Raw genomic sequence first — 72,089 nt, 5'->3', positions numbered from 1 at the left:
AGTATAACTACTGTGCAGTTTACTCAGGGGGGAAGTGGGGAAAGAGATGAGTAATCAAAAAACTCACTTGTTCAGAAGTGGATAGAGCTGTTGTTGGAGTACGAGGAATACGGAAGCGAGGCCGAAGGACGAAAGGTTGCTTTGGCACTTTAGCAAATCTAACTTGCAGAAGTCAGGATAGATGGAGAGTACCCACGAAGGCTTTAAATAGCCTAAGGTATAAGACGACGGTTGAAGGCTAAGGATAACCGACGACCCAGATTGAAATGACGCTTCAAAATCCGCAAAAAGCAAGATCAACGGTCAAAGGGATGCCACATGGAAACATGTGGAAGCGAGCACCTGATGCAGAGATACCTCCAATCGTCGCACCGCCATTAAAATAATGGATGTATTTCCGATTCATTGGAAACAAGTGAATGATATACAAAAGCAGGAAAACGTTTGAACTTCGCAGAAGGCAAACGTGCGGACTTTGCAATAAATGAAGTTGTGGGGAAGATTAATGCATCTTCCCGAAACGCATCTTCACAATATTTCTACAAGATAATTAATCGGCGAGGAATGAAAAGTTAAGTGATAAGTTTTATCATATTTTGATATTCAAGTCAAGATTTCGGCAGGAGACGGGGAAATTTTGAGGCCAACATAACAAAAGAAATGTCTATTCATTAAATTGAGGGTACATCTGTGCAAAAGAACAACCCCCTAAGCCTTTTCTTCATTGTTGCCCGAGGGACCCTAGTCGGGAGGACTTTTCTCAGGACCATGAGAAGAGCCTTCCTCAAGAGTGGCATCGGCTGAATCCTCTACAGCAACAACTTGAGACTCGGCTTGTGATTTCTCCTCTGGAAGTGCCGGCTCATCATTCAGATATGCCTCATATTGAGGGTCAGCTGGAAAAGGATCATCTTCTCCCTGAGCCCAGTCCGGGAGATCCATACCAACTTTCCCGAAGACCTCTTGGTGGCATACCTCACGAAAAGGAGCAGTGTCGAAGTCAGGGATCGTTCCAAGGATCTGCTCCCAAACGTCGTTTTGCCCCATGCGATAAGCTTGAATGTTGTAGAAACCTAGCAACTCGGAGAAAGGTACGCTGTTCAGGTATTTCCGAATGCACTCCTTCCGAAGCTCTGGCTTTATATGCTCAGGCTTGCTAGGGATCACCAACTTCAGATGTTCTTCAAGCTCCCTACTTTTGATTTCACGGCTGTCACCAAACAACGTGGCAGCTGCCTTTTGCTTCCTGGCCTTGCGCTTGGCAGCAGAGACACGAATTTTCGAAGCTTCAAGGGCTTCCTTGAGGGAGATCACTTCTTCCTCATGCTTTTTCTGCAGCTCCACGGTAGCTGCAGTCAGCTGGTCTATTTCAGAATTGGCCTTGGCCAATTTCTCTTCACAAGTTTGCAGCTAGGAGTTGGTGTGACCAACCCGGCTCAATACTTCCATGTGTTGATAAAAGCTCAACACAAAGCATTCCCCGGGAAGACGGAAGATATCAGAAGAACTCATAAGAAATTATGAAAACGTAAGTAATCAAGAAGATCGGTACCTTGTAGATTGACTAACAAGGGAGGTGTCATCCAAGGCTTCGAACTCCTGGCGATCAGAAGGAGCAAGACTGAGGGAGCTCCATTCTACAGCTTTCTCAGGATCCCGAGTAACCCTGTTGGTCATCTTCAGGGTCCATTGGGGGATGAAGACCTCCTCACCATCCGTCAAAGCTTTGGATTTTTTATTTGAGGGAGCATCAATTGTGTCATGCCTCCTCTTGGTTCGGGTGGAGGAAGAGACATTAACCTTCTCCACCATTGGTTTCTTCCCTTTACCCGAAGGATCAGCTACAGGCCTGATATTCCTGATACCCCTATAAGAGGGGTCGGGAGAGGGAAGAGAAGCCTCTTGATCTACGGTCAAGACCCTGGGCGATCGTTGCTCGGCTGTCACAACGGCCCTAGCGGCCTTCACCCGCAAGCTTTCAGGGTTCGTTCTGGGAGGCACTACAAAGAAGAAGGACAAGAATCAGAATTCAAAACATATCACTTCAATCAAATCAAAGGATGATGGTTAGAAGCTCACAATGAGCCAAGCCCCAGTACTGAAGGATGGAGTTATACTCCACTTCATATCCATGTATCTCTTGATACCACGGAATGGATTTGATCTTTCTGATGGCCGCCTCGTCTTCTCTGGATAAGGGAAGGCCCCGGTTACTCTCGGACGAAGAAGTAAACCTCCTCCAGGTGGTTGGGAAGTTAAGATCTGATGGAGGCGCTCGACATTAAAAATATCGTTCGCGCCATCTTTTGTGGTTAGAAGGGCAAGTTCCTTTGACAAGGATGCTGCCCCTCCAATAAAGTTCAGCCTTATTGCGTTTAGAAAGAAAGACCCATCCGGGAGGATGGGAGATAGAAAGAACATGAAAATGTACAAAAAGAGAAAGAGATGGCGTAATGCCAAGCTCAAAACACAAACCCAAGAAGCCGACGATGAGACGCCAGCTATTGGGGAGAAGCATTCCGGGACAAATGTTCCAGTGATTCAAAATTGCGGAGAACAAAGGATTAAAAAAGGGAAAACCCCGCTTTCCAGTGTATCTATATACAGAGAAAATTCACCCGAAAGGGATGAATCAACCCTCTCATCAGGATGGGGAGCCCTAACCTGATATGAGGAAGGAAGATCAAAATCTTGGACAGCTGAAAGAAGGGTTTCTCCATTGTAAATGGAAGGAACAGAGCCAGGTCCACCATTGGACCCGGAGGTTTGAGACTGCCTAGAAGACTCGACAATCTTGGAAGATCCAGACTCGAGAAGGACAGGAGAAGTTTTGGTTTTTCTTTCAAAACCTTTTTGAGAAACTTCAGCGAACTCCTGCCAGAGGACTGTTAGGGTTTTGTTATCACTATTCGACTGTTCGGGAGCGGGAGAAGCAAAAGCATCACTACTATCACCAACATGGGGTACTAAAGAAGCCCTATCGTCCGCCATTACTCGTTTCAGTAAACTACAAAAAAAAAAGACCAAGAAACTTACCGATTCAAGTGAGACGGAAGCTTGAGAGCGGGAAGGCGCGAAGCGACAACAAAGGTTCAAATTCCGACAGGAAGAATGAAACCTACGAAGACAACGAACCGCTTTTAAAACTCCCGCACGAGTGTTCGGGAATCTGAACGATCGAGATTGATTAAAAATCAAACGATCAAGATTGAAAGACGTTTTGAAAGTTTGAACTCATGAATCTGAAATAGGCGTTCGGAAATCGTCGCTTGGATGACGTGAGCCACAACAGATCAACTGCAACGAGATATGTGGCCTTACACTCACAACGCTCGAGGAAAAGTGACCACCGCATTAAATGTGATATGACATTTAATGAAGCACGCAGAGATCATCATCTGACGACGAACCCAGTTAAAAACCAAGCCCTCGGGATCGACCGAACGCTTGGTCTGGGAGGCTCGTGATATAGAGAGTTTATGATCAGACCGGGTTCATACCTGGTCCGACCCTCGACCCCGGTCGAGACGGAGAAAACCGAATCACTCCCGAGCGAACCGGATCCGGAAGATGGCTTGCTGAAGAAGAAAGCTTATTCAGCTGCATGCGTGCCCTAATCTTACTTACGGATTAGGGTAATCACGCTGATGATGGCAGACTCAAACTGACGGTTGCGGATAATCATTATCAAAGGGATAACTATCGCATAACCTAACGGTTATCTCAGGAGTCCTCTACTAGCACAAACTAGTAGAAGTCTATCGCTCAACGGATCTAACTGATGAGATCCAACGACTACCCGAAGAAGGCTCAAGTGCATCCAACGAAGGAGATTCGAAGGTACACTCTATATAAACCTCACTACCATACAAGGTGAGGGGACGGATCAATCGATCAATAAGAATACTATCTGAGACTCAGGTTCAGATACATACTGATAGACCTAAACTATCAGCATTCTGCTATCTAGATCACCTTTCCCGTTTCTTCATTCATTAGCTTTGTGCTTCTAGCAGAGCCGTTTGTGATTAAGTTCATCAACTGACTTAGCCTTCGGAGGTGGACTCCCGACCCCAGCGGTCGGGCCACATCTGACGCTTTCGTTTTGCAGGACATCACGTGGAGATCCAAGGGCTGAGCAGATTCTGGACGCATCAATACCTAAGAAGGAAATAATTGAAAAATGCTATAACAAATGAAATGTCACAATATTTTTTCACACATCGCGTGGAAAAAAAAAGTTCTTTTACATATCCACCCAGTTTGGGCAGAAAGGCTCTACGGAAAAATGGTGGTTCAATTTGATATTGTCTAACAAGGAGTTCGAACGCGGATGTGGGCTAAATAAATCAATGGACATGCTTGGTGCTATTTCCAATAGCAGCAGAAGTGAAGACCCTATTCTAAATGAACCCGACTCGGTATTGTTAAAAAAAGAGAGGAAGCATAACCAAGTCAAGATGATACGGACGAACCCCTTCTTCTTGCACCAAAGATCTTACCATTTCCGAAGGAACGTGAGTTACATATCTTTTCCATTTCCATTCAAGAGTTCTTTTCTTATGTGTTTCCACACCCAAGACCTTCCATAACAACATTCACATTGAACCCACAAATGCCTGTATTTTTTTATTTATATCGAGATCATCATATCCTTCTCTTATATTTATATTGAAATCACTGCCGTTTGTGCTAGTTCTAGTTCTTATACTTATACTATAACGCACACTTTCACTATTTATTCCACTTCAATTGTTTGGTCATCACTCGAAGGAGCAAAGCAAAAAGGAAAAGGGGGGGGGATAAAAAGAAAGATCGATTGACAAAAGAGAGATAATTTACAAGATATGATCTATCTGTATTTAACATTTAACGTATCTATCCAAAAATAATATTTCAAAGTACCAAGATCCAATTCAAAAATTTCGCCCAATTGAGCGCGTCTAGCATATTTTTTCACAATATCAGGATCATATAACTATCTCCATTGAGTTTGCCACCATAGAACTCAATAGTTACACCTACTTGTTCGACACTATACTTCGATTCTGCCCTTCTAAAAGGAACATCGGCTCACCAACTCAACCGATTAGACAAAATAATTAAAAGAAAAGGATAAATCCACTCTTAGGAATCATTAAATCCTATAAATGATTGTTTTGATATATCATGGAATTTATTTTGGCTACGAAAATCAAATAAATCTTTGTGGTGGAACAAAATATCTGTCATTTCCCATTCAAATATATTTTTCATTTTAATTTTCAAAGAAATGTTGTTATTTTCCCTTGAATGGCACTCCAATCCTTTGAATCCAGTACCAACTCGGATCATTCCCCCCAGAACAACATCAAGGTAGCCGTACTGGAAGGTGCGGCTGGATCACCTCCTTTTCAGGGAGAGCTAATGCTTGTTGGGTATTTTGGTTTGACACTGCTTCACACTCAAAAAGAAGCGAGCTACGTCTGAGATAAGCTTGGAGATGGATGTCATCTTTTGTTTCTCAACGGTGAAGTGAAGTAAGACCAAGCTCATGAGCTTATTATCCTAGGTTGGAACAAGTTGATAGGATCCCCCTTTTTACGTCCCCATGTCCCCCCGTGTGGCAACATGGGGGCGCAAAAAGGAAAGAGAGGGATGTGGTTTCTCTTGCTTTTGGCATAGTGGGCCTCCCACTATGCCAAAAATTTAATTCAATTAAAAAATTGAACATATCCACCCCATCTGATATTGTCTTATGTTGTTAATATTATCTATCATCTAGCGAAAGGTCTCACCTAAACTTGAAGTTGTGGCTGGTCCTCACTCTCAGAAACCAAAGTATACTACATAAAGAAAAAAAAAAACTACTACATCAGATATAAGCATACATGGTGGATTAACCATTCCAAAGAAATATGTTGAGGAATGCCTTCCACCTCCATCAGTGCTTCTATATCTCTATAGTTTCATAAGGAACAACATTCTTTCTTTCTTGAGTCCTATGTTCTTGAGTGTTTTCTTTTGATAATGATAATTAAGTAGTATCTTATCTTGTTTCTTGTCATAGGATATGTCCCTCAAAATACTATCAGAGGATCTTGTGACACAAGATTCCCATGGGGTAGTCTGGCACTTCAACAATGTTTTTCGCGGTATGTATTGCATTAAAAGTCCTACCTTTGTTATTTGTTAATCAGGTCTACCCATTAATAGATTAAAGTGTTGATACTGGTACTATGTTGTGGCCTATGCTAGAACTCAATTTGTTTGGGTTCTCATTTATAATTTATAATTCATTTGGCAAATGGTTTGCTAGTCTATACATGGATTGCATCAATGCCTCTTCCTTAAAACCCTATTGTTGACTTCTATCTCTTCCATCCATAATTTCCAAGGTAAATGCTTTCTGTTCATTGTAGGACATTTGAAGCGCCACATGTTTACCAGTGGTTGGAGTACATTTGTCGGCGCCAAGAAGCTCGATATAGGCGATGCTTTTATTTTTATTAGGTTCTCTATCAATCTGCATGATTACCTCAATGGTCACATGGCATTTGCTTGGGTTTAATAATTTGTTTGTACTTACCTCATTGGTTTATGGATGGATTCATGTTACTAGCATGTTTGCAGAAGAGAAACCGGAGAACTTGGTGTAGGGGTTCGCTAGGCTCACAGAGGTGAGTACACTGTGCCTACATCCCTCATGTCTTGACACAACATGCATATGGGTGTATTCGGCACTGCATTTAATGTCATGTCTACCCATACTAGGTTCACTATTTATTACCGACCTATGTAAGTAATAATTGTTCTATACTTCGAGATGGATTTGTCTGTCTAGCTGTTTTGTGTTTAAGCTTAAATTATCTGATTAGTACAATTCTTTCCATGTTTTCAATATAATAATTAATCTGAATTCATAATACCTCATGATTGATGCATAACATCAATCGAAGCCCCCATGCAGTTGGCATAAGTTTCAGAATGAAGGCTGAAGCTGAAGAAGAAGAGAAACTTGGAGTGGAGGTGAGAAAAACCACTTCATTGTGGATCTTTTATATGTCTATTTACTCTTACATTCATTTAATGGAAACTATTTTTTTCCCCCTTTATTTTGGCAAACCAGATTTGGTGGTAGCAGATGGCCTGGTTCAAAGTGGTGATGTCTTAAGGTTGTTGTGGCTAAGAAGTTCTCAAGAGTTCTCATCTTCACGAATTGAGATTTCGTGAACCAAGTCAAGGTACCATACCAGTGTCTCTACCGACAGGCAGTGGTATTGGTACTGGTATGACTTCTGCTATCAACTTTGTTAGGAGCAGTTGTTGTATAACCATCACGCAGAACATTGGATGAGGTGTTGCATGCTCACTGTCATCATGTGCCTTTTCAAGTAGCTTCTTCAAGGGTTCAACAAAGCTCACAACCATCTGATTCCAAAGATAGTAATACTGGAGAAGAATGCAAGAATGCCAACACAACATTTACTGAGTTAATTGATGTCCTAATGCCATTTGGATTCACATACTTATTAACACTGCAAATTAAACTTTATAATATTTTTCCTATTAAGATACACAAATATGGCAGTGCACTTGGGAGATCAATAGACCACAGAAGTTTTGACAAGTATGATGGGATTATTTGTGAGCTGATCATATGATCAAATTCGAAGGAGAATTAGTGGAAGCTGAAAGTGAGTGGTGTTTAATTTTTAAGAACAATGAAGGAGATCTGATGTTGCTTCATGACTATCCTTTGAGGTTAAGTATTAGAAACCCAAATAAATTATATTCCAGTTTCGATATCACATAAATTGACAGTTATTCAATGTTTTTATTCTGTGTTTGGTTATGCAAGGAAATTTGTAGTTTGGTTGAAAAGATTTTCCTATGTCCCAAGGAGGAATTAAAGAAGCTTGATCCAAGCTCCCTGTAAATGTGGCTCAATGACTGATCTTCCAAAGTCATTGATCCAAGGTTCCTTGACGTACTATTTTTTTGTTTTGTTTGGCAGTGAGTTTTGTTGTGGATCACACTTTGTACATTCCCTATTCTTTAATACAAAGGACAAACAAAGTAGTGACTTTCAAATAAAAAAGTGATTTTCCTTGCTAGGATATTGATTTTTGTGATGAATGATGGAAAACTCAACAAGGTTCTTCTTCACCCTAAGATTTGATGTAGAGAGAATCTCTAAACTGACACTGTTGAAGGAATTTTCCCTATTTTTTGTGCTGCAGAGAAATGGACCCAATGAGCCCGTGTCAGCCTACCTAAGCATAGTTGCAACTAGGAGCAAGCTATACTCTCCTATTCCTGAAAATGTACCTTTGTACACCTACTGGCTTATGGTAATTTTGAAATCCCACAAAACCCTAATCCGAAAATACTTAGTGTGTCATGACCCCAGTTTTCATAGGCTTAGTGGGGCCCACATTACGGACATTCAACTAGGGCACGTGACAGTTCCTCTCTTTATCAACCTATTTATAACCACTAAAAACAATGCTAAATTTAAACATTTCCAAGGACTAAGACAGATAACATGTTTGACTCATAAACATATGTATACAATCCAAAGTCCTGTTATGTTTACATTTGAGTTTTCAACAGCATTTAGTTAAGTACAAATAGTCTCAAAAGAAATATATACATCCACAGGCCAGTTAAGTAACCATCAGTTGCAACAGAAAAAAGAGAGTTTTCATCTTTTACTTTAAAGGCATTGCTAGGTGGCAACACCCTTGCCCTTGTCATGTATCTGAAGAGTTATCAACATTTACAATAGTGAACTTTGTGGCTCAGTAAACAATATAGACAACCATCTAAGTAAGTCAGACAATTCATCATGCATCAATTATCACTTCAAAGTCATATAACATCATGCATTCCAACTTTCTTTTCATTTTCCTTTTCCTTTTCAATTATTAAACCAGACCTAAGCACTACTTGTAGAGAGGGCAACATCAGTCTAAACCACACAAGTGGTATCACTCTCAGTCTTAGAGCTTCTCATTAATAGATTCTCTTTTCAGTCTTTTGGCACAAGGCTAGGTGTTCTCTATAGGATGCCATCATCAGTCTGGTCTATCTTTTCATTTTTTAGTCTTGCTTCATGCCCTCCTATTTGGGTACACTAAGTACCAGGACTTACAGAAGCCGTTTCATGCCCTCCCATTTGGGTACATTAATTACCAGGACTTACAGAAGCCATTAACATTTTATTTATTTTTCTTTTACTCTTTTTATATTCAATTTCATTATTGTATTATATGCTTTGTCCATTTCAATTTACCTTTTTCATTTCAATCACCACTTAGTCTTATTTGAATAAAACTAGACACAATTCATACAATCCACTCATTTAAATATGAAAACATGATAATTCTTAATTTAACAAGCATAAGCATCATTTCAAATTCACAATTCAACATCTCAAGAATACTAACAACATTTCAATTCAAGCAGATCAATCAAGTCCTTAAGTTGTCATCCGATCCCATGCATTTCTATTCCATTCACAAAGCAATATATCATGCATTTTCATAAATTCTATAAGTGAATAAATAAAATAATTTTTTTATTAACATGTGAATGCTACCTATCTACTAAGTGGAATCACCCACTTATAACATACATGAGTTGGTTGATATCACTTACTAGTTCATGTTCCGTGTTTGTCTCTCGATCTTGCCTCAGTTTAAAAGTCTATCCTCTCTCATGTATTCCAAATAATTATCGACTATTGTTGAGTACATGGGAGCCAACAGGGGGGTTTCCCTTTTATTTTCTCTCTCTCCTCTCTTGTTTTTCTCTTCTCTCTCCAGTCCACTCCACTTCTTCTCTCTTCTCCTCTCCACTACACGTTCTTCCTATTTACTTTCTCTTCTCCATGTGTGTGTGTGTGTGTGTGTGAATTACTCGTTGAGTTCTTTTGAACTCATGCCTCATGGAAAGTTGTTTTAGAATTTATTGCAGATCCAAATGCCTTGACATTTCAAGATCACAAGATGTCAGTGACTGATGCATATGACATACCAGATTATTTGAGTGATGACGTGCACAGTAACATGTATGCATATCTTGACTGTGTATAAAGAGATTAGTCATACGCTTAGGAAGACAGAGACTATCTGAGAAACCGAGACTTTTGAGTTTCATATACATCATTTAATTAAAGACACATACTTTATGCAAACTTTAGGAGATTTGGCTTCTTTTTCTTTCTAGTTTCACTTTCATTTTTGGATAGATGTTATATCAATTTTCTCTTTGCTTTGTCATTGTTTTGAGCCATTTGAGATCCTTGATTATCCTTGATACTTAGTATTATTTCATACTTGGAATTATTATTATTATTATTATTATTATTATTATTATTTAAATTCTTGCTCATGATTATGTTATTAGGTGGTGTGGTGTGATTAACATGAAACCTGATATTGTGACTGTGGATCAATCCTTCGAGTATTTAGGTGGATTGAATACTGGCTAAGTGGATGTGACAGGAAGTGAGAAAAAGAGGAGCAGAAGAATTCCTCCTAAGAGGGATCGAATGTGGACTCTATCTAGCATTGAGGTTTGTATATTTTCTCCAATGGAATTGTTGCACCAGGTAAAAATGGATCTGGTTCTTTGTAGATCAACAAGGCTGGATGTGGAATGGCATTGAGACATGGGCATGATCATATTCTCAGTAACTGGACTTCTGCCTAGTTTTTCAAAGGGTGGAAGGGATGAATGTTTTAAAGTCTCCCATTAGGAGCCAGGGGTATGATGTAGAGGAGCTAATAGAAACAATAGAATCCCAAAGGCTTTGTATGTCACCCTCTTCATTTAGACCACAAACATTAGAAACTTCAACAAATTGATGGGTATCCTATATAAATACCTTTAAGTGCATGAGATGTGGAGTTGAAAGAATTATTGTGGCATCCATCATTGAGGCGTCTCAGAGAGCCCATATGCGACCTCCATCAATGGTGTTGTAGTTATTTGCACATTCCCAGTGATTTTCGAATGTCCGGTAAGCAAATTGGAAGTTGACGGACTTCACCCTTGTTTCCACAAGACCACATAGAGAGAGTTGGTGTTTACACACACAATTTCTTTTGTATGTGTTGTTCATACCACGTATATTCCATGCGCCAAAATTTAACTTCATCATGAATAGAGAAAACGGACGTAGAGTATCCAACAAGGAGACTAGGAATGGACCCTCCTTACTGGACTCTTATCACGATATCTAGGCGATGCTTTCACCGGAGAGATTGAGACATCTTGTTTTTCCATGAAATCATGGTCGAATTACAGGCTCTTAAACTGTTACCATGCATCTCAACTTGTTGAAAAACCCAGTCTTTTGAGCTCGAGCCTTTGTCTTGTCTTGAACTTGGCTAACTGTAGAGAGAGTTGGTGTTTACACATGCAATCAAAAACACAATTTCTTTTCTACATATTGTTCATACCACAAGCGTTCCATGCGCCAAAATTTAACTTTTTCATGAATAGAGAAAACAGATGTAGGGTATGCAGCAAGGATATTAGGACTGGACCCTCCTCACTCTACTCCTATCATGATGTCTAAGCAACACTTTCACTAGAGGGACAGAGATGTCTTGCTTTCCATGAAATCATCGTCGAATTGAAGGAACTTAAACCTATTACGATGCATCTTAACTTGTTGAAACCTAGTCTTTTGAGCTCGAGCCTTTGTCTTGTCCTGAATTAGGGTAACTGTGGCCGAACCAGAGCTTCCATTATTTGAGGGATGCCTAGTCCACGAAGCTGGTTAGTTGATGCTGATAAGGGTTCTAGTAGTGCTGGTTTGACATGTTCAATCATGTCACTATTTAGAAAAGCATTTACCGCCATCATGTCATCTGAGGGGAGTTTGGGTCACCTTCCCATGAGGGGAGAACAATGTGCTCCCCTAACTCTTTTCAACCACACATAGTGGTGAGTGTAAGGGATAATGGATGCACAACCACGAACAGAGAAGAACACAAGCAAAGCACACAAGGGAATTTAACGTGGTTCGGCAAAACCTTGCCTACGTCCACCAAAGAGAAAAAGAGTTTCATTATTTCCAGAAAACTTCACACCACTCTCACACCCACAAAGTATTACCCTTTGCTTCCATGTCTACTAGGTTACCCCACAGAGACTATTTATAAGGAAACCTAAAACCCTAATCCCAATGTAATTACAAGTTTACCCCAGTACTAGTAAAACCATAATTACATGGACCCACAAAATACAAGACACCCAAACCCAACAATCTCCACCTTGGCTTGAATTCTGCAAACCACCTTGAAGAAAACCATTGATGATGTCTCTCTGAAATTACCCGTCTTGTGTATCCACCACACCTTACCGCATGGCCCACATCCCCTCTAGGAATGTTTTTGTTACCGCCATCACTAAGCAGCATGGCGCACACCCCTCACTTGGGGTGTCCCGTATAGCTCATCACCGCTATACGACGTGATGTGGCTCCATCTCTCCTATCACAGCCGGCTTTGAGAGATCATTGCCACTCACCAAATCCAAAGCGAAAGTCACTCGCTTCTTTCCAAATTTGCCCTTGTTTTGCGCCTGAACAACTTGCAAATTCTGTCTACCTGTACCCCTTGCTAAAGTGTCAACTAGAGCTCCACCTGTTTCAACACTCCCTGCAAGCTTGTATAACTTACCAATCATCTTTCCCCACATCACAACCATTGATCCCCTTGAAACCTTAAGAACTCCACATTCAGATGACCATCTGAAACCTTTAGAATCTAGAGTACTCAATTAAATCAGATTCTTCCTTAGATCTGTCACATGTATAACCCCAGTCAAAGTTCTCACAATCCCATCAAACATGCGAATCCGCACAGTCCCAACTCCGACAACCCTGCTTTCCGCATTATTTGCCATCTTGACTGTACCACCTTCACATGCATGATATGTAGCAAACTGATTCCTAACTGAACACATATGAAAAGAACACCCAGAATCTAAAATCCAGTCTAAAGTATTCAAACCTGATGATGAAGTCAGAAGGACATCATCTCTCAATAAGACAACAATAGATGATTCATCACTCTCCCCGTCCTTCCTTTTCCTATCCTCCTTATGCCTTAGACAATCTTTCCTTATATATGACCTTCCTCTTTGCAATAGTAACAAGTTACTTTGCGACCAACGGACTTTGAGCGACCCCTTGAATTGCTAGACCCCCCCATTTGATCTTCCTCTACTATGACCACCTTTTACAACTAAGGCACTACTTTCATCTGACTCCCTATCATTGCTATTTTTCCGCCGTGTTTCATTCATCAGCAATGCAGTAATAACATTGTCAGGTTTCAAAGTATCCTTATCAAAAAGTAATGTGATCAAACGACTGAGGCAATGATGCCAACAAAAGTAACGCCTTGTCTTCCTCCTTGATCTCCTCATCAAGAGCCGACAGCTCCGTCAAAATCCTGTTGAACTCATCCAGGTGATTATCAAAATTTGCTCCCTCTAACAACTGAATGCCATATAACTGTTTCTTTAAAAACAACCGATTTGTCAACAACTTGGATTTGTACCTACTCTCCAGCTTTGCCCAGACTTCCTCTGGATCTGCCACCCCGATGACTTCACGAAGAACATTATCCGCAAGATACAATTGGATCGTACTATTTTCTAGATCCCTCAACTCTTGCCAATCATCTTCCATCATTGCCTCTGGCTTATCTGATTTTTTCTTGAGAGCCTTAACAGTCCCTTCCCGTGTAAGGATGTTCTTCACCCGTTATTGCCACAAGGTGAAATCGTTATGACCATTAAAGAGTTCTATGGAGAAATTAGAACTCTTCACCGCCATCTGATTTGTGCCCTTCATACCCGTCAACAACCCAAAAATCCTGTTCGTTGACCTTTGTACGAACTCACAAAATCAATACCAACGGAGCGAAATCTCCTTGATCTGTCACTTCCACTGAGTTCGGAACGTCCAAAAACCTTGGGAACACTTAACTCCGTACAAAAAACCTTCACACAAAATCCGGTGGAAACAATCTGTACAATACGATCCGATAATAAAAAAACAAAAAACAAAAAATCCCTTTTTATTTTTTCCGTCTTTTTCCCCACCGAATTTTTTTTTCTCCCTCTACGCTTCTTCCTCCACGTTCTCCACTCACAACTTTTTGTCAAATTTTTTTTTCAAAGCAAAGTAATCATTGCATCAAGAAAAATAAAAAATAAAAAAACTTCTTCTTCACGGTCAACAACTTCCTGACTGTACTTTTTTTTCTTTTCTTCTAAACCACGATCTTAAACAAGATTGCCTTCTTCTCTTTTTTTTTTTTTTTTTTATTTTTTTATTTTTTTTAATCCTCTCTTGAGCCAATCCGCTCAAATCATAAGAAATAAAATAAAAAGATAAAAAAAACTTTACGATTCTAGATCTAGAATCGTACCTTCAATCAATCCGTCGAAGCCTTCTCCTTTCTCCTGGCACCTATCCTCTTCTTTCTGGATCTTCGCACACCTCCGGCGAAGATCCAAAAGAACCTCGCTCTTGATACCACTTGTTAGGGATAATGGATGCACAACCACGAATAGAGAAGAACACAAGCAAAGCACACAAGGGATTTAACGTGGTTCGGCAAAACCTGCCTACGTCCACCAGAGAGAAAAATAGTTTCACTATTTCCAGGAAACCTTACACCACTCTCACATCCACAAAGTATTAGCCTTTGCTTCCGTGTCTACTAGGTTATCCCACAGAGACTATTTATTGGGAAACCTAAAACCCTAATCCAAATGTAATTACAAGTTTACCCTAGTACCAGTAAAACCATAATTACATGGACCTACAGAATACAAGACACCCAAACCCAACAATGAGGCCTACCTGTAAATATTGAATAAAAAAATAGGTAAAAGTCTTTGTGGGTCCCATGTAGGCCCCACTTCTTATTGTATAGTTCAAAAGTGTCAAAATAGCACATTCTTCTTCCTTGACAGGGAGATGATCAAAGTCGGTGATTTTTCAAGCAGAGAAACCTCTTTTGAGTGTAATTCAAACTGTTTGACATGTGCACGGACCGAAACATTATGCCCCCCAACTTTCGGATTATGGACTTCTTCCACGTAGGTGTCCCGACTCACCATGGAGTCATTCATGGGTGGTGAATCTATGTTAAGAATTTGCACTTGCCTAGAAGGAGTTCTACTTGGGTGTTGCATATGGTGGAGATCGAAATGACGGTTGAGATTTTGATCTCAACCGCTCATTTTGCATAAATGGTTGAAAACAACTTTTGCAAAATGGATGGTCAAGATCAAAATTTCGACCTTCGTTTCTACACACCTCTCTTGACGGAGGCCTGTGCTACAAACAAATTTTGTTCAAGAGAGAGAGAAGTTGAACATGTGGCATCCTGATTGACTTGAGGTTGGTTGTTTCAATAAAATTTGACCTAACCAAAAAAAAATATTCCTCCTATAATGTAGATACTATCTTGTAAAAATAATATTAAATTAACCGAATAATTCCAACGACAATGGCAGTCAATTTCACAAGGATGTGCCTGTTCATAAAAACGTGATTCCGTAGGGCAATAACAACTGATTATTTTTGTTACTTTACAAGTACAAACACAGGTTTACCAGAAAAGAGACAACCAGACCAGAAGAGCCCAGTGCGACTAGTCTTGAGAGAAACCGAAACCCAGGAGAGAAGTGAGATCCCTTTGGTATACCTACTCATCTGATCTCCGATTGCTTCTGTGGAGAAATGTGGCCTATGTTAATAGCTAAATATGGCTTTCACTTTGAAGTCATCTCTTCAACTTGTTAGAGGGTTAAGGGATGTAGACCTAGGGATTGACAGGAACCACTCCCTTTCTTTGTTTTTGGTTTTCTATTGGAATGGCAATTTACTGTGTACTCATTGAAGTTTGGTTTTTGCAATCATTGTATCAAGATGATTGTGGCTTATTTCTTCAAAGATGCATCTTGCGGTACGATAATTCCATCACTTGGGATTTAATAAGGATATCTGTCATCACCAATCATTTATATCTTGTCTAGCATGGATTAAGTTGTATATGATGAATCATATGGCATGTATACTGTAAGGTATTAAGGTGCACAACTAGGCTCCCAAAAGGCTAAAATCAAACACCTTTGGGTAATAAACCAAATCTGGAGATGAAGCTTCAGAGAATTCCCTGTACCTCCTCCCTCCCCTTCCCCTCCCCCTTCAGCATCTTTACCCAATCCTCTTTCTCTGGCTCTTGTCTTTGTTTCTCCTTCTCTTTTGCAGGTTAAGGGACCCCCCTGGGGTCATGGAGCTGGCGCAAGTCGTCAAGGTCTGCAGGAGGGATGCATGGCGGTGGACTATGCATGGTTATGGGGTGGTGAGCATGGCTCTCTTAGCAACCAGAACTGATAACAACACTCATTTATGGCCCAACTACCATATCCCTTCACCTTATGTTACCATTTACAGTGTGTATGAATAAGACCTACACCCCAACCACTTACTAACTGAGCTTCAGTCATGTGCATTAAATGTCATGCGAGATTTGAGACTGTTAATTGGATGTGAGATTATGGCCAAGATTTTGATCTCGGCCGTTGATGGCTTAACAGTTGAGACCAAAATCTTGATCCGACGGTCCCCCAAATCTCGCTAGATTGAAGAAAGGTCCACCACTTACACTATTGTACTATTAGTGAGGGTAAAAACAGATAATATCTCAAAGTGAGATATCTTATATATATATAGGGACGAGTATACATCATAGACCATAACAATGGTATACTATTCCTGAAACACCTCCCACAACGTCAAGGGCCCTTCAAAGAGCTTAAGTTTGGATCTCAAAAAAGAAATCGTGTGAGAGAGAGCCCCTTAGTCAAGATATCAGCCGGCTGATAAATTGTAGAAAGATAGTGAACCACAAGATCCTTCTTGGCAACCTTTTCACAGATAAAGTGGAAATCAACCTCTATATGCTTTATACGAGCATGGAAAACTGGATTCATTGATAGATAGATAGTTCTAATATTGTCACACTATATAGTTGGTGATGTAGATAACTCAAGTCCCAACTCTTGCTGTAAAACCCAGCCCTAACCTTGACCCGGAAACCTTGTTATTTGTAGGTCCGATGACCCGAAGTAAAGTAAGAAGTCAGCTTTGGGCCATCCCAGTAGAGGACTTGGTGTCTGGCTTTGAATCCATGAAAGTTGATGATGAGGTTCTATTTATGGAAACTGAATCCTGATGAAGATCTAATTAGTTGGTGGACTTGGAGTGCTTTCTATCTTGGTTTGAAGGCATTTCTACCTATTAGGTAAGTCACTTGACTTGTGTGCAAAACCCCTTTAGGATTGGATTTGATCTGGACCTTCAATTCCCTGTTTTGGTCTTGCTGTCAGCATTGGTCGACTGATTGGTCGGCTGGGCCATCGACCAATCCACTCGACCAATGAGTGCTGTCTTTGGCAATTAGGTTGTTCTTGCTCTATTTAAGTCCAATCTCGAGTCCACTTCGTATTTGCTGCCTCCAAACTCTCTCGGAGCAAGTCATCTCTCTTGCATCCTTGGTGTTTTCTTGACGGATCTTCGTCGAAACTCTTCTTTTTGCATCAAGGTATGTCTACTCTCTCTTCTTCTCCTCCATCTTTGTTTTTCTTTCCTTTTGAGTTGAGACGGTAGAAGAGATGCTGCATTCTCTGTTGCAAACATCTCTCGAACATGTTCTCATGATCATCCTAAGGATTTGAGGCTAGAACAATGATCTTAACCATGATCATTGCAAGCTTTTGAAGGAATCATGATCAAACCATGATCTAATCTTTGTTAAACTCCTAATCTGAATTCTGATCTCTTTGGATCTTCTATGTTGATCATGTTAGTAGTTAATTATTGTGTTTTCCTTCCATGATCCATAATCTATAGATCTCTAGTGTTCTCTTCTACCTTACTATGTGTTCTTCATGATGCATGGTAGTTACATATATGGTAGGTTTTATTTCCTTATTTAGATTTATGCTTCTAGCCTTATTCCATGAAGATCTATGTATGTTTTCATGATACCTTTACCTGAAGCAATGATCCATCCTCCTATTGTTCTTGTCTTTGTTTTCTATTTCAAATTCATCAAGATCCATGGTTGATTTAATTATGGTAACTTTTTGTTTCCTAATTTGGATCTTGATATCTTGATTGGATTAGTGTTTTGAGGTCCCCTATATGTTAGAATACTACTGATGTAGTCTACCCCTTGATTAGTACCCTTTTGAACCACCAAATTCGGATTTCATATCTTAAAACTCTGTTTTTTTTAGGCTCTTTGCATTGGTCGTGATTGGTCGATGGACCAGTCGACCAATCCACTCGACCAATGAGTACGCAACTCCGATTGGTCTATGTTGGATGTTTTGGTATCTTTTCGTTGGGGATCTTTCCTAATATGTTGTATATACTTGTTTAGGACCTTCTTCTCAAGTTTGCCGAGATCTTACTTGATTTCTTAGGATTCCTTTGCGAGTTATAAAGGTAAGGATGGTTATTTCCTTAATTACATAGATAGCATGAATCTAGTTTCTATATTTGAATATCATAGATATGATTCCTAAATTAGATTCTTACAATGATATACTACTGTTGCATAACTTTGATTACGGTAGCATTACTTATTCATATTAAATTGATTCATGTATGATTTACTTACCAATGTTATAAAAGTGATTGTAATTATTGATTTCTTTCCATATATGAAGTTACCATATATGTGATGATATGAATTGATGCATGTGTATGCTTAAGTGCGGTTTGGAAAGGAGAGGTGTCCTTTTGACACTTCTTGGACTACTACGGGAATATTATGGGATGTTTCCGGAGATGCCCTCTGGACACCTTCCTAAACTGTTGGATGACATATCTAGGATTGTCTAGTAGTGTTTGGCTAGGATGTCCTGTTATGTCGACCCTAATCGGAGGGGTATTGAGACCGACGACCCGTGGTAGCAATGGGGATTCATGGGCGCTCAAGACCGGTAACCAACCCGTGAGAGGACGGGAATCACATTGTGGGGGCCATTTATTGGTAGGGTTGCATATGGTTAGACTTGGGCTCACGGGCGCTTAAGACCGGTAACCAACCCGTGAGAGGACGTGAGGCTTCCCGTTTACCATATGTGGATGATCAATAGGGTTGATGGTCCGTAGTCAAGGACTATGAGGACTCTAGTGTGAGGATACCGGAAAGGATCGTCGGGGACGAGGAATGGAAGTATCTGGATCGACTTGATGTAACTAGTAGAAGACTTGCATTTGGCTAGGTTTTACCCCGACATGCGCCGGTACTTATACCAAATGGTTGTGAGAGAGTGTGTTGACTTAACCCCCTGCCAGGTTTGTCCCGAGGGATGAAGGACCCATTACCAATCGGCTGCTCAAGACCGGTGAAATGATCCGTGAGAGAATCCAAGATATCTTAAATGGTTGAGGATGTGAGTGGACTTTCCTAAAGGAGTGCGGTGCTATGACTTAAAGCATGTCCGCCAATAGAGACCAGCATACATAGAGTTAGATTCATTCATTCATTGCTTGTCTCATATCATATTGCATTTATGTTTGTTCGGAATCCCGCCATTTATGTTATTATGGATTTTTAACGCCTTCATGAGTTTCTCGAAACTCATTCCTTTATTGTACAATGTTGTTAGACTATCCCGTGTGATCGAGTACTATGCGGTCCCTATGAAGAGCGCAAGGCGAAGAGGCATATCTCCGGGAAGGTGATTGCGGTTACCACAATTACTCCAAGATCCCGCGTGGTTATGCTCCGTACGATGCTTAGTCCGACCATTGGTGGAAGCGTCCTTGTGCCATTTATGAGATTTACACTTACAAGGATGTTGTCTATAAAGTGGAGAACAATTTAGTTACCCAATGTACTTGCTACTGGGATTAGGTTTTGTCTAGTTTATTCTTTAGAGCTACTTTTCCGCTGGATGTAAAGTGGGATTTTTGCTTCACTTTACTTATCTGTTTGATACTCTGATTATATCTATTATTCTGATTCATTTATGATTCATTCTTTCTTTATTGGATCTATGATTTATCTTCCGCACTCTTGTTATGATTGTTCATGATTATGTTATTGTTTATGTGGGAGGTTGATCACTCGATACCTGATCTTCGGGCTGTGGATCACACTCTCGGGTATGCCAGATAGGGTACCGGCTGGGAGGGCGTGACACTTGCAATAAAATTGAATCCAAGAAATCTCAGTTGTAGCAGCAGCTAGAGCTCGATACTTACTTTCGGTACTAGACCGTGCAACAATAGATTGCTTGCAAGATTGCCAAAAGATAATATTGTCTCCAAAAGTATAAGATATCCCCCTTGTGATTTGCACATCATTAGGACAGCGTGCCCAATCTGCATCAGTAGAAGAAGGGGTGATATGCAAACCACAGAGAATGGTGCCTTTGATATAACAAAGGAATCACTTAAGAGCGCCCCAATGCTCATCAGTAGGAGATGCCATGTATTGACATAGGATATTAACCACAAAAGATAGATCCAGCCTTCTAAAAGTAACATATTGTAGAGCACCCACAAGGCTTCAATATAATGTAGGATCAGTTAAGGGAGTACCCCTTGTTTTAGACAAGTGAACCGACGAGGCCAATGGAGTAGATACGGGCTTTGCATCAGTCAAACCAGCTCGGTCAAGTATACAAATAACATATCATTGTTGAGATAGTAAAATACCAAATGACATGGGTATTAGCACAATACCAAGAATGAAACAAGTAGGACCTAGGTCCTTGAGAGCAAACTTAGAAGACAGAGATTGTAATAGAGCATCTATAGTAGTTGAAGAAGGACCAGTAACCAAGATATCATCCACATAAACCAACATATACAAAGCTTCTAAGGAGCCAAAAAGAGGTCTAAAGAATAAGGAGGAGTCCCTTTCAGATCCCATAAAACCAAGATCAATTAGATAAGAACTCAAATGTTGGAACCAAGCCCTAGGAACCGGCTTTAACCCATATAAGGAGCGTTGAAGCTTGCATACATGATTAGGGTAGTGAGCATCTATGTATCCAGGTGGTTGATGCAGATAAGCATCCTCAGAAATAGTGCCATTGAGAAAAACATTGTTGATATAAAGTTGGCAAATTGACCAATTAGATGAGATGGCAAGAGAGAGAATAATAAAAATTGGGGTAGGCTTGACAACAGGACTAAATGTGTAACAACCCTCATATTTCTAACCCAGGATCCGTATTCCAGGTCCGAGAACCCGAAGGTCTAGCCGAGTAAATTTGTGAAGTGTCCTGATAGAAGTCCATGATCCATACCCTAAACCCATGGATCTAGATTCTCTTGTTGAAGAGCCTGCCTTGCTAGGTAGTTGGACCTCTGGAAGGCAAGTGATGTCTGGAGATGTCCGGAATGAAGGTAAGACCTCCCCCATGTGTTCGTTAGTGTTAGGTTGTACTTGGACTTCAACCCCCTGAGCAAAGCACTCTTGTATAGCAATATACTAGGGGGCGGTTGCTAGTTGCGGTTGATTGGACCAAGCGACCGCCTGGTCCTGGTTGCGGGGTTTTGCCCTATTTTGCCCTAAGACTTCTATAAATAGCAACCCTCATCTATTTTATGAATATTATATTCGGGATTGCTGTTTTTGGTGGTTAGGCGGCAGTGGAGATGTGTTGGAAGGTGATCTGAAGTGTTGTTACTATCTTGGAAGCTTTCTTGTCTTTTCTAGCTGATTTGGTTGAGGTAAGTGATTCCCTATTCACTCATACTCTACTTTTGGCTATGATTAGAGTAGAATTGTTTTCCTCTTTGGTTGTTCATGATCCTCTTATTACAGTAGCTACCTTTTTAATGCCCTTGATGAGATCAGGTCCGAAAACGAAACCTTGCTTTCGTGAAAAGGATTGATCTAATCAAGGGGAGGATTATGGGTAACCAAATTGGTGTCAATTGTTAGGTTTCGTATCACCCTTGGTTGTGGGAGTGTTAGATTTGAATTTTGGACTATGATCATCCAAAAATCGGATTGAAATCAAGATGATCGAAGCCTATTTTTTGGATTGAAACTCACTGTTTTTGGGGCGGTCGCTCAGCCTAAGCGACCGGCTGGTTTCCAGTGACCAAGTGACTTTTCGATTTTGTCCAATTTGATTCATTCGACTTACATATTATTGTAACCCTGTTTATAGGTGTCCTCAGTTTCCATTAAAAGTCTTATAATTGTTTTTGGTTTGCAATCTAAAGGATTTCTACTTATTTACAGGTAAGGACATACAAGCTCATCTTTATAAAATGACTTGAACATGCTAGTCCAGTGTCTTTTAATATTGTACTTTCACTTTATATACTGCTATAACCATGAATATCATGTTGATCTTATTGTATGCATGTTGTTTGTTTTGTCTTTTCATATACTTTATCAATTTTGCATGTGGTAAGATGATGATGATAGTTTGTGGTTCTGATGGAAAGGGTATTCCATTGGGATATCTTAGCTTGAGATATCAGAAGGCTATGGTATCGGACACATGCTCGCTGATGTCTTCAGCACTGTCATAACAATTGGATGACATACCTAGGTAGAGTCTAGAGTTGCATGGCTAGGTATCCCACATACTATTACCCTTTCGGTAGGGGAATTGAAGCCGACGACCCTGTGACGATGGTGATGTGACTCTGCTTCATCCTATAGCGGTAACCAGTTCGTGCGGAGACTCAGTGGTCCACTGTTGGTCATACAGTGGTAGGGTTGCATATGTTAGGGTTGGGCCCATGGATGTCTAAGGAATGGATCGGGTGTCGTGAGGAGTCATGAGAGCATTCCGCCCCAACAATATGTGGATGGCCATAGGGTTATGGAATGGAGTCCAATAGTGGTAATCAGTTCGTGAGGGTTCTCATTCCTAGGTTGCGAAGGATACTGAACCGAGTTGGTTGGTGCCATAGGGGATGTATCTGGACTTCATGTAGTATGTTACCATTGTGACCTACATTGGATTAGAAACCCTGACATGCGCCAGTACTCATGCCAATGGTCGTGGTGAGGGAGTGTTGACTTAACCCCAGCCATGGTTTGAGAGCCAGGTGTGGACTTACCATTTTACCTAGGATCCCTTCAGAGATAGCCAGTCCTTGCCAGATCAGAGTGACTAGACCTACCCATAGGAGGGCTGATGTATATCTTAAAGCATGTCAACTATTAGAGACTTGCATAGTTAGATCTAGTAGCATTTATACTTTGCACTTCATGCATATCATATATTCATTTCTGATGGTTTGACACATGGATGAGAATTATTGTTGTTCTTACTGAGTTTGTCAGAACTCATTCCTTTATTTTCTATGTTATATTAGTCTATACAGATGGAGGATATACGTCGGAAGATGGATTGGTTTCCCATGAAGGAGCCTTCTCGTATGAAGAGGATGTGGCACCGACAGTGGGAAATGGGGATAGCCTGTGTGGGAGCTCCTACGAGTGCATGGAATGCGCTTATAGCACCCATTGATTGGCGAAGAAGACAAGTTGCCAGGTTGTTTGGCCATTGTATGGAGAAGAACTGGAGAACCCCTTTTCTTGAAAAACATGAGAAACATTATCTAGCTTTAAAGAAAGAAACTGGGAAAGAGATCATTTAATTCTTTTAGATCGCTTCCGTTGAACTTATATTCTTTTGATCATTTATTTCTTTCCTTGATTATTTTATTGGAGTATTTGGACTCTTGTAATCCTGTTCTTTAATTATTGAACTTCTTCTTGCTCATGATTGTCTTTACTTGCATTTATTATTATTGATTGGGAAGACCGTGGATCCTGTGACGGATCACTCCCACGGGTTGTTGGACGGGTAACCGAGACCGGCGGGTGGGGTGTGACAGAGGTGGTATCAGAGCTGCTGGTTTTACGAAGTCAATAATACTTAATAGAAGTGTTAGATGAGCAATCTGAGTAATAGATCGTGACTCAAAAGAACTAGAGTGAATAATAGGAAAATCTTTCGTTAGAAATAAACCAACAAAGTAAGTTAAATTTTCTTTTGCATAAATTATTAAAAGTAAAGTGAAACATATTCTCACATTATAATTATCAAAAAGAATGCATAAGAAACAATAATGAGAATGTAACAACCATAACTGTACTTCATTAATAAGAAAGAGCTTTACATAACTTGGAGCGTGATCTACGCTTTACAAAAAGATAAGGAATAAGCATGTGCTGAATAAAAACTACAATAAAATATCTAAATCCTAAAGCCAGTCTGTATTGAATCAAAAAGGAGAAAAGCCTAAGTCTAACTACTGTTGTGGTGGTGGTGGTGGTGCTAGTCTCATCTGGCGGAGAATGTCAAGGCACTCTGCTATCTGGCCCCTCATCTTTGCCTGCCCCTACTTGAACTGGTCCATCCGAGTGAACAGACCCCTAGCCCAAGGTGGTGTGACCTTTGAAGTATCCTGAGTCCCGGATGTACCCCCTATCTCAAACTGAGATGGTGGTGGTGAGTCTGCATCATCAGCATCATCAACCTCTACATCCATGTCCTCCGGCTCAGCTGGCATCTTTGGTGAATTTGGTTCGCCCAGTAAGTGCATCTGACCTACCAATCTGTAACCTATTGTACTGCCATGACCGACTGGAATAGCCTCCTCTCCCTCGAAGTCGACCCCGAAGTGCTCGAAGATTTGAGTCAGTAGTCTCCCGTATCCAAGGTTTGCTCCCCTTGGATGCGATAGATCATGGCATTCTGAATGATGTATACAAAGACTATCTGATTGCAGGTGTACACTGAGAAAGTCATCAAGGCCTGCATGAGAGAAATCTCACTTTGATGTCCTGCCTTAGGCAGCAGGTTCCGTTCAATGATCCGTGAGATGATCCGGCATGAGGGAAGCAGCTCAGTCACCAACTCTACCCCGCTGCACTCCCCTATGCAAATGCCTGTGAGAGCTCTCTCCTCCCAGAAGACGACATCATCAGACTCTGCCCATGGTTCGAACCATCTCCTGTTGCTATGGACGTATGCAACATCGAGGATGTGAGCCAGCTCCTCGGTAGTGAAGCGTACGTCTGTGGTCTTCACCTGACTCTCTATGACGAGCCTAGTATCATGATCTCCCACTGGCTCATCATGGAAGGTCAGGTTGTTGTAGAATAGCCTGACTAGTTTTGGATAGGTGGACTCGTTCAAGAATAGTGTACCTCTCCAACCCACTGCCGCAAACCTATCCTCATTCTGGAATTGCTCTAGCTCTGAAGTCACCACCGGTCGTCCTAGCTCGATCTGGCGATGAGTAAAGTGGCCAAAGTACAACTCTTGTGCCTCTAGTGTCTTGAAGTAGTCTGGATGGACTGGGTCATGTGCGTCACCTCGACCACGATCTCGGTTGTGAATGGGTACTCTCCTACCTCCGCGAGCAGCCATCTAGTGTGAAAATCTGTTTTTGGGTGAAAAAGAAAGAAAAATGAGAGTTAGGACATGTCTAGGAATTACCTGTATGTGTAAAAATGCATAGTGAACAGTAGATCTATGTCTAGACATGTTTTGGGAAATAAAAGGAATGTTTTGCACCAAAGAAAACCTAGAAATAGAAGCACATTGTAGTTTCTTACTTGCAAACCATAGAAATGAAGGGTTTTGTGAGAAGATTACCTTGTAGCCCGTAAAAGATGGTGTGGGAAGTAGATCCGAAGCCAACGAAGACTCCAAAATGAGTTCTTTACCCTAAGAATGAAATCCCTAGAGCCCAAATGCTGTTTTGAGAAATGTAGAAGTGAAATGGGACCCAAAAACTGTATATGTAGCGGTTTTGTCGTGCGAGACATGGGGTGGTCACTTGTGGAGATCGATTGACCCAAGTGACCAGCTTGAGCGACCGGCCCAATCGCCGTTGCCCAGAAATTTGGTTTTTGGCCCTGTTTTGATTCTTTTTGGATTTTGTGCTTAATCTTGCCTTTGTTTATGGGTGATAGCCTTGTTGTGGTGCATGTTTGGTTTAAAGAATCTTCTTCAGACTTGATTTTACTGTGTTTCTCATTTCTGGAGTTCTTTTCGCAGAATGGTTCAGTTAATGAACCGCGTTGTAGTTAATGGTCAAGAAGGTGAAGTTGGTGGTGATCATTAGGCTCGTGTTGAGATTCCTACCGGAAGCACGGGAACTGAAGTTTTGAGAACTGAAACTCCTCCTCCTGGTGGAAACCCTCCTCCTCTAAATCCACCTCAAGTAGTCTTTATAAAGGATGTGATGAACATTCTGGGAAACATGTTGCATCAACAACAAAACCAGTTCACTACTATGATGCAAGGTTTCGTGACTACTCAGTCGAATACCCAAGCAGCTCTTAATCCTCTTGGAGCTAGTACTTCTGCATTTGGTGCTTATGTGGACGGTTTTTCCCCTGGTCCTCATGCAAGATTGATGGAGCATTTCTTGAAGCTCCAGATCCCTGCTTTCACTGGTATTTTGTTGGATACATTGTTTCCTAATAAGTGGATCCGAGAGATGGAAAAATATTTTCGCAACCTTCATTGCAATGGAACTCAAAAGATTTTGTGTGCGAACAAAGACTACAAGGATGAAGCTGATGCATGGTGGAATGCAACTAGAACTATTTTGGAAGCTTCACATCTGGTTCTAACTTGGAAATTTTTAAGGAAGCCTTTTTCAAGAATTACTTTCCTGAGTCTGTGAGAGATGCTAAGTTGAGTTCATGGCACTCACATAGGGACCTAGTACTGTTCTGGAGTACCAGAAGATGTTTGAAGAGTTGTTCTTCTTTGCCCCTACAATGTCTAAAGGTGACTGTGAAAAGGCAAAGAAATTCTTCAAAGGTTTGAGGCCGTCTTTGAAGACTTATCTAGCGATTCATCCAATTGTGGACTATGCTGAGATGGTTTAGAATGCGAAGAAAGTAGAAGATAATGAGAGAGAAAATTATTAGCTCTAGTGTTCTGTTGCGAACCGGAACCATTTGGTGGATCGTAACCGAAGATTCTCTAGGCCTGTTCTTTATTATGCACCTTCATTTCAGCCTAGAGGTGCTAGTCCCAGTTTTAGCTCTACCTCGAGCTATGGTTCTAGCAGTGGACCGGTGCGTCCCGTTGTAGGTAGTCATGGTACTGGACCGATTTATGCTAACCCCCATCCAGTGGTGAATAACCAGAGACCTGCATTTCCTTCTTCCGCAGCTCCTGTTGGTGGTAGGGATTTGACTTGCTTTAACTGTGGGATGGCGGGTCATTATTCCCGTAACTGCACTCGAAGATCAATCTGAGATCTGGGTATCATCAGTTGAGAGTAAAGTCTAGTGATGCCTGCAAGACTGCATTTAGGACTAGATATGGGCATTATGAATTTCGAGTGATGCCTTTTGGTCTTATTAATGCACCAACAGCATTCATGGATTTGATGAACCGAGTATTTCAGGATGTCTTGGATAAGTTTATCATTGTATTCATTGATGACTTTCTGATTTATTCAAAGAGCGAGGAAGACCTTGAGTTTTGCCTTGCAGCGTTTGAGAGAGAAGAAGTTGTTTGCCAAGTTCAGCAAATGTGACTTTTGGTTGCCCAAAGTTATGTTTTTAGGTCACATTGTTTCTGTTGATGGTATCAAGGTTGATCCTGCGAAGGTTCAAGCTGTAGCTGATTGGGAACGACCTAAGTCAGTCACCGAGATTTGAAGTTTTCTTGATATGGCGGGATATTATAGGATCTTCATTGAGAATTTCTCTAGACTATCAGCCCCTATGACAAAGCTTACCAGAAAAGGAATCAAGTTTGAGTGGTGATGCGTCTAAAATCTGCTCAGCCCTTAGATCTCCTGAGAATGACCTGCAAAACAAAGCGTCAAATGTGGGCCGATCGCTAGGGTTGGGTGTCCACCTCCAAGGCTAAGTCAGTTGATGAACTTAATCACAAACGGCTCTGCTAGAACACAGAGCTAAGGAATGAATAACTGGAATATGATTAAGATAGTAAGCATCTGAGTGTTTTAGTCCGTCCTCACCTTATGAATAGGTGATGTCTTATATAGAGTGTACCTTTAAATCTTCTTCGTTGGATGTATTTGAGCCTTCTTCGGATAATCGTTGGATCTTAATAGATAGATCCGTTGAGTGACAGACTTCTACTAGTTTGGACTAGTAGAGGACTCCTAGGATAACCCGACCGTTATTTGGTGGTTACCCATATGATAGCGATGATTGACAGCCGCCGAACTCTGCTAGCCGTCATTAGGTTAATTAACCCGCTTCAAAAGTATTGGATTAGGGCATGGTTGTGGCTGATTTAGTTTTCTTCCTCAACAAGCTATCTCCTGAACCTGGCTCGCTCGGAAATGAGTCGATTCCCTTCGTCTCGATCGGAGTCGAGGGTCGAACCAAGAATGAACCAAGTTCAATCATATTTTCTCCGTATCATGAGCCCCCCACACCAAGCGTTCGATCGATCTTGAGGGATTGGTTTTTAAGTGGTTCTTCGTCAAGTAATAGTCTTTGCACAACCCATTAAATGTCATTTCACATTTAATGCGGTTGTGTCGCTTTTTCCTCGAGCATTGTGAGGGTGCCACCATGCATCCTCCTGCAGTTGAAACTATTGTGGCTCACACGATCAAAACGATGGTTTCTGAACATTTGTTTTGGATTCGTGAGTTCAAACTTTCGAACCGTCTTCAAATCTCGATCGTTGATGCTGAATTAATCTTGATCGTTCACTTCCTCAAACACTCATGTGGGTGCTTAAAAGTGGTTCGTTGTCTTCGTAGGTTTCATTCTTCTTGTCTGGAATTTTGAAACCTCGTCGTCTTCTTCACGCCTTTACGATTCTTTCGTTCTCAAGCTCTCTGCCTCAGTGAATCAGTAAGTTTACTGATCTCTTTGCAAAGTTTACTTTCTGTCTCTAGGTTTCTTTTTCTCTGGAAACCTTAGTCAGACCTTTTAGTAATGGAAGATAGTAGGGTTTTCTCTGAGACTTCCCCTGTGCCAAGCGCCGGTAAAAGCGATAGTGGCAATGAGGCCTTTGTTTCTCTCCCCTCCGAGTAGTTGGATAGTGACAACAAAACCCTAACTGCTCTTTGGCGTGACTTCGCAGAAGTTAGCCAACAAAGAGTAGAAGAAAGAACTGAGACATCTTCCGCCCTTCCTGGGTCTTGACCATCCATGACTCCTAAGGTGACTACCGAGTCTTCTGGGCAATCAAGACCAACTACCAAATCAGCTGGTGGACCTGATTCTGTTGCTTCATCCTTTAACGAGGAAAATCTTCCATTAGCCGTCCAGGGTTTTGACTTTCCCTCTTCGTACCATCTTAGGGCTCCCAAATCTGATGAGAGAGTCGACTCAACCATTCCAGGTGAGTTTTCTCTGTAAATAGATGCTCTGGAAAGCGGGGTTCACTTTCCTTTCTTTAATCCATTGTTTGTAGCCATTCTGAATCATTGGGACATTTGTCCCGGAATGTTTCTTCCTAATAGCTTGCGTCTCATCATCGGCTTCTTGGGTTTGTGCTTTGAACTTGGCATCACACCTTCTCTTACTCTTTTTGTACATTTTCATGTTCTTTCTATTTCCCATCCTCCCGGTTGGGTTGTACTTTCCAAGAGCAATAGAGTGGAGCTTGATTGAACGGGTAGCATTCTTGCCAAAGGAACCTGCCCTTCCAATCATAAAGGATGGCGCAAGCGGTATTTTTTTGCCGAGCGCCTCAGTCAGATCTTAACTTCCCGATCGTCTGGAAATAGTATACTTCATACTCTGAGGGTAACCGGGTCCTTCCCTTATCCAAAGAAGACCGAATGGCCGTCAGGAAGATCAAGTCAATTCCGTGGTATCAAGAGATACACGGATATGAGATGGAATACAACTCTATACTTCAGTATTGGGGGTTGGCTCAACGTGAGCTTCCTAACCACCAAGTTTTACTTTCTTGATGATACTATGAATTCTTTCAATTCCGACTCTTGTCCTTCCTTGCAGTGCCTCCAAGAATGAATCCTAAAAGTCTTCGGGAAAAGGCTGCCAGGGCTATTGTGACTGTTGATCAATGGTCCCCTCGAGCCTTAATAACTGAACATGTAACTTCTATACCTCCTCCTAACCCTTCCTACAAGGGTATCAGTAATCTGAAGCCAGTGGTTGAGGCTTCGGGGAGAGGGAAGAAACCAATGGAAGAGGTAGATATCCCCTCTCTTGCTCGAACTAAGAGGAAGCATGACTCAGCAGACGCTTCTGCCCCGAAGAAATTCAAAAAGAATAAAGACTCCGAGGAGATCTTTATGCCTTAATGGATGCTGACGTGTACCGATAGGGCAACACAGGATCCTGAGAAGGCCGCCGAATGGAGCTCTCTCAATCTTTTGCCAGCCTATCGTCAGGCCTTTGAAGCCCTGGAGGATGACGTTCTCGTTTGTCATTCCATAAGGTACTGTTTCTTTGATCTTCCATCAATTGCTTTGTAATCTCTTCATGAGCTTTTCTGATAATCTCCTTGGCCTTCCAGGGATGCCGTGTTGAGCTTTTATCAACACATGAAAGCGCTGAATCGAGTTGGTTGCAATGGCTCTTTACTGCAGACCTTTGAAGAGAATTTGGCAAAGGCCAATTCTGAAGTAGACTGGCTGAAGAAAGCAGCCGAAGATCTGAAGGCGAAGCACGACGAGGAGCTGAATTCCTTAAGGAAGGAACTTGACTTGTCAATTGCTCGTGCCCATGCTGCTGAACGTGAGGCCAGGAAGCATAAAAAGGAGGCTATTGCCTTTGGCGAGAGCCTTGAGCTTAAGTGTGAAACCCGACCTTAACCTTAACCCAGATACTCTTTGATTGTAGGTCCGAAGACCCGAAGTAGAAGTGAAAGTCAACTATGGGCCATATTGGTAGAAGACATAGTGTTCGACTCCGAACCTATGGAGATTGAAGATGATGCCCCATACTTGAAGACAGTGTTAGATATAGAGAAGAGACTGCACCTTGATGAAGAGAAGATTAGTTGATGACCTTAGAGCTTGGTGGGATATGATTTAAAGCCATTTTTCCATGCTAGGTATGTTATAGAATATGTGTTTAAAGTTTCATTTGATTCCGAGTAGTGGAAGACCCTCAAATCCCTATCTTTGGCTTTCTTGGTCAGCTGGGTCGAGTGCTTGGGTCGACTGGGCCATGCTACCCAGCCAATAGACCCAGAGATGCTGAACTCGAAAAGAATCTTCTGTTTCGAGTATCTTGCTATATATACCCCATGACTTCGTGATTTTAGTATCCCTAGCCTCCATAACACTTAGAGAACGAAGGGAAACCATCTCCAAGCCTCCAAGAGTGAAGAAGAAGACCTAATCTTGCAATCTTGCAAACTCTCTCTCTCGTTGTTCAATTAAAGGTTAGTAATCTATCTTTTATGTTAATGATTTATTCTTTCCATGATCACTCTCATCTCTGAACTGAGATTCTGATGAAGATGCTGCAACCTTGTAGTCATATCTTTACAATCTCTTTTCATTCTTGACATGATTCTTATGATTTCTTCTTAAACTATGATAATATTCCTATTTTGATTCATTCTAGCATTATAGATGCTTCTCTATGATTATTCATACCTCTGATCTAATGTGTTTTTTTACTAGAATGAGATCTAATCATCTCTAGTTCATCTCTTTCATTCATAGCATGTTTCCAATGAAAACTATGATTTTTACCAAAATAGAAACTATGATTCTAATTTAGTAAGTAATGTTTTAATGGTGGTTTGATGTCTAAATTATGCTTTTTAGTCTTAGACTACTATGTTAGACAATCCCTCCAAGTTTCGTCGCATTTCGGTTTGTGTAGCATAGGTTTCGGATCAAGATTCTCTTTTTATTTTCAGATTTGGTCTTGGGCAGATTGCTTGGGTCGACTAGAGCACTCAACCCAGCCAATCAGCCCGCAAGAACAGAATCTGTATTCTTCGTCCGATTCGATTCGATTCATGCTTATTCTTTTAGAACTACTTCCTAATGATTGTGTGATGCTATTCTAGGGTTTATTTGCTAACTTTGGATTCATCCTCTTGTTCGTCCGGAATACCTTCGAATCTATTTAAGGTAAGGAAAGTTGTTACCATATTAACATAGACTTGCATAGATTTAGTTTCTAATTTGGGAACTAATTAGATTTGTTACTGTTATGTTAGTTTCTATTATGATATGAATGCTGCAAGTAAATTAAGATCTTATTTCCTTATTTACTTTATGTACTTGATTATGTATGAATACTTACTCATGTATGTTTCTTATTTATTTAATCTTGTCTTATTATACTCTTTCATATGATGAGATATTTGTTGTGGATGATATGACTGAATTATGATTGTGATTGCTTAGGTATGATTTGGGATTGGGGAATGTCCTTTTGACATTTCTGTCCTTGGACCTCATTGGGAGTAGTATGGGATATTTCCAATGTTGCCCTTTGACACCTTCCCGGATTATTGGTTTTCATACCTAGGACTTGTCTAGCAGTGTTTGGCTAGGTTATACCTTTGTTATATCAGACTTGAGTCAGAAGGGTATTGAGACCGAACGACCCGTGGTAGCAATGGGGATTCATGGGTACTCAAGACCGGTGAGTTATATCCGTGAGGGGGCATGAATCACATTGTGGGGACCATTTATGGGCAGAATTGCATATGGATGGACTTGGGCTCATGGGCATTCAAGACCGGTAACCAACCCATGAGAAGACATGAGAGCTTCCCGTTTACTATATGTGGATGACCTATAGGGTTGATGAGTCCGTAGTCCAAGTTGGTTGTAGCCATAAGATAAGCTGACTCTAGTGTGAAGGATACCGGAAAGGATCGCCAGGGGCGAGGAATGGACGTATCTGGATCTGAGTTGATATGACTAAGTAGAAGACTTGCATTGGGCTAGGGTTTACCTTGACATGCGTCAATACTTAGACCAAACGGTGATGTGAGAGAGAGGTGACTTAACCCCTAACCATGGATTGTCCAACATGGATGAAGGACCCTTTGCCAACCGGCGTTGTGAGATGAGACTTACCCAAAGAAGTATGGTGCTATGACTTAAAGCATGTCTGCCTATAGAGACCAGCATACATAGAGTTAGACTCATACATGCATTGTTGTCTCATATTATATCACTTTATGCTTTGTTCATGTTACTATGTTATTTATGCTATTATGGAATAACTTGACTTGCTGAGTTTCTTTTGAAACTCACTCCTTTTTGTACAATATCTTTTGTTAGACTATTCTACAGGTTTTGATGGCTATGAAGCGCAATATGAGGAAGCGCAAGATGAAGAAGGGTACCATATGCAAAGTGTTGGCGATTACGAAGATTACTATGAGGATCCCTCGAAGTGGTCTCTCTTATTACCAGGATTAGCCCTACTATGGAGTGGGAGCGTCTGAGCATAATCGATGAAGTTTATGTTTATGAGGACATCCCTTATAAAGTAGAAAAGACTCTAGTTTAGTTAGATTATATCTTTCTTTCTTGTCTTTAGAATCCGTTGTAATCCCATTTGATTTTCGAACTACATTCCATTGTACTCATGGAGTGAGATTCCGCCTCACTCTTCTTTTGATTTATATATCTATTGGTATCTTTTCCGCACTCTGATGATTATCTCGTTACTTATCTTTGATTCATTTGAATAATATTGTTAACATTGATTTAGTCTTGTCCTTGATTATATTGTTGTGAATGTGGGAGGATGATTTCACTAACTACTGGATCTTGTGGACTGTGGATCACACACTCGGGTATGCTAGATAGGGTACCGGCTGGGTGGATGTGACATTAAGTCCTTGGATAATAAACGTCTGTCGAAAATGGCAGTCCCCAGTGAACCTGAACATATCAAGCCAGATCTTCGGAGGAAATGCATTCGGAAGTACCTGAACAGCGTTCCTTTCTCCAAGTTGTTGGGTTCCTTCAACCTTCAAGCTTACCTAGTGGGCCAAAATGACGCACCGGGAGAAAATTTTTGCATTTAACCCCTCCTTTGACACAGCTCCCTTTAGAGAAGTGTGTCATAAGGAAATCTTTAGAAAGCTTAAGTTGGAATTTCCCGACTGGGCCTTGGAAGAGGAGGATCCCTTTTGTAAAACCCAGCCCTAACCTTGACCCGGAAACCTTGTTATTTGTAGGTCCAGTGACCCGAAGTAAAGTAAGAAGTCAGCTTTGGGCCATCCCAATGGAGGACTTGGTGTCTGGCTTTGAATCCATGAGAGTTGATGATGAGGTTCTATTTATGGAAACTAAATCTTGATGAAGATCGGATTAGTTGATGGACTTGGAGTGCTCTCTATCATGGTTTGAAGGCATTTCTACCTATTAGGTAAGTCACTTGATATGTGTGCAAAACCCCTTTAGGATTGGATTTGATCTGGGTCTTCAATTCCCTGTTTAGGAGTTGCTGAACTGATTGGTCGACTGGACCAGTCGACCAATGGGTGCTGTCTTTGGCAATTAGGTCTTGCTTTCTCTATTTAAGTCCAATCTCGAGTCTACTTCGTATTTTCTGCCTCCAAACTCTTTGGAACAAACCAAAGACCTCTGCAAGTCATCTCCCTTGCATCCTTGGTGTTTTTCTTGACGGATCTTCGTCAAAACTCTTCCTTTTGCATCAAAGGTATGTCTACACTCTCTTCTTCTCCTCCATCTCTGTTTTTCTTTCCTTTTTGAGTTGAGACAGTAGAGGAGATGCTGCATTCTCTGTTGCAAACATCTCTGGACTTGTCTCTCATGATCTTCCTAAGGATTAATGGCTAATGCAATGATCTTAACCATGATCATTGCAAGCTTTTGAAGGAATCATGATCAAATCATGATCTTGTCTTTGTTTATCTTTTGATTTGAATTCTAATCTCCTTAGATCTACTATATTGATCATGTTAGTAGTCAATTGCTGTGTTTTCTTTTCATGATCCATGATTTATCAATCTCTAGTTGTTTCTCTTCTACCATACCATGTTTTCTTCATGAATCATGATAGTTACATATATGGTAGGTTTTGTTTCCTTATTTAGATTTATGCTCTTAGGTCTATTTTCTTGAAGATCTAAGTATGCCTTTCATGATACCTTTACCTGAATCAATGATTCATTCTCCTATTGTTCTTGTCTTTGATTTCTATCTTGAATTCTTCAAGAACCATGATTGATCTAATTATGGTAACTTTTTGTTTCCTAATTTGTATCTTGATGACTTAATTTGATTAGTGTTTTGAGATCCCCTATATGTTAGGATACTACTAATGTAGTTTACCCCTTGATTAGTACCCTTTTGAACCACCAAATTCGGATTTTATATCCTAAAACTCTGATTTTATAGGCTACTGTCTGCATTGGTCGACTGATTGGTCGATTGGGGCAGTAGACCAATCCAATCAACCAATGAGTACAGCAACTCCAGAATTGGTCTGTTTTGGATGTTTTGGTATCTTTTCTGTTAGGGATCTTTCCTAATATGTTGTATACACTTGTTTAGGACCTTCTTCTCAAGTTGTCAAGATCTTACTTGATTCCTTAGGATTCCTTTGCAAGTTATAAAAGGTAAGGATGGTTACTTCTTTAACAACATAAATTGCATATCTTAGTTTCTATATATGAATCTTGTTAATTTATTTCTTTAAATAGATTCTTATAATGTTATACTACTGTGGTACTGTCATGATATCAGTAACATTACTTATTTATATTGAATTGACTCATGTATGATTTACTTACCAGTTATATACAAGTTAATTGTACTTATTGATTTCTTTCCATATATGAAGTTACCATATATGTGATGTTATGAATTGATGCTTGTGTATGCTTAAGTATGGTTTGGAAAGGAGAGGTGTCCTTTTGACACTTCTGTCCTTGGACAACTACGGGAATATTATGGGATGTTTCCGGAGATGCCTTCTGGACACCTTCCTAAACTGTTGGATGACATATTTAGGACTGTCTAGTAGTGTTTGGCTAGGATGTCCCATTATGTCAGACCCTAATCGGAGGGGTATTGAGACCGAACGACCCGTGGTAGCAATGGGGATTCATGGGCGCTCAAGACCGGTAACCAACCCGTGAGAGGACATGAATCACATTGTGGGGGCCATTTATTGGTAGGGTTGCATATGGATAGACTTGGGCTCACGGGCTCTCAAGACCGGTAACCAACCCGTGAGGGGACGTGAGAGCTTCCCGTTCACCATATGTGGATAACCAGTAGGGTTGATGAGTCCGTAGTCAGGGACTATGAGGACTCTAGTGTGAAGGATACCGGAAAGGATCGTCAGGGACGAGGAATGGACGTATTTGGATCTGACTTGATGTAACTAAGTAGAAGACTTGCATTTGGCTAGGCTTTACCCTGACATGTGCCGGTACTTAGACCAATGGAGATGTGAGAGAGTGGTGACCTATACCCCCAGCCATGAAATGTCCCGAGGGATGCCGGACCCATTACCAACTGATGATGAGAGATTGAGACCTTCCTAAAGAAGTACGGTGCTATGACTTAAAGCATGTCTGCCAATAGAGACCAGCATATGTAGAGTTAGATTCATACATTCATTGTTTGTCTCATACCATATTGCATTTATGTTTGCTTTGTAATCCTGCCATTTATGTTATTATGGATTTAACTGCCTTACTGTGTTTCTTTGAAACTCATTCCTTTATTGTACAATGTTGTTAGACTATTCTACAGGTTTTGAATATCATGACGGCCCGTATGAAGAAGCGCAAGGAGAAGAGGCATATCTCCAGGAAGGTGATTGCGGTTACACCAATTACACTGAAGATCCCGCGAGTGGTTATGCTCCGTACAATGCTTAGTCCGACCATAGAGTGGAAGCGCCCTTGTGCCGTTTATGAGATTTATACCTATAGGGATATTGTCTATAAGATTGAGAACAATTTAGTTACCTATTGTACCTGCTATTGGGATTAGATTCTATCTTGCTTATTCTCTTTTAGAACTACTTTTCCGCTGGTTGTAGAGTGGGATTTCGCCTCACTTTATTTATCTGATTTAGACACTCTGATTATATCTAGTACTCTGATTTATATATGATTCATCCTTTCCTTATTTGGATCTATGGTTTATCTTCCGCACTTTTATTATTATTGTTCATGATTATGTTATTGTTTATGTGGGAGGTTGATTACTCGATACCTGATCTTCGGGCTGTGGATCACACTCTCGAGTACGCCAGATAGGGTACCGGCTGGGAGGATGTGACACCTTTCCAGCAGACCCGAATATTGAGGAATATCTTGCTGATTCACCGCCTCTTCCCGAAGAACCTCCACAGCCTGCTTCAGAGAAAGTCCCTGATAAGGACTCCTCAGCTAATAATGAGGAAGAATCATAGGAAATCATATTTTCCTCTCTTTTTGTAAGGGTTGGCCCTCCACGATCTTAATGAAATATAAAACATCTTCTTTATCTCGAATTTTTTCAATGACTACCTTAATACTTCCTCATCTCATATTCGTGTGATTGTTCTAGGAACAAAACGTAAATGATACAAGTTATCACATAGATTAACATGTGCCTTAATGGGGGATAAGGTTCGGGATATCATGAAGATGCGTCCGGGAGAGATGCGTTCAGCCTCTAACTACCCCCAACTATTTCTTCATTTAATGCGAAGTCCAAACGTTTCCCTGCATTCGTATATCCATCACTCCTCCCAAGGAGTTGGAAATACTTTATTTAATGGTGGTGTGACGATTGGTGGTATCCTCGTATCAAGTGCATATTGTTCCACGTGGAAACTTTGTTGAATTTTTGAATTTGAAGTGCCGTTTTCCCCTGACTGTTGATCCTGCCTTTTGAAGAATTCGAAGCGTCTCTTCAATCCAGTCCCTTGGTTGCCTTAGGCTTTCAACCATCGCATCCTTCTTTGAGGCTATTTAAACCCCTCAAGGGTACTTCACCCTTATCTCACTATCTGCAAGTTATTTCTGTCTGGTAGATTTGCAGAACGACATTCCGTCTTCCTCTGCTGTGTCCGTACTCTTGTCCTCCAACACTATCTTCGGTCAGAATCTGAATGAGTAAGTCTTGTTTTCTACTGATGTTACTAACCTTTTCTTCTCCCTGAGTAAGCTCCACTGTATTCATACTTGGGGTTTACTTATGACGGAAGTTCAGAGTAGTTCACGCTTAACAGAGATCTGGGGTTTTCCCTTTTCTATATGTTTGTTGGATTCTCGTCTTGACACTGCTTTTTTGTATTTACAGTTGCCTCTCGAATTAACTTGGACTTTATTAGGGCAAATTCTTGTAAGAAAACTGCCCCTGTACTGATGATGGTTTCTTCTTCCGAGGTGGTTGCCGTTGGCGACTCATCTAAACGTGAAGAGACTGCTGTTGGTGAATCTTCAGATCAGATTCCCACAGTTTCTACTGATGTTTCTCCCACGCTCCCTCTGCCTGAAGAGACCGCTCGATCTCATAAGGACGATGTGGTTCCCTCAGTTGCTGCTTGTACTGCTAATGCCCCTGCTGCAGAGACCGTTCAGTCTTCCTTGATGAAGACCCTTCGGGCATCTGAGGCAACTATGTTGGCATCTGAGGAAGATGCGGTCCCTGTTGGTGCCGCTTTAATTTCCAACTCTAAAGCTTGCTTGGCATCCTCCGTCTCTCCTTCTCATGTATTCTCTTTCAGACTTGTAAAAATATCTTATGTGATTAATGAAATTTAGTTTGTTTTACTTGTGTTATTGTACATTATGCATTTTCTTTTGTTGCTTTAGTAATTGTTAATGTTTAGTTAGGACTTATAACTCCTGACGACCACTCACGACCATTACTCCCAACAACAATACCCGACTCAGACTCATACGATAACACATGACAACAACACAACTCAGACTCATGACAACTTACTCTCGACAACACCTCACAACAAAGACTCACTCACAAAGACGACCCACGACGACAACTTTCAACTCAAGACACAACTCACAATCAACATACATACACAACACTTAAAACCGACAACTTAACTCTAACCATGACTACAACCCAAGTACAAGTCATAAACTTTAATTATTGTATATTATTCGATCAAGATGTATTATGCTTCATTTACTCAGGTTTCTAATCCAAGTTTTCTATTATTCACTTCTACGAAAGTTTGAGTCACTTCTGGATCTATGACTCAAAGATGATTCCATTACTGTGTTCTATGGTTATGATCGTCCGAAAACTCGGGCTCTGATACCATTCTGTCGCATCCACCCTAAGGGTCCCCTATCTGGATTACCCGATGGAGTGATTCACAGCCCAAAAGATCAAGTTTAGGAACGATCGTATCCATTTAGCACAATAATTTAATCAAAAGCAAGAACAAATCAAAATTTTCAAATAGCTTAATAATAAAAGTCAAGGAAGAATCTCAGAAGAATCACAAAGAGCATCAGAGTGCAGAAAGATACTAATAAAATAATTAATCAAAATGAATTCTACAAAACAACGAAAGGTAGATCGAGATAAGGTGTGGGTTACAACCAGTTCTTAAAAGAAGGGAAAGGAAACGTAAACAACTAAATTACAGTTTCTTCTAACTTATACAATATTTCCTAAATAATAAAAATATAAGAATACTAAGCCAGGCCGCATCTGCTCCTGACAAATATCAATCCTGGACTGCTAATCTTTATCAACGTGTTCACCGCCACCAGTGTGGTACGAGCCACCAACTTGGTCTTCAGAGTGTTGACTGTCACAGTCAACAGTAGTAGTACCTGCAGAAAAGTCTAATAAAATATGTTGCAAAATGGAGTGAGTTCAAAAGAACACAGCAAGGTAGTCATTCCATAAAACATAAGCCATATGATACAAACCATAACATGGTGCAATATGATATGAAACACATGATGCAAGTATGGTTCTAACTCTACGAATGCTGGTCTCTAAGGTAGACATGCTTTAAGTCATAGCATCATACTTCTTTAGGTCATCTGTCACTCCCCCTCAATCATACAAGATATCATGGGTCTGCCGGGGTAATTGTGTAAAGTCCTCATCAAACCATGGCTGGGGGTTAAGTCACTACTCTCTCACATCAGCATTGGTATAAGTACTGGCGCATGTCATGGCGTAGCCTAGCCCAATGCAAGTCATCTACTCAGTCGTATCATGTTAGATCCGGATACTTTCCCTATGGCATCGACCAACTCGGTTCCGTATCCTTCACACTAGAGTCAGCGTATCCTATGGCACCGATCAACTTGGACTACGGACTCATCAACCCTATTGGTCGTCCACAAATGGTAAACGGGAAGCTCTCACATCCTCTCATGGGTTGGTTACCGGTCTTGAGCGCCCGTGAGCCCAGGTCTATCCATTTGCAACCCTACCAATAAATGGCCCCTTTCGGGTATCCACAGTATGGTTTAAGTCCTCTCATGGAGTGGTTACCGGTCTTGAGCGCCCATCCACCATACTCTACCACGGGTCGTTCGGTCTCAATACCCTTCTGATTCGAGTGTGATACAACAAAGGATTAGTCCTAGCCATGCACCTAGACAATCCTATGTATGTCATCCAATAAGCCGGGAAAGTGTCGATGGACACCTTTGAAGAATATCCCATAATATTCCCTTCGATGCCCAAGAACAGAAGCGTCAATAGGACACTCCCCAATCCCAAGTTATACCTAGGCAATCACATACCCAAGTCCATCATATCTCATACATTTGATACATCATCATGATAAAAGTTAAATCATAACATCAAACTGATCCATCATATGTACAAGTATAAGAATGATAACTCATTATAACAAAAGAGTATGAAATCACATTACTACAGTTCTAAAACATGTATAGCAGTCCTATAATATTCAAAAGCAATTAAGAGACTATGTTCACTAAGTATAAACACCAAAACATAAGTTCATAGCCTATGTGTTTATGGAGATAACCATCCTTACCTTAATCGAGTCGGAAATAAAATCAAAGATCACCAAGAATAGTCCAAAAAATTAGTGTTGGTACCCTAGACAACATACAAGTAACATCAGAGAAGAAAACAATCGAATCAGAGGTCAAACGAGGCAATTCGGCCAAGTACAGGGAGGTTAACATCTCTTGGTTGACTGGCTTGGTCGACTGTCAGTCGTCCAAGACTTGTTAACAATGGGCAGAATTTAAGATTTGGACCAAACCTGACCTTTCGGTGCTCCGATCGACACGAAATTTGCAGAGCATGATTATAACAATATGAGGACACTACACACCAAATTTCATGACGATCCAACGGTCCAATTGAAAACCCCCAATTTGAAACCCTATGTTCTATATGCTAAATATCAAGAATCGAATTGGAATTGATTGAAATTGTAAAGAATGATGGGAATCAATCAAGTGAATGTTAAGAATTAAATTAGAATCATGAATTCATAATAATCTAGACCTAACATGCATCTACATATCAGTTTTGAATCAAGAATAGGTTGAAATGAAAGGAATCAAAGCAATGAAATGCGAACAATCCTAATGGGAGCATAACATAGCAAGAGTGGGGTGATAATCATGGAATTGAAAGAGGGAAACTCATGGTTAAGTGTTTGCAAGGTTGCAGCACTTCAACCATGGTCTCAAGAGTGGAAATTAATAGGAGATTGAGTAGATTAGAAGAAGAAGAAGAAGAGAATCCATACCTTGAGTTGATGATTGAGGTGTAAAACTAATGATTGGAGTCAAAGATATTCACAAACACCAAGGAAAGCCCAAGAGAGTGACACTTTTCGTTCTCTGGAGTGCCAATGTTGGGGTAGACCTTCATTCACGAGTTCCAAAAAGGTAGGGTCAAAATGGGAAGTAATTTTGTGAATTTTCGAATTTCATTACTGTTGGTCGACTGGCTGGTTGATTGGCCAGTCGACCAAGTAGTCGACCAAGGCATGAATAGAAACTTCAAACAGGGATTCGGAGGGCTATACGGGGTCAAATTGAGTGGATTTTTCTCCTACAAGTCAATCAAGAAGTCTAGTTTCCAGAAATACGGATTCAGCACGGGAGTTCATTAGGTGCTTCAACTAATTCAATCTTCTTCGATGCGCATACAGGATTGGCCAAACATAGTTCAACAACTTCGGACAGGGATTCAGAAGGCTATACAAGGTCAAATTGAGTGGGATTTTCTTCTACAAGTCCATCAAGAAGTCTAGTTTCGGAGAGTACCTTTAGATCGAGTACAAGAGTTCATTAGGTCCACCAAATAAGCTCACCTTCTTCAGGCTGCAGTTTCAAAACTAACACTGACAATGCTCTCAAGTGAGGGGCATCATCGACAATGTCCAAGGGCTTGGGCTCCGACACCAAATCATTAATCAAAAGGGTCCACAAGTCTATATTTCCCCCACTTTGGGTCAAACACCATGTCTTCCATAAAGAGGGCCCACAAGGACAACTTCCATCATTTCGGGGCATGGATCTACACTAAGGGAAAGATCGGACATGATTTCCTAAGGCTCTCAAGGTAATAACACTGAAATCAAGGTCCAACTTCAGGGTCTATCATCAAACAAGCCTTTCTTCACCCAAAACAAATAGGGTGCCCCGGGCTAGGTTTGGGCTGGATTTCACAATAAGGATCAGAGATTAGGTCATTACAGTAGTGTAAGACCTTCCTCACAATCTAAACAAAGAGTAAAAACAGTAGAGAGAATAGATCGAGAGAGAATAGATGCGAAACCTAACCTTGTAGAAGAAGATTCAATGGAGAAACTCCTACAGATGCTTGGGGATCTTCCTTGGATTTGAAGAGAGAGATTTAGGGCTCTTCTCACGTTCTCCAATAGTTTAGAGGCGAAGTGGTACGAATTAGATCGAAGTTTGTATATATAAGGCGCCAAAAACCTAATTTTTCCAAAAGGTGATAATTCTGCCCTGAGGGAAGCTTTGGTCACTTGGCTTGGTCGCCTGGGGTGACCAAAGCAATTGACCAAGCAATGTCAAAAGGTAAAAATCAGATTTTTGGTATCCAATAGCCTCAAGCTTCACCAGGGTCCTTTACCAACTTAAGAAAGGGTCTTACCTGACTTTATAGGACCTTCCAAAGGTGTCATCACTATATTCTTGGTCCGCCTTTCCAGTTAAACATCATTCAAGTCACATCATCTTCCAAACTCACTCAAGGTTTCCATACTGGGAACTTCATCATTTACAACCATGGGTTCTAGGTCAGACCTAATTGGTTCAAACTTGGATGGCCCATAATTGTCTTCTTCCTTTACTTCGGGTCTTCAGATCTAAACTGTGGATTTTTGGATTAGGGCTAGGTGGGATTTCACATCTTATGTGAAATCCCTCACAAACCCTAATCCAAAAATCTATGTTGTAGGTGTGAAATCCCCGGGATTTCTACCCCTTTAACCCATGGTTTCAAGACCAAGAACCCGGGCCTTGAGTCGATGACAATTGTGGACCATTCAAGTCAAGCCCGAAGGATTGGAAATGGAACCAATATTGGTGGATGACCCTTGTGATGACTCAACAATTCTCCTAGAGTTCAAGTGAAGAGAGAATATTAATCATGATGGTGTAAAAAGGGTGATTTTGGAATGTTCGTAGATTGGCAATGGAGAATTAGATTGATGTGAATTAGGTATTAAATCTAAGATCATTGAAAGACCTTTCCAACGAGCAAAAAATCATCAAATTCAGAGTTCGGATGGGGGTCCAACCATGGGCCGAAAGGTTGGGCCGTTTGGGTGAACAAAACCCCCACCCCATTTTCTATTTAGGGGCAAAATTGAAATTTCGGGTTTTTAAGCCCTATTTATGTTTTAACTCATCCGTAAATGAAATTTTGGATGCTAGAATGAGGCGGAGGCTTTGGGAAGAGGAGAAACAAATGAGAAGAGTATTTTTCATCCAATCAAAGGTGCTCTGCGACTCATATCATTGCGAAAATATTAGGAAATGTTAGTTTTATTTAATACTTCTCTTATACATGGTTGTAGGAGTAATTTCTTTTCTCTTCATTTGGGAGATCTTGAAAAGGAAGGTTATTAGGTATCTTGGATGATCTCCTTTTCTTGTATTAATGTTCCCTTGTGTTTGGGAGTAATGGTTTGTCCCTTTGCAAAAGATTTTGGAATTTGACTCCCCGGGGGTCACCCACGGGTGATTTAGGAGAGCCAAATTTGGGACTTTTTGAGTTGGGTCAAATTTGATCAAATTGAAGGTACCCGTAGGATCCTTTTACTGCCAATTAACTTCTCCCAAAGTCTTGTTTCGTTATAGACTTCGAATTGGTGGCAAATTAGAGACCATTCACTAGTGAGGTTGAGAACTAACCTTTTTAAACTAATGGTCAGGATTCTGTTCTCGTGGGAAGATTTTGTGATATCCTTTGAAACCAAAGTTGACTCTAATTTGTGATAATTATTCTTTTGCATGAATAGGTTAATACATCTTTAATCACTAATTTGTGGGAGTGGATTATTGGATTTTGAGAAAAGAATCAAGTGGAAGGTGATGAATATACTTAACCTTATATTACATGTATAATGATGTTAGTTAATTTTCATTATTTATATCTTGAATTGCTTTAGTATTATCTTGTGGTTATGTATGTGATTGTTGAAAGTAAAGAAATAGATTTGCTTCTAATTGTTAATATTCATTAAATGGTGATATGAGAATGTATGAGATAGATGAGATTGAATGGATTGAGTTTTTCTTTTACTTAAATTATTGTTATAAAAATATATGGATGACATTGAATTAAATTTCTCATTCTATTTCATGTTGCAAACTAGGGTTGTGGGTTCACTCATTGCCCTAGTGACATTATGTGATTTCTTAGATTGTGATTAGGAATGGGGAATGCCATTTTGACATTTCTGCCATAGGATACCAAAGGAGGTGGTATGGGACGCATTCCTATGGTGCCCTTGGTACTTCCCTAATTACTGATTGACATACCTAGGGCATGTCTAGAAATGTTGGGTTAGGTGACCTCATGAGTACTATTACCCTTTCGGCAGGGGTATTGAAGCCGGTTAACCAGTGATGTTAGTGGCTGGGTCTTGTGTGCCAAGCAAGCCCACTATCATCATAGAGAGGTAGGGTTGCATATAATAGATAAAGGCTCATGGGCACTCAAGACCAGTGAAATGATCCGTGAGAGGACATGGAGATCATCATGTCCATTATATGTGGATGACCATTGTGTTAAGGAATGGGGTCCAACATATGCCTCCCGTTGAGGATTTCATTCATAGATGGGAAAGTATCGAACCAAAAGGGCACTAGGTATGTGGGGAGATATTGGATACTGAACCAAGTTGGTTGGTGCCATAGGGGAAGTATCTATACCGCATGTAGTATGAGACCGTATGAATTTACATTGGGACTAGGATTATCCTTGACACGCGTCAGATCTTATACCAATTGTGATGTGAGAGAGTGGTGACCTAATCCCCAACCATGGCTTGACAGGATTGTACACAACAACCGCGGGGAACCCAGCAAACATGCTTGAGTTCCATGAGGGAAGAGTGATGAGATCACCCAAAGAAGACTGGTGTGTGACTTAATGCGTGTCTACCATAGGGATTTCATGATAGAGTTAGGGGCATAATCATTCATATATTATATCATTGCCATTAATTACATTAAATGATATTCATGCTATATGTGTGGTGTGGAATCTTGTGAATGAATGCATGATATGATGTTGAGTTGACCTCACTGAGTTCTTTTGAACTCATTCTTTTTATATGTCTTTTTCTATTAGATTATACTGTAGGTTATGAGGACTTCTCCCAAATGGAGGATTCATTGCTGACATATTTTCTTGAAGGAGTGACCGAAGAAGAAGTGGATGCACATGGAGCTTCATGCTAGTGTCAAGACTATTCTTTTGGGTTGGATTCCATTAGAGAACTAGTTTAGTTTATTTTTCTGCTGTGAATAAAACTACCCTCTTTTCTTTTCAAAACTCTGATGTTATACTTTTATTTTGAAGTAATGGATGATTGTAACCATTATTTCAGTTTTGATAACTTTCTATGAGAAACTTGATTTATTCTTGTCCATTTAATTATACTATATCATGTTTTGTATGGATTTGTCACTGAACCTAGATCTGGCCGTGTATCACCCCGACGGATATTCGGGTATGACCGGATCCAGCTAGGTGGGGTGCGATAGTAGGTCCGAAGACCCAAAGACAAGGTAGAAGACAAATGTGGGCCATTCCTTTGGAACTCATTCGATCTAATCTAGAACCAATGGAGGTTGATGATGAAGACCTTATTATGGAAACACTGACTGACTTTGGAAGAAGATGTAATCTGAATGATGATGGACTTGGGAGATGGACCATGAGTGCAGTGTTGACACCTTTGGAAGGGCCTACAAAGTCAGGTAAGACCCTCTTTTAAGTTGCAAAAGGACCCAAATGTAGCTTGAGGCTTTCGGAGACCAAAGATCTGTTTTGACCTTCTGGCATTGCTTGGTTGATTGCCTTGGTCGCCCCAAGCAACCAAGGCTTCCCTCATGACAGAATTGGGTATTTTTGGAAATTTAGGTTTTCGGAGCTCTATATATACAAACTTAGGTCTAAATGTAATATTCAGCCCTATTCTAACCTTGACCCTGACCCGGATCCACTGTTGTATTCAGGTCCGAGGACCCAAAGCGGTGGAAGAAGAGATTTATGGACCATCCTGATTGATTATCATGATTTGGAGACCGAGCCCATGGACATTGACAATGATACCCCTTGCTTAAATGCATTGTCAGTGTTTAAGGAAAGTCTGCGCATTGGAGAAGATTAATATGGTTGATGTACCAAATGACCTCCTGTGCACAATCCGAAGGTATTCCCCGAAACTAGAGTTCTTGATTGAATTGTGGAAGAAAACCTCACCCAATTTGACCTTGTATAGCCTTTCAAATCCCTACTTGAAGTTGTTGTTCTAAACCTGAGTTTTCTGCTGAAAACATTTTGGTCGATACCATCGACCAAGGACCATCTACCAAAATGTCCCAGTCTGCCAAGTTAATGATTCCATGGAATATTCCTTTTCTATTTAATATGACCTCGAGCCTTGAGCCTTTTGCAATCATTTTTCTCACCTGGGAACGTGGGGAGAGCTTCCCAAAGCAGCTCCTTGGTTAGTGTGAAGGGTATCTCATCAAAGACACTTAGTTTATCATTGATTCTTGCCTCCATCTTCCACACTAAGGTATGACTCTTCATTCCACTCTCTACCCTACCAATTCCTACTCTTTTCTATTGTCATCTTGCTGATGGGACATTTGGAATGGTGCTGCAACCTTGCAACCACCACTCCAAGTGCCTACTCATGCTCAATCCATGATTCCCTTAGCCATTCATTGATGCTAATGCTTATATCTCATGCCTAGCATATGTATTCCATGATTTACCTATTAACATCATACCATTTGATATCAAACTAAGCTATAGAGTGTATTATGTTCATGTTTAACATTGCCATATGATTCCAATTGAATTTCTATTAGTTCCTCTAGCTATTGCATGCTATTTCTCATCAATGCAATCAATTCCAACTCATGCCATGATGTTTATCACTTGAACTTGATAGCTCAAATTGGGGCTTTTTAATTAGACCATTGGATTGGGTTAATTCCTTGATTTATAGTGTCCTACTACTGTTGTTAAGTATGCCTCCAAGTTTCAGATTGATCCGAACACCGGAAGACTCATTTCGGACCAAAATCCCCAAAATCCACTATTCTGCTCGAGGACTATTTTGGTCGATCATTTTGGTCAATACCATCGACCAAAGTTGTTGCTGACAGCAACCTTGGTCAGTTTTGACTCAAATGACATCCGATCTTCCCGACTTCTTTTCTAACTTATTATTGATGTTTGTTTAGGGCCTTAACACTTCTATTGGACTATTCTTGGTATTCTCAATTCATCATCAACTTATCCAAGGTAAGGATGGTTATATCCATAAACATATAAGTCATCAAATATTGAACTATGCTTTATTCAAAGAATGAAATCCCTAAATTTCTTTCAATCATTATGATACTGTTACATATGTGTTAGAACAGTAACATTTAAATCTTTATACATTTGTTGTGTTACTCTATCATTTTGATTTACTTATGTTTATAATGATTCGTTTCAATATCATGATTTGAGTACTATTATGAATATGCATTGGATGCATGAGAAATGATGAGATTTGATGTGTGATTGCTTACGTATGACTTGGGATTGGAGGGTGTCCTACTGACACTTCTGTCCTTGGGCATCGGAGGGAATAGTATGGGATGTTCTCCGATGGTGCCTATCGACACTCTCCCGAGTTATTGGATGACATACATAGGAGTGTCTAGTTGTGTGGCTAGGTTCATCCTTGTCGTGTCAGACCCGAATCGGAAGGGCATTGAGACCAAACAACCCGTGGTAATGTATGGTTGGATGGGCGCTCTAGGCCGGTAGCCAATCCGGTAGGGGACATAAACCATGCTACGGATACCTGAAAGGGGCCATTTATTGGTAGAGTTGCATATGGATAGACTTGGGCTCACGGGCGCTCAAGACCGGTAACCAATCCGTGAGAGGACGTGAGAGCTTCCCGTTTACTATATGTGGATGATCAATAGGGTTGATGAGTCCGAAATCCGGGATTTCGCTGACTCTAGTGTGAAGGATACCGGAAAGGATCGCCGGGGGCGAGGAATGGACTTATCTGAATCTGACTTGACCGACTGAGTAGATGACTTGCATTGGGCTAGGCTTTACTGTGACATGCGCCAGTACTTGACCAAATGGTGATGTGAGAGAGCGGTGACCGATCCCCTTACCATGGTTTTTGATGACTTTACCGATCTTCCCCGGGCATTCCCAAGATATGGAAATGGGAGAGTGACTAACGACCCAGAGAAGTACGGTGCTATGACTTAAAGCATGTCTACCTTAAAGACCAGCATTCATAGAGTTAGGCTCATATTTGCATCATATGTTCCATATCACATTGCATTATTATATGTTCTGAATGTGTATGATTTCTGATTATGGAATAACTTCCTTGCTGAGTTCTTCGAACTCATTCCTTTTGTGCAAATGTTTTAGATTACATTCCAAGTACTGAAGATTACGATGGCACCTCCTATGAGGTGGACTATGATTCCACATACTACCCAGAGGTAGTGGCGTCGGTGAGGATCCGTATATTGGAGCCGAGGAGGATTATTATTCGCACCAGGGTTAGCCCCACAGTTGTGCGGGAGCGGCAGCTCTGGGTTTACTTCATCCGTACTGTTGAGGAGACTACCATTAGTATAGAAGAAACCCTAGCATAGTGCCCCATTCCCCTGGTGTATTTGTGGAACCTTGGATTTTGTAATTAACTTGTCTTTGAATTATTCCGGTGATACTTGGATACGTAACTAACTTGATTTAATACTTTTCCGCTGCTCTGAGAGGGTGACTACCATACCTTCTCACCCTCTATGATTTTGATCATACCTTATTTATTATCTATGTTCCGCACTCTGATTTAGTTAATCTTGTCTTATTCATGATACTTGATATTAGTTGTTTTTACCATTGATTATTACTGTTCATGATTGTGTTACCGTGTATGTGGGAGGCATGGACCTCAGATCATTGATCCTTGGATTGTGGATCACATCCCGGGTATTCCAAATGGGGTACCGGCTGGGTGGATGTGACACTAATTCTTTCCACTTTGCCTCTAAGCTATTGGAGAACGGGAGAAGAACCCTAGAGCTATCTCTTCAAGGCCAAGGAAGATCCCCAAGCATCCATGAGAGATTCCGCCGTCGAATCTTCTTCTACAAGGTTAGTATTTGATCTCATTCTCTCTAGATCTTTCTCTCTTCTATTTCTACCTAATTTTGTGATTGTGAAGAAGGTCTTATGCTACTATAATGACCTGCTTCTTCATCTTCACAGTCTTAAAGTGAATCCCCATTCACTCTATTCCTTCCATGTGAAAAACGGTATGATTTCGGTGTTTAACCTAACATGATGACCATGATCTTCTCTTACTTGAGTTAATTGATTTCTAAATCTATGTTAGATCTACTCTTGTTGTTGTTTTTTTCTTTCTTTTTTTTATCATGATCTACTAATTTCTTATCTCTAGAGTGAATTCCCATTCACTCTAGTTTATCCGTGAGGATCAGCGGATTAGGCCTTTTATGCGAATTGTTAGATCTTCATTCTGATGACCATGTTTGATGCTTATATCATAATAGATAGTCTCCATATGCTATTTCAGAATTTTTCCTATTAATTTTTGAGTGATTGGAACCCAAACAAGGAGTTTCCGATCAAAACTTAGGTTTTATGTCCGTACATAGTATGCGTGTCAAGGTTATACCTAGCCTAATGCATAGTCCTTTACTGAGTCACACCAACTTTGGAGTCGGATACCTCCCTTCTGAGTACTAAACAATCTATTCCAATATGATAGCCTCCCTTCCATGCCTAAGTAGTCTATTCTGGTACCTCCCTCCCTAGAGTCATCATATAGTATGGCTCCAACCAACTTGGACTACGGACTCTGAACCCTATTGGTCATCCACATATAATAAATGGGAAGCTCTCGTGTCGTCTCACTGGTTGGCTACCGGTCTTAAGCTCTCATGAGCCTAGGCTTATTATGTGTGACCCTCCCCACAATGTGATTGTGTCCTGTTACGTTGGTTACCGGTCTTAAGCGCCCACAATCCCCATTGTTGCCATGGGTCACTCGACCCTAATACCCTTGCCGATGGGGTTAGATATGGTGGGGTTTCCTAGCCAAACTCATCTAGACAAGTCCTAGGTATGATATCCAGTAATTGCAGAAAGTGCCAAGGGGCACCATAGGAATGCGTCCCATACCACCTCCACTGGGTGTCCAATGACAAAACGCCAAAAGGGCATTCCCCATTCCACAACCATAATTTAGGCAATCACATCACATCATGATTCCATAAATATCATAATAAAGTCCTACTCACAATTGAATCAAACACATTCATAAAAGTATGCAACTTACATAATGAAACATATTCTAAAATTACAGAAGTATAACAGTATAGAAAAAAGTACAATTATAGTAGCTACACTTGCATGTGAGTTCGAACATATCAAAGCATGTAATCATGTTAATTGTGAGTGAATGTACTCACCTTATATCCGATTTGCTAACTCCAAAGAAAAGAGATCCAAAGTCACCAAAGAAAGCTTAAACAAACAAATATTGAACATAAGGAACAAACCATAAAGGATCGGAATCAAAATGGAGTCAAATAAGGGAAAGTTGCTATCACTAACACCTTTGGTCGCTTGGGGCTACCAAGGCAGTCGACCAAGCAGATTCTGTATGGACAAAAAACCTAAGTTTTGATCGAAAACTCCTTGTTCGAGTTTGGAACACTCCGAAATAAAAAGGAAAATTGTGAAATAGCATAAGAAAACTATCTAGCATGATCTAAGAACAAGAACAAGTTCACATAATTAATCAAAAGAATTACAAGAGCCCAAATACTCATAATGAATCAAAGAAAGAATCAAATGAAAGTAATCAAGTTCCCAAAAGAAATATTGAGTTCAGCGGAAGCAATAAAATAAACTAAATTATCTTCTTTCCAATAGACTTTTCTAAAGCTAAAGCCTTCTCCTCTAAAACAACAACATTGGGATTTCTCCAGTTCTTCTCCAAGGACTTCTCAAAGTGTATGATGATCTACCTTCTCTGACCATCAGTGGGTGCTATAAGCGCACTCTAAGCATTTGTAGGCTTCATTCACCACATCTTCTTTTCCCACTGACGTTGCCACATCTTCTTCATATAAGAAGTTGGACCCATGTAGATCTTTTCCGGTTTCTGACAACGTGCTACCATCTGTACAATAGAATATAACATACAAATAAAGGAATGAGTTCTGAAAAACTTAGTAAGGATAACAAATTTCTCATACATATGTCAACATATTCAACAATGCATATATGAAATGAATGATATGCAATAATATAAATGCTACCACGATCTAACTATGCAGGTCTCTAAAAAGTTGACATGCTTTAAGATATAACAACAACCCTCCTCTGGGTAGGTCTAGTCACTCTAATCCCTCATGGACTGGTTACCTCTATTGGGATCCCGGGTTAAGTCCTCATCAGTCATCCATGGCTGGGGTTTAAGTCAACACTCTCTTACCACGACCATTGGCATGAATACAGGTGCATGTCGTGGTTTCTAATCCAATGCAAGGTCATACTGGTAACATACTACATAAAGTCTAGATAGTTCCCCTATGGCACCAACCAACTAGCTTCCTTATCCATCCCAACCTAGGAATAAGAACCCTAACGAATTGGCTACCGTTGTTGCACTCCACTCCCTAACCCTATGGTTATCCACATATTATTGGGGCGGACGCTCTCATGACTCCTCACGACACCTTGGCCGCTCCTTGAACGTCCATAAGCCCGAACCCTAACATATGCAACCCTACCATTGTATGAACAACAGTGGACCACTGAGTCTCCGCACGGACTGGTTATCGCTATAGGATGAAACAAAGTCGCGTCAAGTTTATCACGAGTCATTCGGCTTCAATTCCCCTACCGAGAGGGTAGTAGCATGTAGGGTACCTAGCCATGCAATTCTAGACTCCCTAGGTATGTCATCCAGCAGTCATGATAGTGTTGGAGGCATCAGTGAGCATGTGTCCCATACCACAACCCTCTAATATCTCAACCAATGGATAGTCAATTGGATACCTTTCCATCACACCGTTCACCATCATAGTATATTCATTTGTTCAATATCATAAAGTGATAAAGTATATTGAAACATCACATACAACATGTATTCAATAGTATAACAATGACTTATATGACTACATCAAGTTACATGATTAATGAAAAATGTAAGAAACAACTGATTCATCATATAGCAGGTCATTGCATATAAACAAGAAAGTGTGTCCTTACCTGTACTTAAGTAGAAGCTCACTAGAATATAATCAAACCTCAATTACAAGACTTCCAGCAAACTCAGAGAACACCTAAACATAAGGTTACAAGAATATATTAAGGACATGAGTCAAATCAAAGAAAAAACAAATCTCACATAGCCACTGTGACTCCGGTCGCTTGGCAACCACCCATGTTACAGACAGTCCGTAAGATCCGAAATTCAGACTTTTGATCATCCAATTTCAATCCAATTTCGAGATGATTTAGGTCCAAATTTCAATCTTAATAAGTCTATAACAAAGGTGCAAATCAGGAACCTAAAATTAATAAGTCCAATTCAGACTTTTGATCATCCAATTTCAATCCAATTTCGAGATGATTTAGGTCAGAATTTCAATCTTAATAAGTTTATAACAAAGGTGCAAATCAGGAACCTAAAATTAATAAGTCCAATTCAGACTTTTGATCATCCAATTTCAATCCAATTTCGAGATGATTTAGGTCAGAATTTCAATCTTAATAAGTCTATAACAAAGGTGCAAATCAGTAACCTAAAATTAATACAGATCCATAACTCAATTCATCTCCCTTGATTAAATCCATCCTTTTTTCGAATGCAGGGATTCGTTTTCGGACAAGATCATCTCAAAATCATAGATAAAGAATAGAACCAATCACAATTAGGTCACCCCAACATAAAGGAGATGGATCTAATCCATTCCAAAAGTTGAGGGAAGAGAATGGAGATCACTTACCTCTTCTAGATTCATAAAATAGACGGGGAATGGATCCAAATTGCAATCCACACTTCTCTCACTTTCCAGCACTTATCTTCTGCCTCCAAACCATACACAACAGCAATCCCGAATATAATAATGAGTCAAAAGGTTGGGGTTTGTTATTTATAGAGAACAGGGGACAAATTAGGGCAATTTCCCACAAGTAGACCATGGCGGTCGCTTGGGGCAGTTGATTGGCCACCGCCCCCTTGTACTTTTCAGTACTTGGGTGCTTTGCTCAAGAGGTTGATCCCCAACTCCAACCTAACCCTAAACAACACATGGGGGAGGTCTTACCCTCACTTCAGAACATTTTCAAAAACCGTTGACTTCTACTAGGGATCCAATTTCCCAGCAAGGCAGTTCTTCATCAAGAGAATCCAGATCCATGGATTCAGGGTATGGATCATGGACTTCAATCCGGATATGCCACAACTTATTTCGGCTTGACCTTTGGGTTATCGGACTTGCAATATGGATTCCGGGTTAGAACCACGGGGGTTGTTACATCCTTCCCCCTTTAAGGAAATTTCATCCCCAAAGTTATAGCGTACCCTGAAGCCCAAAAAGATGGGGGTTGGTTTGCATCTCATCTTCTTTTTCCCAAGATGCTTCCTCAAATAATGATTCTTCCATCTAATCTTCACCAAAGGTACAGTCTGAGACCTCAACTATTTTTTCTTTTAGTCTAAAATTTTTGTTGGTTCTTCATCATACATCAAATCTGCACTCAAAACTTCAGGTTCGTGCTGGAGCAACAGCTTGCTATGCATTGCCTTAGCATAAATACATGGAATACATCATACACACAAACTAGAGATGAAGGAAGAGCCAACTTGTAAGCTATTGGTCCAACCTTCTCAGTAATCTCAAAGGGTCCAATGTATCTAGGGCTGAGCTTCCCTTTAATATTGAATCTCATGACATCCTTTATAGGCGAAACCTTCAAGAATGCACGCTCACCAACCTAAAATTCCAGATTTGACCTTCTTTTATCCACATAGGACTTCTATCGGGACTGAGTAGTTTTGATCCTTTCTTTAATCATATCCACCATAGTACCTGTGGTTTCAATTAGATCAGGGTCAAGAACACACCTTTCCCCAACTTCATCCCACTCAAACTTAATTCCCTTCCTGGTAATCTTGATCTCGGTGACTGACTTGGGTCTGTCCCAATCAGTCACAGCTTTCACCTTTGCAAGATCAACTTTAATACCATCAATAGAAACAATGTGACCCAAAAAGATAACCTTTGACAACCAAAAGTCACATTTTTTGAATTTGGCATACAGCTTCTTCTCTCTCAATTGCTGCAAGGCAAAACTTAAATGCTCAGCATGCTCTTCCTCGCTCTTTGAATATATCAAAATGTCATCGATGAATACTATAACAAATTTGTCCCAGACATCTTGAAATACTCGATTCATTAGGTCCATGAATGTTGTTGGAGCATTAGTAAGACCAAATGGCATAACTCTAAATTCATAGTGCCCATATCTAGTCCTAAATGTTGTCCTGCAGACATCACTAGAATTTACTCTCAACTGATGATAACCAAATCTTAGATCGATCTTCGAGAAAATAGTAGCACCTTTCAACTAATCAAACAAGTCATCAATCCTAGGAAGAGGATACTTATTCTTGATTGTTAACTTGTTCAATTCTCAATAGTCTATGCAATCCACATACTACCATTCTTCTTCATGAACAAAACCGGGGCTCCCTAAGGTGAAACATTGGGTTGAATAAACCCCTTGTCTAACAACTCATTCAATTGGGTTTGGAGTTCTTTCAACTCAGTTGGAGCCATTCGGTATGAAGCTTTTGAAACTGAGGCTGCTCCAGGAATTAGATCAATTGAAAACTCTAACTCCCTCTCTAGGGGTAAATCAGACAAATCATCAGGGAAATCCCTAACAACCCCAATATCAGACAACTGCTTCGCTCCTTCTGAAACATCTATAGAAGAGGAGAGAAATCCAACATTTTTAGTCCATTCTCTGACTTTTACAGTCCTCTTTCCAATTTGACAGGTGTAATAGGAATGCGACTCACAAATGAAGACGCAATGAATGAATGAGATGCGCCAGTATCGAATAGTACAAATGCAGAAGTAGATGATATTGGAATAATACCTGTCACCACATCATGATCTGTCTCAGATTCGGAACTAGTAACAATGAAAACTTTTTCAGACGAAGCATTATGAGCAGGTTTTATCATAGTAGACATCTGAGGATTAGGTTTATAAGTGCAATTATGGGAATAATGACCAGCCTTTCCACAATTAAAGCAAATCACATCCCTAATGCCAACAAGAGTTGCTGAGGTAGGAACTGCAGGTCTTTGATTACTCATCACCGGACAAGGATTAGCATACACTGGTCCAGTACCTTGACTTCCCACCACAGAACATACCAGTCCACTACTAGATCCATAGCTCGAGCCAGAGCTAAAGCTAGAACTAGCACCTCTAGGCTGAAAAGTAGATGCAGGATATGGAGAAGGCCTAGAGAATCTTCGGTTATGGTCCACCAGATTGTTTCGATTAGCTACTAATTTCTAGAGCTGATAATTCTCTCATTCATTATCCTCCACTTTCTTGGCATTCTGAACCATCTGAGCATATCCCTCAACCGGCTTAATAGCAAGATAAGTCTTCAGCAACGGCCTTAAACCCTTGAAGAATTTCTTCACCTTCTCACGATCACTCCTTGATGCTTTCGGGGCAAAGAAGAACAACTCTTCAAATTTCTGCTTGTACTCAAGGACTGTACTAGATCCTTGAATTAGAGTCATGAATTCAGGCTCCTTAGCATCTCTCACAGACTTAGGAAAATAGTTCTTGCAAAAGGCTTCTTTGAACATATCTCAGGTAAGATTCTGATGCAAAGCTTCCAAAATTGGCCGAGTAGCATTCCACCAAGCATCAGCCTCATGTTGTAGTCTCTGCTCAGCACACAAGATCTTTTGAGCTTCATTACAATGAAGGTTGCGAAAAGCTTTCTCCATCTCTCTAATCCACTTGTTAGGAAACAAGACATCCTTAGTAATTCCAGTGAAAACAGGGACTTGAAGCTTCATGAAATGTTCCATCAGCTTCGAATGAGGTCCTGGGGCAAAACCAGCAACATTGGTACCAACCGTAGCAGTACCAGCTCCAAGAGGATTACGAGCTGCTTGTGCATTATGTTGTGTAGTCGCGAAACCTTACATCATAGTATTAAACTAATTTTGCTGCTGATGCATCATGTTTCCAAGAATGTTCATCACATCCTGAATGGAGACTACAACAGGAGGGTCTGGAGGAATAGGGTTTCCCCCAGCAGGAGGGACTTCAATTCTCGAAGTTTCAGTATTCACATTTCCAGCAGGGTCTCAACATTGGCTTGATCACTACCACCACTAATCTCACCATCCTGACCATTCACTACGTGTGATTCCTTAACTAAACCATTCTACAAAATTCCAAAATTAAAAACACTGAAATGATAAGTCCGGAAAAAGATTCTTCATACCAAACATACTTCAATTCATTTCAATTATCAGTAATACAGAAGTAGTATTTAGCACAAAAATCAAAAATCACCAAAACAGAGCCAAAAATCCACAAATTTACACAATAGCAACTGAGCTAGTCGCTTGGTCAATCGACCAGTACAAGTGACCGCCTCAAGTACCACGACAAAAAATGTCTTTATATTCAGGTTTTAGGTCCCATTTCAGTTTTCACTTCACAAAACACCAAGAGAGCTCTGGGGATTTCGTTCTTGGGTCAAGAAAGATCATTTGGGGTCTCCATTGACTTCGAAACTTCTTTCCACGCCTTCTTTTCAGGCTACATAGGTAATCTTCTCTCAAAACCCTCTTTTCTATGGTTTTGATGAGAGTTTCACCAATGCACCACTTTTTCTAGGTTTTCTTTGGTGCAAAACACTAATTTTCTTCTATAGAACATGTCTAGGCATAGATCTACTGTTCACTAATAATTTTTACACTTATGGGTAACTCATAGACATATTCTAACTCTCCTTTTCTCTCTTTTTCACCCAAAAATCAGATTTTTATTTTAGATGGCTGCTCGCAAAGGTAGGAGAGTTCCTATGCGGCCAAGGTTGTGGACATGGTTGATGTAACGCCCATGATCCAGTACACCCAGACTACTTCAAATCACCAGAGGCTCAAGAGCTCTAGTTTGGTCACTTCAGTCACCACCGGGTTAAGTTGGGTCGACCTTGTGTGACTTCTGAGCTTGAGCAGTTTCAGATTGTAGAGAGATTTGCGGAGGTAGGTTGGGATAGTATGCTTTCATTGAATGATCCCGCCTACCTAAGCTTGCCAGGTTGTTCTACAGTAACCTGACCTTTCATGAGGAGCCAGTGGGGGAGAATGATACTAGGCACATCATCGAGAGTAGGGTGAAGACTACTAACATACACTTCCCTACTCGGTGTCTTGCTCATTCTTAACGTTCCCTACATTCACAGCGATCGGAGATGGTTTGAGCTGGGGGTAGAGTTTAATGATGTCATCCACTGGGAGGAGAGAGCTTTTATCTATTATGCCATATGCTACCAAGAGTGCAGCGAGGTTGAGTCAGTGACTGAGCTGCTTCCATCTTGCTAGATCATCTCTAGGATTATTGCCCGGAACTTGCTGCCTAAGGCAGGTCATCAGAGTGAGATATCCCTTATGCAGGCTTTGATGACTTACTCTGTCACATCCACCCAGCCAGTACTCCATCAGGCATAGCCGGGTATGTGATCTAGCCCCAAGGATCAAGTATCGAGCAACCATGCCTCCCACATACACGATAACACAACCATGAACTGTCACATCCCCCCAGCCGGTACCCTAACTGGCATACCCGGGAGTGTGATCCACAGCCTCGAAGATCAAGTATCGAGGAAATCATCCTCCAACATATACAATAACATAATCATAAACAGGAAATAATCAAGGTTTTAATATTATAAACAAAAGATTCAAATCAAGAAATGAATAATCAATATACTCAGAGTGCGGAAAATGATACCAGATATCCGAAGATGTCAAAAGAAGTAGAGAGAGGCGGAAACTCACTCCACAGATACAAGGGAACGTAGTATGTAAGTCTAAAAGTAATTACAACTAAAACAAAAGAAAATAAGAAAGACAGACTAAACTTGAGAGTTTTCTATCCTATAGATGACATCTTCAAAGTAGTGGACTTCGTAAATCCAACATAGATGTTCCATCTCTACATTACGTCTAATCATAGTATGCAACTTGATCACTCGAGGGATCATCAGTGTAATCTTGATTGTCGCCAACACCTTGCGTGTAGTACGCTTCGTCGACTTGCACTTCGTCGTACTGTCCGTCATAGTAGTCAGTACTTGTAGAATAGTCTAACAAAAGATTGTACAAAAAGGAATGAGTTTCGAAAGAAACTCAGTAAGGCAAGTTAACTCAGAACAACATTAATACATATATCAGAACATAACAAGATGCAATGCAGTATGAAACAAATAATGTATGTATGCATCTAAACTCTATGTATGCTGGTCTCTATTGGCAGACATGCTTTAAGTCATAGCACCGTACTTCTTTGGGTAGGTCAATCACACAACGCCTGTTGGTAGTGGGTCCTTCATCCCTCTCGGACAATCCATGGCTGGGGGTTAAGTCACCGCTCTCTCACATCACCATTGGTCTAAGTATGGTGCATGTCATAGTAAAGCCTAGCCCAATGCAAGTCATCTACTCAGTTACATGCATTCCTCCCCTCTCGGGATCCTTTTCGGTATCCTTCACACTAGAGTCAGCGTATTCGACTCTCTCAAATAAGGACTCATCAACCCTATTGGTTATCCACATATGGTAAACGGGAAGCTCTCATGTCCTCTCACGAATATAACTCACCGGTCTTGAGCGCCCATGAGCCCAAGTCTTATCATATGCAACCCTCCAATAAATGGCCCCCACAATATGATTCCCGTCCTCTCACGGACATAACTCACCGGTCTTGAGCGCCTGTGAATCACATTGCTACCACGGGTCGATCGGTCTCAATACCCTTCCGATTCGGGTTTGATATAACGGGGACATCCTAGCCAAACACTGCTAGACAGCCCTAGGTATGACAACCAATGATTCGGGAAAGTTTTGATGGGCATCTTCAGAGAACATCCCATACTATTCCCTCCGATGTCCAAGGACAGAAGCGTCAAAAGGAAACTTCCCAATCCCAAACCATACCTAGTCAAACACATCTCAGATCAGTCATGACATACACAATCAACAATTCATCATATAAAAGAGAATATAAAGTCATGATATAATCATTAAACAATATAGTAATAAGCAATTCATATAAGCTTGAATAATGAAAAGGAAACATAAGTGAAGAGCTATTGTACTTACAGTAGTATAAAATACAAGAACAGTAAACGAACTCATAGTTTCTTAAAGTAGAAACTATAGAGTATGCAATCTATGTTTTTATGAAATAACTGTCCTTAACTTGATTATCGCCGAAGATAATTCAAAGATCAAAGAGAGAGACACCAAACTTGACAAATAGACTCCTAACAAGCATAGATACAACATTAGAAAAAATACCTAAAAGATCAGAGAGCAAACGAATCAAATTGGGCGAAAAACAAAGCTACTGCCTCCTTTGGTCGAGTGCTTGGTCTACTAACCCAGTCGACCAATCAAGTCAGTACGGAAATGTTGAAACTGATTTGGTCATAACTTCTTCGTTTGAAGTCGGATTGATCAGAAATTCGAAGGGGAACTTCCTAGGATGTATTAGAATCATATGGGAAGGTAAAATCATCAAGTCATGGTCAAAATATGAGTTCTTGATTTGACCCAAGAAACTAGGGTTTCAACCTTTATGGCTCTCATGAAAAGGTTATGATCATAGGATGAAAGGGAATGATTGCTATCAAGAAAATAACAAGAAAAATCATTGAATAATCAAGTTTTGATTAACATAAATATTACCCATGGGGTTTCCCTCGCATGGGAGGTTACCAAGGGTTTCCAGAAAGATCATACAAGGTCAGGGTTTCAGGAAATTAATCAGGCTAGGGTTAAGATCATGACGGTGATCATAGATCCTAAAGAATAGAATGAGATCATGAAGGGATGGTTGCAAGAATGCAACATCTTCTTCCTGATCTCAATCAAGAACAAGATTAAAGAAAAGAAATTCATAATGTCGAAGTGATTACTAACCTTGAATTGGCAGATCAGAGATAAGAAGCTTCAGATCTGCAGAGGAATCATTCGAATCACCAGAGAGAGTTTTGGAGAGGTCTTCTCACGTTCAAAAAGTGTTTAGGAGGCAGCCTTAACTAAGAAACACGAAGTAGGGTTTAAATATAAGTGAAAAACCCTAAAATTGCATTTTCTCGGATTTAACACACAGTTGGTCCAATGCTTGGTCGAGTGGTCCAGTCGACCAATCAATCGACCAAGGCAGACAGTAAGGTTCAAACAGGGAATTGGAGGATCAAATGGGTCTAAACCTTATGGGCTTTTGCACACACATCAAGTGACATATCTAGTGTGTAGAAATACCTTCAAACCAAGTCAGATAATACTCCAAGTCCTTCAACTAATCTCATCTTCAAGACAGTGCAGCTTCCTTTCAAAATCTACACAAGACTTCCAAGTATGGAACTCCATCATCAACATCCATGGGTTCAGAGCCAAACACCATGTCTTCTACTGAGATGGCCCATAGTTGGCTTCTTCCTTTACTCCGGGTCTTCGGACCTATAAACAACCGGGTTACCGGGTCAAGGTCAGGGTTAGGTTAGGGTTGGGTTTCACATGAACAATAATAATCAAGGTAAAAGCATATAATAAAAGAATAATGAATAAGATAAACAGATAATTAGAGTGCAAAATAAAATGATACCAAAATATATATAATCGAAAAAGAGAGAGTGAGCGGAAGTCACTCCCTCAGTGGTAGCGGAGACTAGATAATTCAAGTTAAGTTACAAATCCAAAACTTAAAGAGTATATCGGTGAAAGTTAAATTACAGATCCAAATTCCAAAATAGGAGTGTAAAGCCTAAGCTAAGGTCTCCTCGGTCATATAAAATGTGTCCTCATAGGTGTACACAAAGGAAACTAAGCAGGGCCTCTCCCACACCAAGGTCTGGCTAATCTTGGTACGGAGGGTAATCACCCTCAGTACCTTCACCATAACTTTCATAATGGCCAAGACCTTCAGTGTAGTATGCGGGATCCTGGTCCGCCTCGAGGTATGAGCCATCAGCTTCTTTGGTACTTGCATAGAAATCTAACAAAACAATTCCACATAAAGGAATGAGTTCAAATGAATTCAGCAAAGCAGTTATTCCATAATACATAAGTCATATGATACGAAACATAACATGATGCAAAATGATATGAGACAGATGATGCAAATATGATTCTAACTCTACATATGCTAGTCTCTATGGTAGACATGCTTTAAGTCATAGCACCATACTTCTTTGGGTAGGTCTCAATCACTCAAGCCGGTGGGATTGGGTCCTACATCCCTCGAGACAAATCCATGGCTGGGGTTTAAGTCACCGCTCTCTCACACCACCATTTGGTCTAAGTATTGGCGCATGTCACGGTAAAGCCTAGCCCAATGCAGGTCATCTACCACTATCAAAAACTATGAGAAAAGAGAAAATTTCAAATGAGAGTCCTTATGTTCCTAAGGCTCCTTATCCTAGTCGTCTAGTTAATAAGAAGAAGACTGCAACTATGGAGAAAATGTTTGATGTCTTCAAAAATAAATTCAAAGATATCACCAGTTGAAGGTGAAGTCAAGTGATATCTTCAAGATAGCTTTCAGAACAAGGTATGGACATTATGAGTTCAGAGTCATGCCTTTCGGATTGACTAATGCTCCTGCAGTGTTCATGGACCTCATGAACCAAGTATTTCATGATGTGCTCGATAAGTTTGTGATTGTTTTTATCGACAACATCTTGATCTATTCGAAGAATGAAGGAGAGCATGCAAGGCATCTAAGTCTCACTTTGTAAAGACTGTGAGAAAAGAAGCTTTACGCTAAGTTCAGCAAGTGTGATTTTTGGCTCAAAAGAGTAGTATTTCTTGGCCATGTGGTTTTAGCTGAAGGTATTTGTGTTGATCCCGAAAAAGTTCAAGCAGTGGTTGATTGGGAAAGACCGAAGACTATTACGGAAATAAGAAGTTTCCTTGGATTGGTGGGATACGACAGAAGGTTTATTGAGAACTTTTCTCGGTTGGCTACTCCTATGACTAAGCTGACCAGGAAAGAAGAGAAGTTTGTTTGGTCTGACGCTTGCGAAAAGAATTTCCAAGAGTTGAAGGATAGATTGACAAGTGCCCTGGTCTTGACTATACCTGATAGTTCCGGCGGTATGACAGTCTATACCGATGCGTCGAAGATTGGTTTGGGTTGCTTGCTGATGCAACATGGTAAGGTCATAGCCTATGCTTCTTGGCAATTGAAAGATTATGAGTGTAACTACCCCACTCATGATTTAGAACTTGCCGCTGTCGTATTCGCTTTGAAGATTTGGAGACATTACCTCTATGGTGAGAAGATTGCTATATTGACGGATCATAAAAGTTTGAAATACTTCTTTACCCAAAAGGAGTTGAACATGAGACAAAGAAGATGGTTGGAATTAGTCTCTGATTATGACTGTGATATTCAATATCACCCTGGTAAGGCAAACGTTGTTGTTGATGCTCTTAGTAGGAAGAGTCAGAAGAAAGTTTTGGATTTGAATGCTATGAGTCAACCTTTGTTATCTTCTATGGTGAGTTTTGATTTGGAAGTTGTCCTTGAGGATTCGGATTTTGTTCTTTCTGCCATGACGGCAAGATCCACCCTGGGAGACAGAATTGTTGCTCTACAAGCATCGGACCAGGAATTAAAAGAGAAGATTGAGAAGATTTCTTCAAATCCTGAGTTAGTCCCCGACTTCGGTATATCCATGGATAGTGCTTTATTGTTTAAAGATAGACTTTGTGTGCCAGCGAATGAAGAAATTAAGAAAGAAATATTGAAGGAAGCACACCAGTCAATCTTTACAGTACACCCTGGAAGCACCAAGATGTACAAGGACTTGAAGAAACATTTTTGGTGGATTGGTTTGAAGGCTGATGTTGATGATTTTGTTGCCAAGTGTGAGACTTGCCAGCGTGTGAAAGCCGTTCGCCTCCATCTGGATTACTTCAACCCCTTCCTATTCCCAGTTGGAAGTAGTAAGATATCTCTATGTACTTTGTGACTAGCTTACCTCAGACAAGTAAAGGCAATGACACTGTATGGGTGATTGTTGATAGGTTGACCAAACCAGCCCACTTCATTCCTATGAAGATCACACATACTTTGGATAAGCTAGCTAGGCTTTATGTGGACAATGTAGTTTGTCTGCACGGAGTGCCAGTGAGTATTGTTTCTGATCATGATCCTAGGTTTACCTCAAGGTTTTGGAACAGTTTGCAAAAAGCCTTGGTAACCCAATTGAATTTGAGTATGGCTCATCAGCCACAGTCGGATGGACAATTTGAACAAACAATTCAGATCTTGGAAGACATGCTTAGATCCTATGTTGTGGATATGGGTGGTAATTGGGATGAACACCTAGCTTTGGTTGAGTTTGCCTATAACAACAGTTATCAAGCAACAATAGGCATGGCTCCAGTCAAGGCTTTGTATGGAAATACTTGTAGGACACCGTTGTACTGGACTGAGACTGGTGAAAGAAAAGTCTTAGGTCCTGAAATGATTGAAGCTACGAGTGCAATTTTTGATATGATCAGAGAAAGGATTAAGTCTGCTTAGTCAAGACAAAAATCTTATGCTAACAAGAGAAGGACTGATTTGGAATTTCAAGTTGGGGAGAAAGTTTTCTTGAAGGTTTCACCAATGAAGGGTGTGAGGAGATTCATTGTTAAGGGTAAACTTAGCCCTCGTTTCATTGGACCTTTCGAGATTCTGGAGAAGGTTGGACCTGTTGCATATCGATTGGCCTTGCCTCCGCCTCTTGCTGGAGTTCATAATGTGTTTCATGTTTCAATGCTTCGAAAGTACATAGAAAACCCGGAACACATTTTACAGCAAGCACCCAAAGGACTTAGTGCTGATCTTACCTATGATGAGGAGCCAGTCGAAATCCTGGATAAGAAGGACAAACAACTATGGAATCGCACCATTCCTTTGGTGAAGATTTGGTGGAAGAACCATACCCCTGAAGAAGCTTCTTGGGAGAAGGAAGAAGATATGAAGGAGAAGTTTCCTCACCTCTTTGGAAGTTCAGGTACGCTTTCAATTTCGAGGATGAAATGTTTTTTAAAGGGGGGAGAATGTAAAATCCAGCCCTGACCTTGACCCGGAAACCTTGTTGTTTGCAGGTCTGATGACCCGAAGTAAAGGAAGAAGTCAACTATGGGCCATCTCGGGTGGAAGACTTGGTGTTTGGCTTAGAATCCATGGAAATTGATGGTAGTGTTCCATTTATGGAAACTTATTCAGGACTGAAAAGGAAACCACACCCTGATGAAGATGGGATTAGTTGATGGACTTGGAGTATTTCTGACTTGGTTCGAAGGCATTTCTACATGCTAGGTAAACCATTTGGTGTGTGTGCAAAACCCCTTTAAGTTTGGATTTGATCTGGACCTTCAATTCCCTACCTTGGCCTTGTTGTCCTGATTGGTCGACTGGGCCAGTCAACCAATCAATCGACCAATGAGATCTATTTTGTTGAATTAGGTCTTAGCTGCTCTATTTAAGTCCAACCTCGGGTTTAAACTTGTCTTTTTTGCCTCCAAACCTTCTTGGAACGAACCGAGCTCTCCTCAAGTCATCTCCTTTGCACCTTTGGTGGTTTTCTTGTTGGATCTTCATCATTTCTCTTGCTTTTGCATCATAAGGTATGTGATCATCCTCCTCTCTTCTCCATCTTTAGTTTTCTTTAGTTTTTCTTTTCTTTTCTGACTGAGAACAGTGGGGTTGATGTTGCATCTCTGTTGCAACCATCACTCCACTCATTCCTCTGTTTTTCCTAAGGATTTAAGGCTTATGGATGATCTTAATCAAGATCAATACTTGCTTTTGAAGGAAACCATGTCTTTATCTTCTTTCTCTTTTTGGATTCAAAGTTCTTCAATCTTAGATCGGTTTTTCTAGAAGTTCTATACATGTTTTCCATGATTTTTCCATCAGACTAATAATCTATCATTCTTTAGTTTCCCCCCATGAATTTGCTATGGTTTCTCCAAGAACCCTGACTGACCTATTTATGGTAAGTTTTATTTCCTATTCTGTGACTTTAGGACTTGATGTTGTTAGGGTTTTGAATTTCTCTTTAGACCAATACACTTTCATAGTATTCCCTTCTTGTTTGGTGGCAATTCAAATCACAAAATTTGGATTTCGGATCAGAAATCCCTGTTTTTGTCTGTCACTGACTCTGTTGGTCGACTGAGTCAGTAGACCAATCAATCGACCAATGAAGATAGTAGCCTCTGTTTTGGTTTATTTTTGGTTGATTTGATTCCTATCCTTTGGATATCTTCCCTAATAAGGTATGTACATTGTCTAGGATCCCCTTCCAAGTTTAGAAAAGATCTTCCTTGATTCTCGGGATTCTTTGCGAATTATTTAAGGTAAGGATAGTTATTTCTTTAATTACATAGGTTGCGTGATTTAGTTTCCATATTTGAATCTTTCTGAATTATTTCCATAAATAGATTCTTATATCGATGTACTACTGATGCAACTACTCTAATTACAGTAGCATTACTTGTTTACATTATTTAGTTTATGTATGACTCTACTTGCCAATTATATATGAGTTGGATCATGTTCTTGATTACTTTCCATATGGGGAGTTACTATACTTGTGATATGATTGATTGATGATTGTGACTGATTAGGTATGGTTTAGAAAGGAGAGGTGTCCTTTTGACACTTCTGTCCTTGGACATCAACGGGAATATTATGGGATGTTTTCGGAGGTGCCCATTAACACCTTCCTAAATTGTTGGTTGTCATATTTAGGGTTGTCTAGCAGTGTTAGGCTAGGATGACCCTGTTGTATCAGACCCTAATCGGAGGGGTATTGAGACCAAATGACCCATGGTAGCAATGGGGATTCATGGGCGCTCAAGACTGGTAACCAACCCGTGAGAGGACAGGAATCACATTGTGGGGGCCATTCATTGGTAGGGTTGCATATGAATAGACTTGGGCTCATGGGTGCTCAAGACTGGTAACCAACCCGTGAGGGGACATGAGAGCTTCCCGTTTACCATATGTGAATAACCAATAGGGTTGATGAGTTCGTAGTCAGGGACTATGAGGGCTCTAGTGTGAAGGATACCCGAAAGGATCGCCAGGGGCGAGGAATGGACGCATCTGGATCTGACTTGATATAACTAAGTAGAAGACTTGCATTTGGCTTTACCTTGACATGTGCCAATACTTAGACCAATGGTGATGTGAGAGAGAGGTGACTTAAACCCAAGCCATGGAATGTCCCGAGGGATGCCGGACCCATTACCAAACGGCGTTGTGTGATGAGACCCTCCCAAAGAAGTATGGTGCTATGACTTAAAGCATGTCTGCCAATAGAGACCAGCATACATAGAGTTAGGTTCATACATACATTGTCTGTTTCATATCATATTGCATTATGCTTTGCTTTGAAATCCTGCCATTTAAGCTATTATGGATTTAATTGCCTTATTGGGTTTCCTTTGAAACTCACTCCTTTTGTACTATGTCTTGTTAGATTACTCTACAGGCTCAGAATATTATGATGCGCACATATGAAGAGGCGCAAGGAGAGGAGACATATTTCCAAGAAGGTGATTGTGGTCACGACGATTACCTTGAAGATTCCTCGGGTGGTCATGCTGCGTACAATGCTTAGTCTGTCGATAGAATGGAAGCGTCCTTGTGCTATTTTTGAGATTTACACCTATGGAGATGTTCTCTATAAGATTGAAAACGATTTAGTTACTCATTGCACTTCTTATTGGGATTAGTTTTAATCTCTTTGCCTTTTCTTTCTGAACTACTATTCCGCTGTGATTGGTAGAGTGAGTTTCCGCCTCACTTTACTTTATGATTTTGACATTATTGTTACCTTTCGTACTCTGATGATATATGATTTTATTCCTTCCTTATTTGGATCTTTCATTATATATTTTGCACATTTATTATTATGTTATTGCTTATGTGGGAGGATGATTTCCTCGATACTTGATCTTTGGGGCTGTGGATCACACACTTGGGTATTCCAGGTAGGGTACCGGCTGGGTGGATGTGACAGAGAACCCGGGCCTCGAGTTGGTGACAACTGTGGGCCATTCAATTCGAACCTAAAGGATTTAAAATGGAACCAATGTTGGTGGATGACCCTTTTGATGACTCAATAACTGTCCTAGAGTTTAAGTGAAGAGAGGAGATTAATCACGATAGTGTAAAAAGGGTGATTTTGGAATGTCCGTAGATCGGTGATAGGGAATTATATTGATGCGAATAAAATATCAAATCAAAGATTGTCAAAATACCTTTCCAACGAGCTAAAAATCATCAAAATCAGAGTTCATTTGGGGGTCCAACCATGGGCCGAAAGGTTTGGCCTATTTGGGTGAACCAACCCCCAAACCATTTTCTATTTAGGGGCAAAATTGGAATTTTGGATTTTTAAGCCTTATTATAAGTTATAACTTATTCGTAAATGCATTTTTGGAGGCTACGACGAGGCGGGACGCTTTGGGAAGAGGATAAAAGAAGGAGAAGAGTATTTTCCATCCAATCAAAGGTGCTCTGCTACTCAGATCATTGCGAAAATATTAGGAAATGTTAGTTTTATTTAATCCTTCTCTTATACATGGTTCTGGGAGTAATTTCTTTTCTCTTCATTTGGGAGATCTTGAAAAGGAATGTTATTAGGTATCTTGTATTAATGTTCCCTTGTGTTTGGGAGTATTGGTAAGATCCCTTACTTTGATTGATGCATTTTTACTCCCTGGGTCACCCACGGGTGATTTAGGAGAGCCAGATTTGGGCCTTTTTGAGCTAAGTCAAATTTGATCAAATTGAAGTTACCCGTAGGATCCTTTTGCAGGTAATTAACTTCCCCCAAAGTTTTGTTCGTTATAGACTTCAAATTGGTGACGAATTAGAGACCATTCACTAATAAGGTTGAGAACTACCCATTTTTAACCTAGTTTTCAGATTTGGGTTTTCGTGGGAAGATTTTGGGATATCCTTTGAAACCTAAATTGATTCTAATTTGTGATAATTATTATTTTTTTTTTTTGCATAAATAGGTTTATATATCTTTAGTCACCAACTTGTGGGAAGGAATTACTGAACTTTGGAGAAATGAATCTAGTTGGAAGGTGAGGAATATACTTAACCTTATCTTGCATGTTTAATTATGTTAATTAGTTTTTATTATTGATATCTTGACTTGCTTGCTTTAGTATTATTTTGTGATTATATATTCTATTTTTCAATATCTTTGAATGTTGATATGAGAATGTATAAGATGGATGAGATTGAATGGATTGAGTTTTTCTTTTACTTAAATTATTGTTATAAAAATATATGGATGATGTTGAATTAAATTACTCCTTTTATTTTATGTTGCAAACTAGGGTTGTAGGTTCATTCATTGCCCTAGTGACATTATGTGATTTCTTAGATTGTGATTGGGAATGGGGAATGCCCTCTTGGCATTCTATCATAGGATACTAGAGGAGGCAATATGGGACGCATTCCTATAGTGCCCTTGGCGCTTCCTTGATTACTGATTGACATACCTAGGGCATGTCTAAAATGTTGGGTTAGGTGACCTCATGAGTACTACTACCCTTTTGGCAGGGGTATTCAAGCCGGTTAACCCGTGATGTTAGTGGTTGGGTCCTGTATGTCAAGCAAGCCCACTATCATCATAGAGAGGTAGGATTGCATATAATAGATAAGGGCTCATGGACACTCAAGATAGGTGAAATGATCTGTGAGAGGACATGGAGATCATCCTATCCATTATATGTAGATGACCATTAGGTTAAGGAATGGGGTCCAACAAATGCCTCCCATTGAGGATTTCATTCATAGGTGGAAAAGAATCGAACCAAAAGGGCACTAGGCATGAGGAGAGATATTGGATACTGAACCGAGTTGGTTAGTGCCATAGGGGAAGCATCTATACCACATGTAGTACAGGACCGTATGCCATAGGGGAAGTATCTATACCACATCCACCCAACCGGTACCCAACTTATCTTCTTGAAAGAGTGACCAAGAATAAGTGGACGCACTTGGAGCATAATGTTAGCGTGGATTCCATTAGAGAATTAATCTAGTTTATTTTCCGCTGCGAAGAAAACTATCCTCTTTTCTTTTCAAAACTCTGATGTTATACCCTTTTAATTTGAAGTAACAAATGATTGTAATCATTATTTCAAATTTGATAATTTATTACTTGAACTTGATTTATTCTTGTCCATTTAATTATGCTATATCATTTTTGTATGGATTTGTCACTGAACCTAGATCTTGTGGTGTATCACCCCCATGGGCATTCAGGTATGACCGGATCCGGCTGGGTGGGGTGTGACACCTGGAAGGTAGTGGAACCATTTGGAGTAATGGGAAGTCCTTTTGGACTTTTGTCTCAAGATGAGAAGCTCCCTAAGTGTGTGTTGCAGTTTATGGTTTCCTTGGGGTCCCATTACCAGTACTTCCAAATTATGGACTGCTTCCACGTGGGTGTCCCGAACCACCATGGAGTCATTCCTAGGTGACTCACTATGGAGAATTCGCACTTCCTAGAAGTGCTATTTAAGTCAATATTGTTCAAGTCACTAGTGTTTGATGTACAGAAACTTGTTGAGGAATCTGCAAATACACTTGAATGGTTGAGCTTACTAAACTTCTGCAGAGCTGCAACGTACCAAAAGTACTTTCTTTAAGGTATTTAGACACCCCGTTTTGTACAATACGGGTTCTAAAAGTGTCTTCACCCCAAGATCAGTCAGCCCAAACCTTTAAGGTTGCACCCCATAAAGGTTACTCAAGGTGTAATCAGGTTATGTTCACTGCTTAATAGAATAACAGGGAGAGAGAGAGAGAGAGAGAGAGAGAGAGAGAGAGAGAGAGAGAGAGAGAGAGAGAGAGAGAGAGAGAGAGAGAGAGAGAGAGAGAGAGGGAGGAGGAGGAAATTCGGTGTAAAGAATGAACACGAAAATGCGTTTATATAGAGCCCCAAAGGCTGTGGGTGAAAGGGTAAGGACACCTCTCTTTGTGAAGGTACCTTTAGCTCAACTCTCTTTAGGAAGGTACCTCTAGGTGACCTCCCTATAGGAGAGTGCCTCTCAAATGGCATCTCCACGTTTTCACCCAACATTGGGCTTTCTGAACTAGGGCCCATGACAAAATGGATCTTCCGGATCAAGGCCCAAGTCCCAAGTCCCAAGTCATATAGATTTAATATATCATACTACTATAATAAAAGCATGTACTCTACCTTTTTCGCAAATCTTTTTCTGTCCTTTTCTGTCCTTAGAATTTTTCTAAATACCAATAATGTTGTACTATCTGTTATTTCTTTAGTTATTTTTGCAAGGATAATTTCGACATTGTAGTCATGAATTATTATGAATTTATCCTTAGTTTTAATCTCGATTTCTCTCTTGACCTCTTTCAGTCTCTCTCAAACTCTGTCGCTCTATCCCTCTCCTTCTCGAACTCTCTCTGAATCTCTCTCTAAATCGGGTTGTAATCCTCAGCGGCCATCTAGCGGCCGCTCCTTGGATGGCCGCCACATGTCACCAAGGAAGTAGGAATGTTGATTTAATCTTCTTTTGTTTTCCTGTTAAATCGGTTAAACCATTCGGTTCAGATGAATGAACCGAATTGGAAAACAAGCAGGGTTACTCATTAAAAAAAAAAAAACACTCAAAAACCCTGCAATGTCTTCTTTGTTCACAATTTTCTAATTTTCCTTTACCTTTCTCTCTCTTTCCCTATCAACACCGATTCTCATCCATGGTTTCCTCTCTCTCTCTCTTAATGATAAGATCTGTTGAGGAACATTAGAGATTTTTGTAGCATGGTACATCTTTCTACTGAGTCATTTGATTGAAAACCTGAATCGCTCGACCTCATCTTCTCCTATCTCTGAATCGAAGATCCCACACCGGTCGAAGTGGACGAAGACTTCGGCAAATGATTGCGACTGACGACAATGCTTGATTATGACGACAAGATGGAGAAGACCA

General features: G+C 40.5%; 1 long non-coding RNA gene across 1 annotated transcript in view; it reads left to right on the top strand.

Moving 5' to 3' along the window:
- Positions 1–72,054: 72,054 nt before the first annotated feature.
- The window catches only part of LOC149011298 (uncharacterized), a 3,645-nt gene continuing 3,610 nt past the window's right edge, over positions 72,055–72,089 (top strand). The window contains exon 1 of the long non-coding RNA XR_016174794.1: positions 72,055–72,089. This exon is cut by the window's right edge and continues 13 nt beyond it. This is a non-coding gene — a long non-coding RNA (uncharacterized LOC149011298).

This window comes from Hakea prostrata, chromosome 7, assembly GCF_041222555.1.
Source record: "Hakea prostrata isolate BN-2017 chromosome 7, UWA_Hpros_2, whole genome shotgun sequence".
Taxonomy (NCBI): Eukaryota; Viridiplantae; Streptophyta; class Magnoliopsida; order Proteales; family Proteaceae; genus Hakea; species Hakea prostrata.
The sequence above is the reverse complement of the archived record's forward strand: the minus strand, read 5'-3'. Positions and strand labels throughout refer to the sequence as shown.